General features: G+C 46.1%; 1 protein-coding gene, 2 long non-coding RNA genes and 1 other non-coding gene across 4 annotated transcripts; 3 read left to right on the top strand and 1 right to left on the bottom strand.

Annotated features, from left to right (window-relative positions):
- The first annotated feature begins 10386 nt into the window (after nucleotides 1-10386).
- On the top strand, nucleotides 10387-10494 carry LOC120639393. The gene has a single exon (XR_005661396.1). It is a non-coding gene; the product is annotated as a small nucleolar RNA R71 (small nucleolar RNA).
- Nucleotides 10495-35063: 24569 nt separating this feature from the next.
- Nucleotides 35064-37182, bottom strand: LOC120639116. Its single transcript, XR_005661279.1, has 2 exons — nucleotides 36168-37182; nucleotides 35064-35546 (listed from the first exon to the last, which is right to left on the bottom strand). It is a non-coding gene; the product is annotated as an uncharacterized LOC120639116 (long non-coding RNA).
- A 5435-nt stretch (nucleotides 37183-42617) lies between these two features.
- On the top strand, nucleotides 42618-43439 carry LOC120711901. Its single transcript, XR_005690526.1, has 2 exons — nucleotides 42618-42785; nucleotides 42879-43439. It is a non-coding gene; the product is annotated as an uncharacterized LOC120711901 (long non-coding RNA).
- Nucleotides 43440-58072: 14633 nt separating this feature from the next.
- LOC120711902 (indole-2-monooxygenase-like) lies at nucleotides 58073-60266 on the top strand. The gene is made up of 3 exons (XM_039997576.1): nucleotides 58073-58781; nucleotides 58864-59310; nucleotides 59447-60266. Exons 1-3 carry the CDS (start codon nucleotides 58098-58100, stop codon nucleotides 60068-60070), a joined length of 1755 nt encoding a protein of 584 aa, XP_039853510.1. The 5' UTR covers nucleotides 58073-58097; the 3' UTR covers nucleotides 60071-60266.
- The last annotated feature ends 6807 nt before the right edge of the window (nucleotides 60267-67073 follow it).

The following is a 67073-nucleotide window of genomic DNA, read 5'->3' on the forward strand; positions in this document are numbered from 1 at the left end:
TTTTGTCCTCACCTCTTACCTTTACTCCTGTGGGGCTTTTAGCTTCACCTCATCTTTGGCGGTTGAGAGTCAGAACGGCATCATAGAGTGCTTGTATTTCTCCCCTTAGTTCAACCGTCAATCCGGAGTTTTTGTTAAGTTTTTTCAAAAGAATTTTATAAAGTTCCTCGGATGATCTCTTGGATCGCTCGATGTATATAATTACTTACCAAGGCTTTTTATTGAGCCCTTTCTTCCTCACCCTACCTCTAATGGTTGTTTTTGGTGGAGCTGTAGGTATGGAGGATTGAAGGCATACTTGCTTCTCATATTTTGCTAAGTCAAAGACCAGATTCGAAGGAGAAACAAGTCATAAACCTTGATCAAGATGTGCAAGTGTGTGGATATTTTTGGTGGATGGTGTATGAACTCCTTAGTATGAACCATCTCTTTCTTTCTTTTGGATAAGGGCTATCCTTTTCCTTCTCTTTTTTTTTGACATGCCAAGGCATGTGGCATACCTTCTTTGGGTATGCATCTTTTATTTCCTTTTCTTTTTGCATAGCCCCATATCCTTGATGCAATTTTTAGAGATAGGTGTCATACATAAGCATGGAGTTTTATTTTGTGGATGGATAAGTGGAGTGCTTGCTCCTCGTGTAGAAGTATAGCATATGGTGTGAATGTGTACGTGATCTTGATCATGGGAGTATGAAATGAATCTCACTAAGGGTCACAACAGTTTGACAAAGCTCAATGAGATAGCAAGTTGCATATGTGGATGGTTTGCAATGAAATCAACATATGGCTTTGGATAGAAATTTTAAATCATCGAGGAATTTTATTATATTTTTGTGTTTTCGAAATGAAATACTCTGAATATCAAGCATCACATAGGAAAAGATCATAGCAACTCTATTAACCATATCATAGCTCACAACAACTTAGATTTGGATCATGCTTTTGCTACCCACAAGTTTCAGGGTTAAGGTTTGAACTTAAAGCCAACGAACCCAAAACTAGGTAGAGCACAAAGTTGTAACTAAGTATATGAAGGAAATTAACAGAGCAACTATTCATCATTTAAACAAGGAAAACTCACACCATGCTTACTACACATATTAAAGCAAATAAATTATTTTTGGATTTTCTAAGTTTTGCAGATTTTTGTTTGGTTTTAATTATGCAAATTTTTATTTGGTTTCATGTAAGATTTTGAAAGCGGTAAAGGATAGAGTTTGATACAAGTTACCTCTCATGGGGGACCTCCCCCAAGCTAGCTTTAGGCTTACTGTTGTTGGTTGGGGTTGAACCCAGCCCAACGGTAGTATGCCCTCCACTCCTCCTGGATCTGCTGCTGTTGTTGCTCCAAGTTGTGGATCCTCTCGCCTATATGTCGCTGCCAGTTCTGAGTTGACTCGAGGTGCTGGCCTAGCGACTTGTCGATGTTGGTGGTGCGCACGTTCAGCTCGCCCATCTATCGAGTCAGAGTGGCAAAACCTCTGGACGAGGCTGAACGTCTGGCAGAGATCGGGGGTCCACTGGAGCTGGAACTAGTGGACCGGCGCCCTTGGGCCTGCCGTGCCTATTCTTTTGTACTTGCGTTGTGCCATGATGAACCACCCACCTCATGGTTGTATGAGGTTTGAGTATGCTGAGGCGGTGTTGACGTTTCTTCCCTTCTCGTTTAGTCATCCTGCCAGGTAAACCAAAAGCACTATGCCTACGGCCCCTTTCTCGTTGAACGAGAGGGATGGTTAGCGAACGGCAATTATACAAATAAAAGTCCACATTGGGCAGCGAAATCTCATTTGTATAGCCCATGAAGAAGAAAATCAAAGAGTCATCAGGGCCTTTCTTAAGTGTGTGACCTTGAATCAAATAAGACTCGTCGATATACACGCGGTCACCCTCAATGAAGGGAATGGAATTCCCCTCTAAGGCACCGACACGTGTAGCGATACGAGTCATCAAAGAAGTACACTCAATGGGACCCGTCATCTTGAAATTCGAAAGCCATTGCTTAACCAAAGCTTGTGCGGGAGAGATTTTGATCTTGTTAACCATGGCATATAGAATGAGCATCGCAACGTTGCGCACGGGTCAGACATCATCTCTTGGAAAGAGAGTAATGGCTAACCACTTGTGCATCAAGCGAAGAGTTGGATTATGAATGTCATTGCACCGAGGTGCAAATCTACCATGGACAACTTGACTCGAAATCTGTCCCCAAAACTCATGACGATTAAAACCGCGACAAGCTTTCTCAAGAGAAATTGGCCAGCATTTGTTGAAATCGAGGTGGCTAGCAATAGTTTTCCAAGAAAGCAAATATTCCTTCCCGAAAAGTCGAAAATAAACCCCATTTTCCACCTCCCGAAGAGTGCAAAGAAATTAGATGGTGAGGAGCCGAGAACCATACTCCTCAATGGTAGTGAAGTTGCCCCATCCAATTGCGTGCCAAACATTAGCGAAGTCTTCGTACATACCTGTTTTGATTAGGAGTTCTGGATCGAAGGCTCGGGTGTGGACGAAGCTTCGGTCCTTGATGCTGCCGTAGGCTTGTCATTCGCGTCTCGCAAGTCGAGGTAGAGAGCGTCATCTTCATCAATTTCCATGGCCTCGGCTTGCGGTTCGGCTTGCACTTCTTCGTATTGTTCTTCTTGTTCGTCTTGTTCATAGTCCATCATGGTCGGTGTTGGTGTTGGTTCGGGGAAATGACAAGAGCTTGACTCACCCCGCGAATGGGATGAGCCTAACCTCGTCACCCTCTTGATGGCTCCGGTTATCTATAGACCTGCACCCTGCATGCTTGCAACAAGAGCGAACAAGAACGAATGAGAACAACTCGATTCGGGTTACGTTAGTGAAATGAAAATGAAACTCTTACCCGAATGTTGTTCCTCCAAGTGTGTAAACAATCTTGCAGCAAAGAAATGAGAGAGAGAGAGTTTTCTTGCAATCAAACATGAGCCAAAATCCAATGAAAACCCGAGAGCAAAGTTAGAGAGGGAGTGAGTGAATGAGAGTTGAGTGGGAGAGCTCAACACCCATCTCTCGGCCTCTATTTAAAGAGAGAATGGCCGGGCACCGTTGGGAGGAGCTGGGCACAACGGCTAGTAGCCATTGGAGAAAGCTAGCAATGAGCCGTTGGATGGTAGGGTCGGCAGACACAGTGGTTCGGCTGGCCCCACCCTGGGCCCACTGGTTGACAGCCAGGGCCCAGGTGCCCCCCCAACGGTAATAAACTTCAAAAACTTGGGTGCCAGGCCAAACTTTGCCTCGAAAGATTTTCAAAAGTATTTTTCTTCAAAGGATTTCAATGCTCAGAAAATATTTTTGGATTTTTGTAAAAATAGAAAAGGTACTAGAAAAGATTCTAGCATGCAATGGTGTTTTGAAAATTCAAACATGCAGTGGGAAAAATTTCAAAAGTCGAGAAAAGCAAATTTGGCAGAAAATTAAATATGAGATAAGTACCGATTTACCTTCGGCAAGGGCTCGTCGTTTTGAGTCTGACGAGCGGGACCTTTCTCCTACACTGACTTACCATTGTTTGGCTTGTCCTGGAGAGGTGGATGAGGACAAACTCTCAACCTTACGCCACACCTTCTTCGATCGTCTTCTTTTGGATCGGGTAGTCATAGGTTCTTCAGGCTGGGGTTCGGGTGAACCCCAGAGCGGGCTCCCATCATGAGCCTGCTGGATCACAAATCTTTGCTCTTCCCTGTGGAGAAACTTGAAAAGTATGTTGTCGACCCCAATGTGGAACTGGATTTCTCCAGCCCAAACATCGATCCTAGCCTTGATGTCGTTTAGGAAGGGTCATCCAAGAATGAGATCTAAGCCCAGGTCCCCTTCCATGTCGAGGACGACGAAGTCGGCGAGGACGAAGTGGTTCTTGATTCGTATGTATATGTTTTTGACTATCCCCTCGGGGTGTCGAACTGTGGAATCTGCAAGCTGTACGAACATGCAGGTCTGGGAGAGAGCAGGATATTGTAATTGTTCAAAAATTACCTTAGGCATAATGTTTATGCTGGATCTAAGGTCGCAGAGGGCCCATCTATAGAGTTGATCGAAGATGGAGCAGCTAATCATGTGCACCCCTGGATCTCCACTTAGCTTCGCTGTCAGTCCTCCCCACGCACTCATCCTTGGTGGGGTGTACCTACCTGCATGGTTAGTATGTGGGGCCTGTCGGGGAAGGTTGCCCCACCCGGTAGACACCATGTTTGCGGTTTCAACGGGAGATTCGGGTTGCCCCGGGATCTTTCCAGACTCAGCAGCAGGAACGGCAGCAGCAATTTGAGCCAACTATGTTTTTATCATTTTGTTGAAACTTAACTGAATTTTCAAGGCAGAAGAAAGAGTTTCAACTTTTGCATTTATATTTTCCAAAACTTTGTCATTGGCAGCAAGCTTTTTATTTAAAGATTCATTGATTTTAGCTTGGCTAAAGACAAGGTCTCTCAAGGAGGGTTGGTTCAAATTAAAATTCGAATTGAATTTGGAGTTGAAATTGTTACCTCCTCCTTGGAATGGTGGGCGTGCTTGACCCCACCATTGGCCTCCTTGTGGACGGAACCCATTGTTGTTGTTGATGTAGGCCACATCTTCATGGGTCTCGGGGCAGTCATGCCCTGAGTGTCCACCACTACCACAAACCTTGAACGTCATGTACGAGTCCATGGCTTGGACAGGAACGAACATTTGCTGTTTGTTCCCTTCATCAAGTTTCTTCAGAAGGAGGTCCATTTTGGCGGCGACCATATCCGTCTCCTTGACGGTATGCATCCCGCTCTTGGTTCGGGGCTGGGAACGCTCCTCGTTCCAGCCTTGGTTGGCGAACATCTTCTCGATCAAGGCTTTAGCATAGGCAATGGTGAGATCGAGATAGGCCCTGTTGGCGCCTACCAATGTCACCAGCGATGACGCCCGCAGACGCCAATTTGGGGTGGCAGTATTTCATGAACCACGAATAAATCCGCAAGCGCACGGAATACCGCTGTAGCATTTTACTCGGGAGTATACCGGGGTGTCATTTATATTTCCGCAGGGAAGGCACTGAGTGAGAGAATATATAGATTAGTGGGTGAACTCTATCTAGATTGGATATTCTCATGCATAAACAGGGGTAAGATAATAACATGGTAGGAGGTAGTGTGACACACACACAAACTACCCTCTTGGATAAATAAAAGAAAGATAAAAGAAAGATAAAAGATGCTTTAGGCGAGAGCAAGGTAAAAGTCAGAGCTCGAGTCAGCTGTGCTAGGCTAGCTATATCTACACTTTCTCATTGGTTAGCTCGTCAGAGATTAAACTACACAACAGGGAGATCACTATCAAAGTAACGGGAGGAGCCCGTATACCCCGGCGACTTTACGTACCTCCTACCCCCCATATCGAACGTGGAGGATTACTAAAAGGCTCGGACAGGACTGCCACCACCTGCCGGCTACCTCAACAAACTGTGGGTATAGTTGACATCCAGCAACACTTAGCTAATCTAGACACCATGTCTACACTCGTAAGGGATACTCTAGTGTCCCACGCGGAGCCCCCACCCTTCGGATGGATAAACATCACACTAGAGCAATCATACGAATACTAGAGTAGTTGATAGAGTTCTAAGAACAAAAGACTAACCATCTCCAGCACAGGGCGATCATACAATGCAAGCATGGAATGATAACGCAACCATATCGAGAAGCATATATCCGATAACTCAGAACATACTTCAAGCAGATATCGGTAACCATAGTCTAATTCTATTGCAAACAACCGAATATTACAAGAGAGAGCTAGAGATGAACCCATACCCGACTTTCGAGCAACACCGGTGACTCGATGACTCCTAGACTTCTCCTAAACTCCACTAAGCCTAAAGACTATGCAAGGAATGCAAGAGAGGAGAGGTGAGTGGTGTGTGTGTGTGTGTTCTATTCTCCACCCCCCCCCCTTGTATTTATAGCAGGGAGCCACGGGGTGAAGCTAGCACAACTGACGTAGGGTACCAATGGGGAAGCGCCACATGCCCTGGTTGAGGCGATGGGACCCACAGGCCAGGTCGGCCAACCAGGTAGGTCGGTTGGCCTGCCCGGGCCACCAACTACCCCCAACTTCTTCTAGTGGGCTGTCTTGGGCCTCTTTGTCTGATCCACGCTGGGGTTGGCCTGTCTTGACTTGTTTGAACTGGGTTCTTGCATCACTTTTGGTCCATCTAAGCCTGAATCGATGCTCTGATAATTTCCATGATTTTATGTCGCGCCAAAGTGTGCTTGTAACCTGCATATTAGCTTGAAAACACAACTTGCATATTCTAAAAGGTAAAGTGTGGTTTAGGGACTTTATTGGATAAGGATTCATGTAAGAAATGCAAACTCTCATGATTATCTGATCAAGTTGACATTTGGAAATGATCATTAGTGAGCGTCAACAAGATCCCCCAAACTGTCCTTTGCTCGTCACGAGCAAAGTAGGACGAATCAGATTGTTGATCAGAAAATCACTTTGACTCATACCTTACCTATCATGTCATAGTCTGAAGCAAAGAGATTCATATATAAGCTTAAATAAGTCGGTTAGCATACCTTTGCTCAATTACCTTACTCCTTCATGGGGCTTTTTAGATATCTCCTTGTCTTGGACTGTTGAGAGTCAGAACGGTGCATAGAGTGATACTTACTTGTTCATAGATCCGCAATCCATCTGCAAATACTTTTTGAAAGAATTTTGAAAATATGGCAAACCTCTCAGGATAACTCTCTCGAGGCACTCATCTTGTATTTCCTTACCAGGGCAGTATCTGCCTTTGATCTTCCCTACTACTACAAGCCTTTGTGGAGCTCGAGGTAGGATAAGAACAGGGCACACTTGTATTCTATTTATTGTAAAGTCAAAGAGAGGATCCATGGAGAAACAAGTCATGCAATCTCGATCAAAAGGTACAAGTGTATGAGTGGATGGATGGATGGATGGATATGGCTTACTCCTTGAGGTAATGACTTCTCTCTCTCGAATCATCCCTATGTCTCTTTTTTTATTGAGACATGGCTACCCCTTTTTCTCTCTCCCTTTTTTTGGATCATGCTTCTTTGGCATGCCATCTTTTCTCTTTTTGGGGCAACCATAATCTAGCTTTATTTTATTTTAGGGAAGTTCTACGAGAGAGATCACCAAGACATGGAGCACTTATTATGTGGAATGAATGGGTGGTGGTGCCAATTCCCAGTGTAGGAATATAGCAAATGGATGGGATGTGTGCATGCTTATGATCGAGAAAGCATGAAAAGCATCTCACTAGGGTCACACAATTTGATAAAACTCAACAGAATATCAAGTAGCATATGTGTAGAGGTTTTCCATGGAATATGACATATGGCTCTGGTAGGACATTGCATATCACTGGGGAACTTGCCTTTTTTAAAATTTTCTTGAAAACAACTCCAGACTTCAAGCATCACTAGAACAAGCTTGCACAACCTTATTTACCATATCTGAACTCACAACAACTTAGACTTGGATCAAGCATATGCAACCCACGGAACTTTTAGGTTCATTGACAAGATATTTGCATAACCAGCAGATTTAAGCTCAAGAGAACTCTTATTTTCAAACTAGGCACAAAAGACATGATAGAGCAAAGCAAAACTCATCCTTTCAACTTATCAAAAAGGAGTTAAAACATTCTTATCGCGCATCATGGAAAAGAGAAATAAAGCAGTAAATTTTTATTTTGTTTTTGAAAGTTTTTTATCAAATTTTATTGAAAGCAAATAAAGGGATACAGTTGACTTAGGGGAGGGAACCTCCCCCAAGCTAACTCTTGGTTTAGGGTCCAAAAAGTAGGACCATTCTCCATACCTGATCAGGTTGAGGTCGTTTCGTCCATACCTGGAGAAGTAGTAGCGGTCGATGACGTCTTGTTCTTCTTGCGCCCCACCTTCTTGGTCTTCTTTGGTAGCGTAGGCGGCGCAGGAACAGGATCCTCGGATGTAGGATAGACAATTTCCAGATCTTCCCATACCGTGTTGGTGATGAAGTCAGGGATCTTCTGGTCGTCTTCCACTGGCTCGGTTGGTGGAGTATGAATTTCCCAATCCTCCCAAGCTGGCTTGGAAGGGGGATGATAATCTTGATCGTCCCAACCTGGCTCTGCCCAAAGCCCTTGTTTCTTACTATCCTCATGAATCAGGAATACCTCCCTTTTGTTCTGGAACTTGAATTTCACGGTCTTTCCCATGATACGGAGGCTGATTCTTCCTGTCCCCACATCAATTCTAGCATTTGTATCCTTGAGGAAAGGTCGCCCAAGTATGAGCGGAATCCCAAGATCTCCTTCCATATCAAAGGATTACAAAGTCCACTAATATGTAGGTATTCTTGACCTTTACCATTAACCTTTCCACAACTCCTTCTGGATATCTTATCGTGGAATCTGCCAGCTGAACACACAAAGTGGTAGGGGAAATTGATGGACAGCCTAACTTCTCGAAAGTTACCTTGGGCATGATGTTGACGTTGGCTCCAAGGTCACAAAGGGCGTGATCAAATTCATAATCAAAGATTGAGCAACTAATCACTAGGGTTCCGGGATCTTATCTTATTGTGGCTGCTAACTCGCCCCATGCACCTCTTCTTGGGCATGTGAGCTTTTCTGCATAGCTGAGGGGTGTCTTGCTAAGTGGCTCCTTCCACATAGCATTGATGACATTTATGCTCCTTAGAGTTGATTCGGGATGCCCTGGAATCTTCCCTAGTTCAGCAGCAAGTGTAGCAGCAGCTAATTGAGCCAATTGAGTTTCTAGCGCCTTATTGAAACTCAACTGGTTCTTTATAGACATGGAGAATCCATCCATCTTGGTATGGATGGTCTCCATAGATTTGTCTATAACAGCCAACTTCTTCTGAAGGGACTCATTGATCTTCGCTTGGCCGTAGACAAGATCTCTCAAGGTAGGCTGGTTAGAACCGAAAGAATTCGAATTCCCATTACCTCCTTGGTAGTATGGGCGTGTTTGATTGCACCCCTGACCTCCTTGTGGATGAAAACCATTGCTACCATTGTGGAATAGAGCTTCTTCTTGGTTTTCTAGGCAATTATCGTCTGAATGTCCAACATTCTCGCAGACTTCGCACGTCATGTGAGTTTCCAAGGCTTGAAGTGTTTGCAATTGAGCCTTATCTACACTTTCTAATTGGTTAGCTTGTCTGAGATTAAACTACACAACAGGGAGATCACTATCGAAGTAACGGGAGGAGCCCGTATACCCCGGCAACTTTATGTACCTCTTACCCCCCATACCGAACGTGGAGGATTACTAAAAGGCTCGGACAGGGCTGTCACCACCTGCCGGCTACCTCTACAAACCGTGGGTATAGTTGACATCCAGCAACACTTAGCTAATCTAGACACCATGTCTACACTCGTAAGGGATACTCTAGTGTCCTGCGCGGAGCCCCCACCCTTTGGATATACAGACATCACACTAGAGCAATCATACGAATACTAGAGCAGTTGATAGAGTTCTAAGAACAAAAGACTAACCATCTCCAGCACAGGGCGATCATACAATGCAAGCATGGAATGATAACGCAACCATATCAAAAAGCATATATCCGATAACTCAGAACATACTTCAAGCAGATATCGGTAACCATAGTCTAATTCTATTACAAATAACCGAATATTACAAGAGAGAGCTAGAGATGAACCCATACCAGACTCTCGAGCAACACCGGCGACTCGATGACTCCTAGACTTCTCCTAAACTCCACTAAGCCTAAAGACTATGCAAGGTATGCAAGAGAGGAGAGGTGAGTGGTGTGTGTGTGTTCTATTCTCCACCCCCCCATTGTATTTATAACAGGGAGCAATGGGGTGAAGCCAGCACAACCGATGTAGGGGACCAATGGGGAAGCGCCACGTGCCCTGGTTGAGGCGGTGGGGCCCACGGGCCAGGTCAGTCGGCCTGACCGGGCCACCAACCACCCCCAACTTCTTCTGGTGGGCTGTCTTGGGCCTCTTTGTCTGATCCACGCTGGGGTTGGCCTGTGTTGACTTGTTTGAATTGGGTTCTTGCATCACTTTTCGTCGATCTGAGCCTGAATCGGTGCTCTGATAATTTCGGTGATTTTATGTCGGGCCAAAGTGTGCTTGTAACCTGCATATTAGCTTGAAAACACAACTTGCATATTCTAAAAGGTAAAGTGTGGTTTAGGGACTTTATTGGATAAGGATGCGTGTAGGAAATGCAAACTCTCATGATTTTCTGATCAAGTTGACGCCTGGAAATGATCGTTAGTGAGCGTCAACAAGCCCCTCCAGCAGCAGCATCCAAGTGGGCTGTTGATGTTGTCATTAGCCCATTGTAGAAGTTTTGGAGCACGAGCCACTCGTCCATCCCGTGATGAGGACAGGCGAATATGTACTCTTGGAGTCTCTCCCAAGCTTTCGGGATGGATTCCATCCCTATCTGCTGAAAACTTGAAATCCTTCCTCTCAAGGCATTTGTTTTGCCTAGCGGGAAGAACTTTACGATAACGCCATGGAACATTTGTCCCACATGTTGACAGCTTCAGTAGTCTAATAAAACCATTGTTTCGCTTTCCCCAGGAGGGAGAAAGGAAACAAGCGAAGCCTGATGATATCAGCCTTAACGCCCCGTATGGTTACGGTTTTGCAGAGCTCCATGAAATTCTAAAGATGGGCGTTGGCGTCCTCGTTTGGCATGCCATAGAATGGGCTAGCCTGGACCATGTTTATGAGGCTGGACTTCAGCTCGAAGTTCATGTCCCCAACATCAGCGTTGGGTCCAGTCGCCACATTGGCGGCTGAGGGGACAGAGAATTCACGGAGAGTCTTCTCAGCCATGGGTTTGGTTGTTGTTGCTGGTGCTTGAAAAGTTAGCTCGCTTGTCGACAACAAAAGCTGAGGAGGGACGACGCGAGGTCGGACCCTTCTCACGAGCTTCTCAAGATTTTCAACAAAGTTTGTCGGCAAGGAGAAACAAGTCATACACTACCCAGTTTTCATCCAATCAGGAGAAAACAAAAGATGATACTAACCTGTATGAGCAATAGTTACCTTTTATTCACAATGCCATGTTTATGCATTAGTAAAGATATTTTACACCTAGTGCCATCCCCGGCAATGGCGCCAGAAATGCTTGTTGGCATTTGTTAGCGCAATCAATTGGAATGGTTAGTTCCTAGCAACGGCGCCAAGAAACGCCGGGTCAGTCGCCCCATAGCGGTGACGCCATGGGGCGGCGTGCGGTATGTCTTAGCGATTATAGAAGGATCCGCAAGCGCACGGATATACCGTTGTAGCATTTCACACAGAAGTATTCAGGGTATCGTTATTTATATTTTCCCAAGGGATGGCTATGGTGTGTAAAAATGTTTACCATATACATAACCATAACAATTATGAGATAAGGTGTGAACTGCTGATCATACAGGGGTAAGTGATAATAAAGATAATTGAGGGTAATGTGACACACACAGATCAGCCAACTCTCATGAATAAACAAATACACCTAAGGTTAGTGGGAGCATAGGCAAACAAAGATCCTAGAATACTATTTATGTCAGCAGAGAAGCTATGTTAGTCACACACTTAGAACTGCAGGTGCTGAGAAATTAGCGACAATGGGGAGAATGACCCGTTCTGGAGAACGTCCAGACCGTTTCATCTTTGCATGAACTCCTACACGAATACCCGAACGTCGAGGAGTACACTAACCGAGAAGCAGCTTCCCAGCGGACCGACAGGGCTGTCACCACCTGCGGTCTACCCCAGTCAAACCATGGAGCACCGTCATACCTGAAGGATCCCGCGTACCCGAGCCCCATGCTCGCATACGAGGTCACTACCCTAGCGCCCCCGGGTCCCCCACCCTTCGGATGGACAGGTAAGACGCTAAGGCAAGCCCGAAAGCACAACAAACCGATATCCTTACCCAGATCATCTGGTCTAAGCAAGCAACTAATACAACTTGAATGAGACAGAACTTGGCTACGCAGGCTTAGAACATAGCAAGATAACCAAGAACAAACTCTTTATGAATAGCATAACGATTGTCAGAATACAAAGCCATACCATAGGTTGAGGATTGCTCTCCGACCCCGAGACGACTGGATTTGCTAAGGAATTGAAGTACTTGCCTAGCTCCACTACCCTAAAGAGTACAAGTCATAATGAGAGAGAGAGAGGCTTTTCCAAGTGGTGTGTGTGGTGAGAGTGGTGAGAGGCCCCTTAAATAGCTAGGAGAGGTTGGTTCCCACCATCTCTATACATGGAAACATGCCAAACCGCCTTCAGGAGGATCAGATCAAGCTTCCCGCTAAAGTGCACCTGGACGGGAGCTCGGCCTGGTTTGGCAAAACCAGTGTGTCGGCCGGCCCCACTTCAGCGCCTCTGGCCACCGTCTTTCTCTGGGTCACTACTTGGTGGGTCCTGATGTCAGATGGTCGGTGTCGGGGCTTTGTTGGTCGGTTTGATCTGTCAGGTGGGCCTCTTTTGCTTGTGTTACGCAGGTTGAGATCTTTGTGGTTTCTTCTGCGTATTTTTCGTGTTTTCTTTTTATTCCGGACTTGTGCTCTTGAAATCAATAATTCTCCAAAACAACTATGGAGCTAGGTTAGTGATACAAATATGTTAGTAAGAGGCATGGTTTTCCTTCTCTTGTGAGTATAGTTGACGGTCATATTTTGCACTTAACGACCGTCAACAGTAACCTGTGCCTCACTGGCCAAGTAGATAATGCCGCGGCGCTATAGCTCCTGATGCCGAAGCTGGGCGTTCATGAACCTGACCATCATATGCACTGTATCTCCCGCTGAATCCCCAAGTAGGTGTGCACCATGCTCCACCCTAAAAGACCACTCAGGGTCGTGGTAGTCTGCGGTGGGGAAAAGGACGATAGGGTACTCTGCCACTTCATTGGGATGCTGCTCGCAGAAGGTAGTAATAGCCTCTAGAGCGGTGGCTTCGACAGTATCGGCGAAGTGGTACCCAAATGCCTCAATCTCTATAGGCTGCCAATGAGCTCGGAAAGGGTGTTGCGCTATGGTCATCTTCACAGTACAACGAGTAACGCCTTCCACGGTATATGTAAAGCAGTCGTACTATGGCGGCTCTGTGTAACAAAAGAGCTGGAGAGACTCCCACAGAAGACGAGAAAAACCCTCCCAGTGGAGTCCATTGGTGGGGGTGTGGCCCGCACCATCCTGAGAAGTGCCCGAAACATCGGCCATCTGAAATAAAGAATTCAAATGGTGAGATGTCGCCAAAAAGGGAAAAAAAAGTTGTAGGATATGATTCATTGAAACGTAAAGTTTCAGAAGAACCATGAATGATCCAACTATGACAAGGCTAGTTGATCACTTGAAACTTCCTTGAACAAATGATCAAGGGTGCAAAAACTCGATCTAAGCTCAAGTAGTTTACCTCTCCTAAGGTCAGCTAAATCTAGGTTTTAGAACAAGGCACTCACCATTTTCTCACTAATGCAATCAATCAAGATAAACACTCTAAAAATCCTTAAAAAGATGTTCAAGCATTACTATCTTGAACAAGAAGCAAAGCATTCAAGTTTTAACAATGCATGCACGTTTTATCGTCCTCACAACCAAAAATAACTGCCAAATACCTTTGGCCTTACGTGGTTGGTTTCGGTGGCATACTTTAGATACGTCTCTCTCTATCTAGCCGACAGATCCTAACTGTTCTTAACCTATCAAACCATGGTTAGTGTACCTGCTGAAAACATATAGCACATATATATATAACTAATAGCCACCTTATAATACCCATAAAAACATCACCCTAGGGCTTTACTGTGACACCCCGGCCTGCAGATAGTACAGGAGAATTTGACAATCTCTCAGACGAGGCAGAAGAGTTATGCAGATCTGAGTTGAAGAATTGCTTGAGAGTGCCGTAAGAACAAGCACCGTTGAAAGGGTTGGATGTGCAAGAAGATCTGACTTACAACGAGCACCCGGTGAAAAAATTTTGGAGACCTCTGAGAGAGTTACTCGGGACAAGAAGACAAAGATGTGCAGAATGCAATGGAGTCACCATACCGAGAAGATGGGCTGAGGAAGACCTATCCTGATCTCTTTGCTAGCCATCCCATCAGAATCTCGGGACAAGATTCCTGTAAGGGGGTAGGATTTGTAACACCCTAATTTAAATTTCCTATTTAAAAATAAATTTAATTGGATTTATTTAATTTTCTAGGATTTAATTTGCTTAGTCTTGCATTTAATTTAATTTTTGTTCCACAAGTAATTAAAATTTATTTTTCTAGGTTTAATCTTGTTGTTGCATTCATGCTGGTGCATTGTTTTATTTGTTTAAGTGCTAGGGTTGAATTCAAACTTGAATTTGAATTCAAATTAGTTGAGTGTTCTATGAAAAAGAAAAGGGGAAGAAAAAAACCAGAAAAGGAGAAAAACCAATCCAGCCCAAAACTCCAACCACCGCCGGCCCACCTTTCTCTTTCCCTCTCCCACTCGCGGCCCGCTCGTGTAGCTCCGGCCCGCGCAGCAGCGCGCTCACCCGTTTCCCCGGCCTGCTTCCTCCCGCAGGCCCAGCTTGCCACCCGCTCAAGCTGCTCCAGCGCACGGCCCGCGCACGCCCACTTCACTGACAGGGCGGGCCCACATGTCGGCGCCTTTTCCCAGCAGGCTGTGCGTCACCGCTGCCCCCTCTCTCTCACCGACACTCCGGGCCCAGCTGTCGGCGCTTTCTTCTTCCTGCATTCCTTTCTCTGTGCCGCGCCCGAGCTTCTCTGCTCCGCTCCGCCCGCTCCCTCACTGCTCTGTGGGCCACCCCGATCCCGCAAGGCCCGCTGACCAGCCTCACCCGAGCTCCCTCCTTCTAGAAGTTTCACCACCAGAGCCCGGGATCGCGCGAGGCCGTTGCACGATCCGCTTCCTCCGCTCGAATCACGGTCGTGATCTCCGCCGCACTCACCACGGGCACGCAAGCCCAAGATCCCCGGGCCCTCCTTTATTTAGCCCCGAGACCCTCCCTGCACCCTACCCTCACTTCCGCAGCCGCTCCGAACCCTAGCAGCCGCACCCCGCTCGCTCCGACGCGCACGCCACCGCCGGTCAACGTCGGCGTCGCACCCTCTGCAAGGCAGCACTGCTTGAATCCAAGCCTCGGTAAGCACATCCCCAAACCCCTTTTTCGTTTGCGCTAGTTAGCATGGCCCGTGGCGCGCCCTAGATGCTAGGACACTGGCCGATGGCGCTTCGCCGCCGCTGCGCCATGGCCAGAGACCGCTTTGCTGGATGAACCCCCACGCTAGGCTCTGGAGTAGATCACCTATGTCGCGTTGTCACTCCCAGTGGCAAAGCTTGACCCAGATCGAGACCGGGACCGCGAGAACGCGGCTCGCTGCCGACTCAGGGCCGCCTCTCGCCACGGCGATCCACGGCCGAGCCTAGACCCGCCATCCTATGCGCTCCAATGAGTTACGCTTGCCACGCTCGTTCTTTAGCACCAGACCGCAACCCAAATGGCCCCCTGGAGCGCCGGAACGGCCATCTCCGGCGAACTCGCCACCGCGGAGGCTCTGTTCCGGCGAGACCAAGCCGCTCCCCGCACGCCGGACGTCAATCAGGATCCAACGGCCTCAATGAACCAAGCCGAAGTCAATCCAGAGGGATAACGGTCAGCTCTGGAGGTTTTGCAGAAAACCCCCTGCGCTTTGCTAAAATGAACCTGCGCTCCACGCCAGTTGAAAAATAATTTCAAAACCCCCCCTAGTTTTAACGATTAGGCCCCTGACCTTTTTAAAAATAGAACCCGCAGTCCTGGCCGGTCAGTTTTACGTGTTGGACCCTATATCTAACCGCAGTCCCTTTGGGTTGCATTTTGGTTAGTTGTGCTAGGTGCCGCGCTATAACACACTTGGTCCTTTTTAATTAATTTGATTAATGGTATATGCAACTTAATTCTGAGAGTGGCCCTCTGTGTCTGTGCTTGAGTGGCTCACGTCTCGTTATAAATTGGTTTTTCTAGAAACATGGTTTAGGGGGGCCAGCACGGTGCTTAGTGCTAGGTTGGCCACTCTCCATAAGGACCGGTTCATAGAGCGACAACCTGGGACAACAGCGCTACCACAAGACTGGAATGGGATGGTCTTGGCTTACTAATTAGGTCTTTTTGGTTTGGAGTAACTTACCGACGGGGCAAGGGTGGTAAGCTTCTATGGCCCTCGTGCTGAGTGGCCTCGTCTGTGCTTCTGTGTCTTGACGCCCACTAGACCTGCTCCATAGTCGCCGATCCAACCCTCGCGGTTACTCCTTACCAACAAGATTTTTTGTAACGGCCTCGTAGTGTGCTTGCTAGCCATCTCACCTAAGGAAGTGTGATGAACAACTAGCGTAGCTCATGACTTGTGGGTAAAGATGTGCAACCTCTGCAAAGTGTAAAACTGGTATACTAGCCGTGCTCACGGTTATGAGCGGTCCAGATACTCTTTTTGATTAGTGGGGTTATCTTCCTTTGATTAGGGGGGGTGCCCCGGGTGGTTCGGTTTGGTTTGGTTCTCAATAGTTCAGAATTAATTTTGATTAATTACTATGAAACTGGGTTTATGGTAATTCATCAACTTGTAGTAAACAGCTTTAATAAAATTTTGCCAAGATTAAAAGCTAATGCAGTTGAGTCAGCCAACCTTAGAGCCTCATAGTTTGTATTATACTTGTTGAGTACGAGTTGTGTACTCACCCTTGCCTCCTCTATACTTTTTCCTCTTCTTCTTGTGGGGATACTCTACTGCTGCTCAGTTCCTGCCGACGCGAGGGAGTTCACCCGGAGCTACCAGGAGTATGAGGACTTCTAGGCGTTTGTCTCCCAGTCGACGTCCATGTGGCGCCCTGCTCAGCTTCCGACGAGAGACTTCGTATATGTTTTACACTTCCGCATACTCTGTACCAGACATTTGTCATTATTGTAATAAATAACATTCGTACTCGCTTTATTATATCTTTTTACGTGATATGTGCTGTGATATACTATTCATTCTGTTGTATATATGTGTGACTTGATCCTGACACGTATATGATTGCTCAGTTTATGTCCTTTTATAAACCGGGTGTTACATTTATGATCTAAGCACAATCCTTAACGAGTCCACACATTTTTGTAAAAACTTTGTTGAGCACATCTTTTATTCAAAACCTTTCGAAAGTTTGTTGTACTATCCGATATATACTTGCCTTCTCTGATACTAGCTGTGGCAGAACCACTTTGAATTACACCAGCTCGAGTGCGCTAAACATTAATCGCACCTCAACCGGTATAATCATTGGTCTGTTGGGTAACATCCCGATGTAACCACTGAATATCTGATCGTAACACAAGTATACACCTGCAGGAAGGCGAGTCAGAGATACAACATTCCACAATATTTTACATCACATAGATAAGGGGTGTAAATTACATCAGAGTTTTTGAAACTAGTAAACTGAAGTTCTAGCTTTTACAAACTTATTCAAAGGAGTTTAGAGAGGTTTAAAAGTAACTAAGTGTAAAAGAGAAGTTCTGCAGCGGAAAGGTAAAACACGACTATATACAAACGTAGTAGGGTCGATGCCATGGTAAGCCCGAGCATGACATCATTCAGCAAAGTCATTGCTGGTCGGAGATGATTCCCACTCCATAGACCAGCCGGGAGGTAAAACACTAGGCCAAGTCAAACTAGTGTTTTGGTCCTCACAAGTTATTCCTGAAATTAAAGTCACAAGCAAGACTGAGTATGCTAATACTCAGCAAGACTAACCCGACTAAGGATATATAAAAGCCCTTTAACTAGACATGCTAGGCTTGTGAAGGCTCTGGGTTTCTTTTGCTGAAAAGCAACAAAGAGTAGATCCTTACTTTTAAGTTTTAGCTTTCATATTCTAGTTTCCTTAACCATTCTAGATAAGCACCTATGTATACAAACATGGTAGAGGAAATTAATTTCATCCAACCATATTGAGTATCATTTTGTTACACTTCTTAATCTATGTGGCAAAGGGATCAAGCAGTCTGAATTTCCGCGAGAAACGGATGATTCTAAATTGAATTTCCAACCTTGCAAGGCTAAACCTAACACACACGCTTGGAGCACTGTCAAGTCACTCCCAAGCAACCATTTGCTTCTCATTCCGGTTTGTGGATCAGTGCCACTCTCCCCGACTACAGAGAACAACCACATCTCTGTACCCGTAGTGTTGCAACATAAATTTAACTTCCTATCTCTAAGAGAGAGTGGGAGGTATGTCCACTTGCCGGGCCGATCAGTTACTAGGCTTACCGCGTACCATATTTACGGCATGTGGCTAGTACTTTCAAACGCTTAACCACCGCTACCACACACTGCGACCTTATCAATTTCATCAACACAGACGGATTTCAACCATGAGCCTTGTAACCAAATCCGTCCATGATCCTTATAGTGATTGCAAGAATGTAAACAATCAACTCCTACAAAGCTCGCGAGTGACAGGCAATCACTCGACTTTTACCGGTCCTATTAGCATAGCATCTATTCGGACTCAAATTTCTAGTATTCAATCAATAGGAACCTAGAATTATGCATCTAAGGTTTTCATTCAACTCCAATAACTTAAATGCACAAGTAAATAGTAATAATAAGTTGCATAATTTAAAATAATAGGATTATGCACCGGGGCTTGCCTATAGTGGTGTCTATAGAGTCAGTAGGCTTTGGCTCTTCCGAATCGGAGTTCGGGACTTCATATAATTCAACAACATTGTCCTGAGCTTTAGAAAGATCCACATCTAGTTCCTGGATGAGCTCATATGTTCCGTCTACTAGCAATGTTGGTTCTATATGCAATGCAGTAGTTGGAAATTAGTGAAGTGCTTGAGTATAGTTTTCCTTCACTATAAAGTTGTAAACCAATAAAGTAAACATTTAAGACTAAACTTAAAAGGTGAGGGGGGGTTTGACTGGCCAATTCTGGCGAGGGGGTCACCGGCGGCAAGGGCCAAGGGGCCGGGGAGCATGAGGGGCTCGAGGTGCACCTGTTGGTGTGCCTGGGAGCGAGAAAAGGTGGCCAGAGAGGGGAGCGCGACGGCGGTCAGCGGAGGCAGCGGGTGAGCTCATCGGCGATGGAGCTCGGGTGAGGGAAAGGCGACAAGAGGTGGCGGGTTAGCTTCATGGAGGGAAGGTGAAGCGGACCAGGGGGTTGTGGTGGCTGGGGTAGCGCTAGAACGGCGGGTTCACGTTGAGCAGAGCTCGCCGGAGGTGGAGAAGGGGTGCGGTGGGGTTTGCCGGAGATAAAGCCTAGCCGGGGCTATATATAGGCCAGAGAAGAGAGGATAAGTGAGAGGGGAAGTCCAGGAAACAAGCTCGATGGAGGAGAGGTGAAATCGGCGACGGCGTTGGCTTCTCCACGAGCGGCCGGCAGTCGTGGCACGAAGAGATTGACCTGGGCGGCGTGGCGCGAGCCAATGGCGCTAGCAGAGCCAATGGCCAAGCTCGCCGGAGTTGGAAAACAGTGGCGGCGAGCGGGGAGGCGCCTGCACGGTGTGGTTCGCATGCGTGGGGATAGCGGAGGCGGCGGAGCAGGGCTGGTGTTCCAGAGGGCGGCGCGTAGGGCGGCGCGGGGCAGCCAGCAGGCGGGGAAACCGGCGGCGGTGGCAGCCTGCAGAAGCTCCGGCGGATCGGGAGGTAGAAGAAGGTGGGGAGGACTTTGTTGTAAAATGTGAAAAGTTCAGTGGCATAGGAGTAAAGTAAAATTTGCCATTGAACTAGGGCTCAAATGAAAAAGTGCCCAAAATGAAAGTTGTTCAGTTTTTCAAGATCTACAACTTTCATGTTGTGCAAATTTGCACTGGATCAAAGGATTTTAAAATATTTTCAAAAGTTTGAGTGAACTCTAATTAATAAAAGAAAAACACTTTTTGGTAGCAAATTACAACAAATTTTGGACTAAATTGCAATAAAGCTGCCAAAGTAATGATTACAAGCACATTTGTGATAAAGCCCTTCACAAAATTGAAATTACTCCCTAAGTCAAACTCTTTTGCAAAAAGGGGCTGGTAATTTTTCATAATTACAAATATACCCCGGATTTAGCACTGAAAATTTTTAACTATCAACAAGGATAAACACTAAGTTCACACATCATTTTATGTTTTAAAGGCTAGACACCTGAGGTGTCACAATAACGCAGCAGGCACCAACTGAATATCACGAAATCGCTGACATTCCTCACATCCTTTATAATATCTAAAACAATCCGAAATCATACTTGGCCAATAAAAACCGGCTCTCCTAAGCAACCATTTCATTTTAGGAGCCGATTGATGTGTACCACAGATGCCTTCATATACTTCTCCCATAGCAACAAGGCTTCATCGGTACCCAAACACTTAACAAGAATATCATCTTTTAACCGAAGAATATGAGTAAAAGAATCAATCTTCCCAGACAAGTTAAATATAAATCTCCTCAAGTAATTCACCTTGCCCAAGAACTTTTGCAAATCTTTCTTACAAGTCGGAGCCTCAACACGCTTCACGGCTTCAACTCGCTTTGGATCAATTTCTATGCCTTTCTCATGAATGATAAAGCCCAAGAACTTCCCAGCTGATACTCCAAAAGCACATTTAAGTGGATCCATCTTCAAACCATACCAACGCATCCTCTCAAGAGCCAACCTTAAATCAGCCAAATGATTTCCCAAACCGGCCGATTTAATCACGATATCATCAATATAGACTTCCAATATAACACCAAGTAAATCATGGAATATCAAATTCATAGCTCTTTGATAAGTGGCACCGGCATTTTTCAAACCAAAAGTTATGACAACCCACTCAAACAAATTGATAAATCCAGGACATCTAATGGACATTTTGGACATATGCTCTTCGGCCATAAAAATTTGATTGTAACCGGCATTACCATCAAGAAAACTAATGACATGATGCCCGAAAGCTTCATTAATCAACATATCGGCAATAGGCATAGGATATTCATCTTTAGAAGTGACTTTATTACGATTTCTGAAATCAATGCACACTCTAATCTTGCCTGAATCTTTCTTCTCAATGGGCACAATATTAGAGATTCACTCCGCATATCGACAAGATCGAATAAATCAGCTTCCAACAAGCGATTAATTTCCTCTTTAATTCGATCATTCATAGTAGAATTAAATCGCCTAGCAGGTTGTTTATAAGATCTAAAACCGGCCTTAATTGGCAGCCGATGTTCAACCAAATCTCAACTCAAACCAGGCATTTTAGAATAACTCCATTTAAAGCAATCCATGTACTCTTTCAATAACTTTATTAAGTCGGCTTTATATTCAGCCGATAAATTTGCATTTACAAAAGTCGGCCTAGGAACACTACCATCTTCAATATCTACCTTTTCCAAAAGATCAGCCGATGTAAATCCCTGGCCTAACTTATTCATATCTTCAGTATCTTCGATAGCCTCACACATATCGTTCGTTTGCGACCGATAGTGCTCAATCCTGTCCAGCAACCAGTCTACGTCAGACCGGTCTAACTGGTCGACTCTGCGTGCTGATCTGATGACCGATCTGACCGGACTGGACATCCGGTCTGACCGGTCTCACCTGAATTGCTTGCTGCACTCATTTATTTACAATAATGTAACCGATTCTCCATCGGCTTTAGAGTAGCAGGTACGAACCCATCCTTGGTGCAAACTGATTAGCTCAAAATCAGACAAATCCAACCCTGAGAGACACTTGATATCATTATGCACACCAAGAGTATTGGAATCGGCGGTTGCAATGAAGGATGAAGTGTCACCGTGGACCACCTCAATCTCATCGCCGATCCACTGAATAAGAACTTGATGCAAGGTAGAAGGCACATATTGATTGGCATGAATCCAATTACGTCCAAGTATTAAGCTAAAGTTACCTTGCACCTTGGAGACGAAGAAGGCTGTTGCTAGTGTCTTGCTCCCCACGGTCAACTCCATGGAAGCCACCCCTTTAGCACCAATAGGGTCGCCTCCACCCACGCCGCTGACCGTCATGTTCGTCTTGATCAGCTCTTCGCCCGTCCCTCCAAGCTTCTTGTATAATGAATTGGGCATCAAATTTACAATTGCCCCCCCCATCAACAAGCATACGGGAAATCGGCCCTCCATTGATATGACCCCTCATATAAAGGGCCTTCAAGTGATTATCTTATTCTTTGGGTTTTTGGAATACGGCCTCACGTGACCCGAAATTCAGATGAGCCGCTTCCTCCTCCTCCGAAATAGCGTAGTATTCTTCGGAGAAACACACCACATTTATCTCCATGTTGCTGCGCTTTGGAGAAGCCTCATAATCCACCAATTCCTCATCACCCAAGGCTGTAGGAACTGCTGGAACTTCATCGCGTGAAGCCGAAGTAGCTGCTTCGGCCTTCTGCTCAACAACAGGCTCGACCGGTCTAACTGGTTGTGCCTGTCGGTCAGACCGGTCCTCTGAAATGGTCAGACTGGTCACCTGGGGCGGTTCAACCTGTCCTGTTGACTGCACAGTGGGCTTGGCTTGCCACTCTTTCCCCTGAGGAACCATTGGTCGATAATCCCTGAGCTTCTCGGCCTCTTGCTCCTTCTGCTCCTGGCATCTCAAGCACTGCAACCTCCTCTTTTGAGAGTGGCTTAAACCCGGCGGGCACCACCTATGTTGGTGATATTTACTCGCCAAGCCACTGCTGCAGGCCTCATGATCATTGGCCAACACACACTTCTGGGAATCAGTTTGAGCCGATTTACCAAATACCATCGGCTTCTTTCCAACATCTTTGACCACCACATTCACATCACTGATTTTCACAACATCATCGGTGGTGGTATTCCTAGAATCCACTTGCATGGGCTGCACATCCTCCTCCTTCCTTTTCATATGGTATTCTTGCCTTGGAGGATGAGATTGGACTGGTCTCTATTGAGACCGGTCTAACCGGTCGGGCTCCACCGGTCTAACCGGTGCAGCATGCTGCTGCTGACCAGATTGGCGTGAACCCAATCGGTCATGCACCGGCATTCTGCACCCTTCCCCCTGATAATGCGGTGGATATGGCATGGGGAAACACTGCATCTAGATCCCTTCGTGTTCCCACACCGAATTTATAGCATTTGACACCGGAGGCATCCATGGCATGGAAGCATATACCTTCTGTGGTGGGAACACAGTGACAACATCACCTCTGCGTTTGTTTGGCCCTTCCCTCATTGGAGAACCACTTCGATGTGGGGGTGACCAAGATCTCTTTTTTAATGACCGATCCTATTGAACGACCTTCGAGTACTTATTCAGAAGCTGGCCAAAGGTTGGTTTTTGAGCAGCAATCCTTCCTTGGACTTTTGGCACATTATGTTTCCAACTACCCTCTTCCGGGCGCTTGGGCTTGAAAGTTCGTGGTCGGCCCTGGGGCTGACCGGTCTGACCGGTCGGTCCTGGACAGTAGGCCGACTCGCAGTAGCAGAAGAACTTTCTTGCCCCCCGGGCACTTGAGCTTTGACAGTAATTTTTATGAGTTCCTTGCCATCAGGAGCCTTCTCCATAACCACTTCCCTGGCCAGAATCTTGTCATCGACATTCTTCGGCCTTGTTTCACCAATCACCACGCTCTTGCCTTTCGCTCCTTCGGCTTGTTCCGGCCGAAGCAGCACCTTTGCATTGCTCAGATCTATGGTATGCGTGTTGGTGTGAACAGGGAGTGGTGCCTTATCAATCTTCATCTCAGGAAAAATCAATCATCCTTCATTAATGGCCGATTGAACCTGGCGACGGAACACATTGCAATCGTTAGTTGCATGAGAATGAGAATTATGAAATTTACAATATGCTCGCCGCTTTAACTCTTCAAGCGGCGGTATGACATGATTAATCTTAATATGCCCCAAACGTAACAACTCATCAAAAATACAATCACATTTGGAGACATCAAATGTAAATTTCATCTCTTCTTTCCGACCCTTTTGAGTCGGCTTAAGCGATGCACAAGAACAAGGTTTGGCCGATGATGGCCAAACAAATTCAGTGGTGTAGACCTCATTATCTTCATCGCCTGAAGAATCAGAATCATATTCAACAACATGAGTATTAGACCGATGAGGCTTATATGCATCTTTGGAATTTTTAATTTTATACTCTTGGTTCATTGCCCGAAGTTGCAAAGCATTAAGATTAAAGTAATGAAACCCTTCGAGCTTTTCTTTCAAATATGAGCGCAAACCATTAAGAGCAACATCCACCAAATCCTTATCAGAAATTGACAAATTGAAGCATCGGTTTTTTACTTCTCTAAACCTCTTCAAGTAATCGGATACCGATTCATCTCTAGTTTGTTTAACCGATGTCAAATCTGTCAATTTTGCTTCATTATCCCCACTATAAAAATGATCATGAAATTTTTGCTCCAATTCGTTCCAAGAGCGGACCAAATTTGGGGGTAAAGCAGAAAACCAAGAAAAAGCAGTTCCAGTTAACGATAAAGAGAATAAACGCACTCGCAAAGAGTTACTAGAACTAGCTTCACCCAATTGAGCAACATATTGACTTATGTGCTCCCAAGTTGACCGATTATCGTCCCCACTAAATTTAATAAAATTGGGAATGCGCCACCCCGTAGGATAAGGAACCAAATCATAAGTATCGGGGTACGGTCTTTGATACAACCGATTTCTACCAGGATTTATACCCAACTGACTAAGTTTGGTACCAAGCAAAGTATTTAAATCCGCTCTCATCCTGGAAAGATCGGCTTCATAGTTCCTGCTATTAGATGTTTGGGCATTTGTTGCTAGACGATTAGTTGCTGGTTCAATAGTACTCATCGTCTGTGTAGCATGATGGGGATTATTTTTTGTCAAATCATCCCAAACATCTTGTGGCATAGCGGGTGGGAAAGGAGGTTCGCCGTAAGATCTAGTGGTATACGGCGGCACGAAACCCTCCAACTCATCTGTTCGGCCAGGAGCAGCCGAACTCGGAATTAGCGCAAGCACCGGAGCAGATGCCGAGCCCATCACCATGGCACCGGTCTGACCGGTCTGAGGGACCGGTCTGACCGCACCTGCCGCCGAGACAGCGGTCTGACCGGTCGTTGCGACAGGTCTGACCGGTTCGGCCGTGGTTGGCCGAATGGCGCCTGGCGGCGATGACTGCCCAGCGAAATAATTCAGTGGCATCCCAAATTCCACATTAACTGTAGATGTAGGAGCTGCCGAACTAGGGGTAAGATCTTTAGTAGAATATGCAGTATTTGCAGTCTTACTCTTCTCCATCCTATCCATGCGCTCAGATATGTCAATCAAAGTATTTTTGCGTGGATAGCTACGCATCGTTGATCTTCTTCCCAAGCTCAGATAATAACATGCTATATAGATCTTGAGGGGAAGAGCTTACATTGACGACTGAAGGAGCAGGCGGTGGTGATGTAGTAGATGAGATCGGTGGCATGACGAAGTTTTCTTTTTCAACCACACCTTGCCGAGTCTTCCCGTAGCATGCTAGCATCCTCGCCTTGATCTCCTCATTCTGATGTTTGAGGTCGGCCTCAAACTTCAGGCGCTATTCTTTAGGAAGATCTTCGTAATTGACGTTGATGGTGTTCGCCGGATCTACCTTGGAAGCATCTCCTACTTCATCGGTCATCGTAGCCGATGAAGATTGCTTCTTCTTCCCCAGCGGAGTCGTCAAAAAGTATGTTGACGCTAATCTGGTCAACACACCGGAGCGCTAGTACGCGCGGATCGCAACGATCGTCACCAGCGGGCTTCAGATGGCGACCGGTCAGACCGGCCGCTCCAACCGGTCAGACCGGTTGAAGGCAGAAACACGCGAAAACCTAGATCCTCAAGCTCGGGAGGGACCCGTCGGAGCTTGAAAAACTACGGTTGCGTTGAGGTCGGCAGGCCACTCAAGACACCCTTCAACACCGTAGAGACGAGCAAAGAACAGCAAAGGGGTTCGAAAAGATTAGGGTTTGAGTAAAAGGGTAAAAGAGATTGTATTGATTCGATTGTGGTTAGAAAACCCTCAATCGGCCGCAGCCTTTATATTTATAGACCGGGGAGGACGTACCCCTTCCAAATCGGGTACAATAGGACTCTTAACATAAAACCCCAACCCTACTCGGATTATAGGCACAGACCGGTCTGACCGGTCGGCCTCGGTTATTGCCAATTTTGGCCTCCAACACAATTGTGCCAAGAAAAATGAATATTGGACAGGTCCACGTAGTCACTGTTAGCTGATCAGGCTTGAAGGTCTCCCCCTGCTTGCACATGGAAAAGAACCATAGATCAGTACTAATTGGGTCTGAAATAACCGTGTCATATATAGGACAAACTATGGACATATCCACTCCGAAACATTTAGCCAATCCAAAGATCAAAGGTACAGAACCGCTGACAAAATTTTGTGCAGACCTACAATTCCAGTCTTACACTCAAGTTCTCTACTCACAAGATTACAAATTGACAACAGAAGTCACTTAGTCCAAATAATCGCATTGCTAGTAAACAGACCTACCAAATTAGAGGAAACAAAAAAAGTCTAGTCCCTAATATGTTTTTGCAGATCTGCACAAACCTTCATTTCTATAAACTGTGCATATCTCCTAATTTTCTGCTATAAGTAAATCAAGCAATAGTTTTTTCCTCTCTCAAGCTGTGCAAAAACATTGCAACTACAATCATTTGCCAGAATATTGAAGTGTTATGTGTACAAGAAGAGAGACATCACTGGGAAAAAAACACAATTGTCGACTATCAATTGATAAATATAGATATCTTTACCGATGGATCGTTATTATCTAAAATGAGAATTACTTGCATGGAAAAGCTTTACTGACTGACTGTTCATCGACAATGTTGGACTTTTACCAACTGAAGTGTGTTGCTAAATTGGTGTTGTCGTGTAGTGATATTACTCAACTTTTTGCAACAGTGACAGCAACCAGGGAAACAAATTAAAATGGCAGCAACTACTAGAATCAATGAAAAGTGAGAAGTTTGATTGCAGTAATCGAGATCTACAGATATCGGTAGGACCACTAAAACACGTTTTAATTATTGCTAGCTCCCAGCCTGGCCCGTCATTCATCCTCAGCCTCTTTCCTGTGACGGAAGAAAGTAAAGTAGGCAATGCCAATTAAGATGGAACCACCCGCAAACGCTCGTCTACGCCTGCAAAGAAACCATCATACCAAATATCAGTAAGTATATAGAATAAAAGAAAATAACAAGGTAAAAGCACGCGCGCACAGACACACACACTATTATACCTTATTTCACGCTTCTCCTTCTCTTGTAACGCTATTAAGATTTGCTTGTAGATACCACCAAATTCGTCATAGTTACTTTTTATTTTGTCGAGTTTCATGGACATGAGCTCATCAACACAAGTCATCTTCCCCGCCAGCTGATGCCCGGAATTTTCGACTGTTGCAGGCGGATCATAGGTAGAGTACTGGAACACACATGAAGCAGTTTCGTTTTATTAGAATTCAAAATTCCGATGATGTACATGCCATTAATAAGCACAAGCTGCCCTTGTTTGGACGAAAATCAGTTACCATAGATTGTTAAGAGTGGGCAAGCCCTAAAAAGACATAATAGTGGATTGAAAAACATTCTGACACAATGCAATGAGGTTATTACCTTAGGATCTAGCTCGGCCTTCCCGACCCGCTCGCTGCTGTAGAGCCGCCGCGGGCTGATGATCTCCCGCGTGCGCGGCATTGGCGACCTGTGCGAGAATAACCTCTCTCCCTCCGCGAGGAGGGCGCGTGGGAACAAAGAAGGCCGCCCGCAGAGTGCGCGGCCGGCGAGCCGGAGCGCTGCCGATGACGCCATGTTTTTCACTACGTTGTGGTTATGGCATTTAAGGCCACGGGACGATGACCTAGCTGAAGCTTTAGCCTTTCTTTACGCTTAGCTTAGCTTAGCTTCCTGATGTTTGGAGCCCTGCGACCACGCGCCCGGGCATAAATAGGGAGGTGAGGCTTTATGCGCGCGTGGGACGAAACGGATCGAACTCGGAGTCCGGACGCAGTCGGATAACGTGCCCTCACATCGTTTGGGATCCGGAATCCGTACGTTTGTGTCAGCTTTCGGTAGTTCTTCGTCCGCGCCAATAGCGTCAAATTAGCCGGCGTTTGAGCTCACCAATAGCAGGCGTAGTCAAGGGTGCTGTTTGAGTTTTCTAGCTTTGGGAAGAGTAGGGATTGCTCCTCTCCCCGTCGACCTTCTGTATTCTGGTTGATCCGGAGGTTTATGGTCTGGTATTAAGTAGCTCCACCGTCATGGTCTAGTTGTTCCCAAATGTAGTAAGATTAGGAGTGTGGTATTAAGTAGCTCCGTCGTCATGGTCTAGTTGTTCCCAAATGTAGTAAGATTAGGAGTGGCAATAGATTATGTGACTTCACAATTATCTAACTCGATCCGGTCCACTCCAAAAATACCAGTAGACATTGGATCTGATACTCAGTGGCGGACCCAGAGTTCTTCTACAACCTGGGCAACCTAGCAACTGATAACAAGTTCATATCTTATTTGAGCCAGCTGATCTCTCTCCCGATCATTGGATCAAGAAACTAATAAGCTCACTAGCGCAGGACACGGCAAGGAGACCGGGCACATGCCAAGGCTAGTCGGGCCTTGGGTCCACCAGTGCTGATACTAATGCTAGCCGGTATTAAAGGCCGAGAAATTCTCGGTTGCTTAGGACGGGTTGAAGAACATGACTAGAGCTGGTTTTCAACTGGTATACTAAGAGCCTGTTTTCTAGTAGTGAATGGTGGAGCAAACGATAAAGCTCAACTAGCGCCACATGTCAGTATGTTACTGAGGCCACGGTGCAGTATCTTCAGCTTTAGGACTTGAGCACACGTGCAGCCTAGACCAAGCTCTGCTGCCCTGCAGCCTGCAACTTTGGATGAGTACTAATATATTCTATTTTCGGAGCTCAACAAGCTAGTGGCTTCTAACAAGAAACCCGGTTTTAATAACAAGCTAGTGGCTTCTAACAAGAAACCCGGTTTTAATAACAAGCTCCCTTCAAAGTTTCACCTAATAACGTGAGATTTGTTAGAAGAAAAAGTAGAGTAAAGTCCATTTTTGGACCTTGAACTTGTTATGGATGTCTAGTGTACAACCTAGAAGTGCAAAACCGGGCATATTACACCCCCAACTATACAAAACCGTGCATAAAACACCCTTGGGCAGTTTATTGGGTTGTTTTGCCTATGTGGCGACGTAGGGCCCACCTGTCAGCACCGACGAGTGGGCCACCCTTCTTCTCTCATCCTCTGCCTCTTCTTCTACCTCCTTCCAGCTCCCGTCGCCGTCGTCATCGCCATCCGCTCCCATCGTCGTCGCCTCCTCCTAGCCACCTCTTGCTCCACGCCTACCGGCCCTCCTCCACCATCCGCCACCGACGATGCCACTTCCACTCGCAGTGCAGAGATGAACTAGTTGGGGATGTGTCACAACGGTGGCGGCGGCGGCGTAGGCCCAGCAAGCGCGGCAGAGAGGGTGGACGAGAGCAGGCCGATGAGGTGTTCCTAGTGAAGGCGAGTCCGTGTGTGTAGTTCTTGAGGCGGAAGAGTGTCACGGACATGCCGTTCCACGGGGAGGGGTGGCCGGTGGCGAGGTGCACCGTGGGGAGGGGTGGAGGGGGCGGCGAGACCCTCCAAGAACTGGTGTGGGGAGTTGCGGAGGAGGAGGCGGGGCCAGTGTGTTCTCGATTTGGGTCGGAGGAGGATGGAAGGTTGGCGGCGCGGAGCTCGATCTCCGCCATCCATGGCGTCCACCTCAATGCGCCAATCTCGCCCTCTACTAGATCCGCCCCTGGATCGCCATGGTTCTCGCATTCATCGTCACGAGGTGGTTCCTGTGAAGCAACATGTGTGATTAATTGGCTAGTGGTTACGTCTGTGCGGCAAATTTCACCGGCGGCGATCTTGATGGAGAGTGGAGTCATGGCAGCGGCGATAAGCCTTTCAGGCAGCAAGGCGGGGTGGAGCGGCGGCCCATGGCGATGCACGACGGGTGCAGCAGAGGCCCATGGCAAAGCGCGGTGGGGTGGAGCAAGGCGAGAGGAAGAGCAAAGCGGGGCGGCGTGCCACGCAGAATGGGGAGAGAGGTTGGGGAAGAGAGAAGAAAGAGAGAGGAGGCAGAGGAAGAGAGAAGGGTGGGCCCCATGTCGGTGCTGACAGGTGGGCCCCACGTCGCCACGTAGGCAAAACCGCCCAATAAACTGCCCAAGGTTGTGTTTTGCACGGTTTTGTATAGTTGGGGGTGTAATATGTCCGATTTTGCACTTTTGGGTTGTAAACTAGACACCCATAACAAGTTCAAGGTTCAAAAATGGACTTTACTCGAAAAAGTATGACAAGAGTACTCAACAGCCAGCCTACTCAACAAGCGCCTACATATTCATTAGCTGCACCTTAGAATGAGAGATGTATGCTGGGTCCTTAAGTATTCTTAGTTTCAAATTTTATAAAACAGAAGACCGAACTTTTTAAGCCCGATCCTTAAATTATATAGACTAAGTTTAAAAATATACTTTGTCGAGCAAATATACTTCGAGCTTATTTTTCACTGCGCTCTTTTTTGTGTGCTGTAAGGTATTGTTTTCAGTCTGCCCAGGGGCCATATTCATCTATAATAACATCTGTATCACATCAGTGACGTGGGAGTCTCCGGTTTAGCAAGTAAAAATGAGAGAACTCCCACACGCAGGCTTGCATAGATTAGATGCATGTGGTTGCATCGGCCACATACAAAGCGGACAAGACGCGTGAACATTTCCTGTAATAACGCCAGCCTCAACACAAAAGAATGCGCCATGCCCTGCTCCAATTCTCCTTTCTCATCCATTGGTGCTCGACTTCCCAGCAACGCGGGCAGTTCTAGCCTTCCCCATGCCTCTCATACGCAATGGTCGCTCCATCCAGTCATGCATTGTTTTGTGTTTCTATTTGCCCTGAACGACAAATATGTATGTCTGTATTTGTAGGGGAGCAGTGCTGCTAAGGTGGAGAGAATATCCTCCTTAAGTGAATGCTACTGGTTCTGCTACATCAATGAATTTTATGGACACACTAGCTACCTTTCTTCGTGTAGGCAGTTCAAATACCCAGCCTCCATTAGAAATAGTAGAGGCCACCTCAGGTTACGGGCCATATGTGGACACACAATACTTATCTTCCCCATGTGTTTGTTCTGACAGAGCTACTTTCAAGAACACGGCAGCTGACGATTAGTGTGGACTCAGTGGATGTAAGCCACACGCAACACCTAGGATGAACTGAGCCAAGTCCAGGGCGGCTAGCTGACCCATTCCACTTGAGCTGAGTCATTTCACTTACTAACTCATAGTCCACCGTGGAGAAATACCACATGGCGCTATTTGGACCGTACACACACCGAGTTCTTGCATTGGATTAATCAGATTATAAGTTTTCAGGCCAATTTTCACGCATGTGACTAGTTGTTGTATTCCGAATGCAATTTATTGGTAACATAATGTTGAGGCTTCAATGTTGAGGATGAGCTGGATTCGAGTTTAACTCAGGAACAAATTCATATAGACAAAGTACTGCATATTTGATCAGTAAGTAACATGATTCTATTCTCGGGTCATCCAGCTAAACTGCTGTAAAATGATGGAGCTTTGTTTTGGTTATGCAATGAGGCTCAAAGGACAAATCATATAAACATGTACATTCCATTTATTGACTAATAAGCACGCCAGTTCATCGAGAGAAATTAGCGTCCCCAAAATGTTGAGATCACAAACTTAATTGACTCCCATTGAAAGCATGCACCGGCCTGCAGAGATACCAAGGCCTGATGGCCCGGGTCATTCAGTGCTGATGAACTATTTGTTTGTAGGAGAACCCACAGGGTCTTGATAATTAATCCCCTCCTCATTTACGGAAATCATTTGCGTCCCTCATGGAACCTGTACAAGCATCGTGCATCTCGGTTATCAGTATATCATCTCTGTCCAGATATTGCACACGGCCAGATAGGTACTTTCCTGATGCCTCTCGTACTCAGTGGTGCTCCCCAGTACTAGCTATGTTCAGCTTGTTGGGAACAAGAAGCTCTAGCTTTAGGGTCATGCATGATGCAGCAGTCTGCCGTTATAAGTGGAGGAAGTGCCTCTGAACAGAAGGGGAGCGACTCTTCTAATCTTGAATATGAAGTAATTAATAAGAAGCATAAGGTGGAAAGCTAAGAAAGAATGTATTTGTTCATATGCTTAAACAGGTACATGTTTATAGACGTCGCGACATGGTTTTGGGCGAATTGTCGAACGTCCCAATACAAAGAAAGCTACATATATTACTGCAGCTTTGAGGTTATTTATTTGGTGGGACTCGCTTAATTGCATTTGAGACAACATGCAAGAACTTAGCAATGGCATCAATAAATGAAAATTTGTGTCATTCGCACCTACTTCCACTACTACTAAAATAGTTTTAGGGACAGGTAAAAATATATTTATAAGGGCGGGTGCGATACCCACCCCAATTCTCAAAACTAAAAATGCTATTTTCACTTTTTTTCAGGGACAGGTAACGCGCCCGCCCCTGAAAACACATTTGAAGGGGCGGTATATATGACAATCGGTTTGCTATAATTCTACGGTGGCCAAGAGCTTCTTCCGTTGCGCCGAGCTAGGTACTGTCCGGCACGGGCCAGGCTCGCACAAGTACAAAGCTAAGGATCGGATATCTCAACACCTAAATTTCATTAAGATGTAAGTACTAGCTATCACACTGATAAAAAAAAGAACTAGCTATCACACACACTCTCTCTAATAATGAGACAGGCACTGCACTCCATAATGTTTATGGAGACTACCCTTCCTGTGGGGCTACCTAATTTTGGAGAGCTAGCCTTTTTGAGAGAATGTTCATGTATATTTGTAGCATTCAAAAGAGAAAAATGTAAGGGTGATCATGTTGACCCAAACTTAGGGGCAACACACCAAAGCGCTAGAATGCGCAGCAAGCGACGGCACGGCGCAACGCCGATGCTTAGACCGATCGGGTATACCGGTCAGACCGGTTGTCGCCGGGCAGACTAGCGAGGAAACCAACGAACGTTGCCCGGGAAGGACCCGTCGGGGCAAGCACACGCAGGGTTGTTCTAGGGTCGGCAAGCCACCTAGAACGCCCTCAATCGACGTAGAGACAAAGGAGGAACAACAAGTAGTAGATTGGAAAAGCTAGGGTAAAGAGAAAAGATAAAAAGATAAAAGTTCTATTTTTGATCGATTGGATATCCTCAATCGGCTGTGACCCTTTATATTTATAGAGTGGGGTGGACTTATCCCGCAAAGAATCCTTTTTACAGATAAAAACCTATGAAATAATCTAATTACACTCGGACTCCTCGAAGACCGGTCATACCGGTCGACCCTACCGGTCAGACCGGTCAGCTTCTGCCGGATCGACTACAGTGTCAGACCGGTCAGACTGCTCGGGTGCACCGGTCGGACCGATCGGTACTGTCTAGTGTCAATTTTGGTTGTCAACATATGCCCCCTATTTTTTGGCAAAGCTTGCGTGCCAAAGAACACTATTCTGAATCAAAATTGTCTAAGGGCGATGATTACTAATACATCGACCATTTTTGTACTAAGGTCGATAACAATTTATCGGCCATAACTTGCTTTAATTCAAGCCGCCTACAAAACAACTTGCTTTGGTTTCCATATCTTCTTTGTAGTTGCTGACCTCACCGGCTCAACCTCAGCTCGTTGCTCCATCGATCCCCTATTGCGCAAAAGTTGTAATCTTCTTTTTTAAGTACGAGACAAGCCTGAGGAACACCACCTCGGCTTTAAATATTTTGAATCCTGTTTTATATCCTTTTAACACTCTTTGCTGCAATTAATGTCCTTTTTTACCAGATTATCGCTAATCGGTCTTCGTGAACTACAACATGAATATATAAAAGGATAATGAATATAATACGATTGCATATGCATCCTACTATAATCCAAAGGCACATAACAAGGATACCAGTAATACTGTGGATCAATCGGCTTACCAAATGCATACGGCTCAAGAGTGTAATCACATTGGCTTGGACGAGGATCCGATTGTTCTTGATGCTTGGATGGTGGCTTTGTATCCTTAGCTTTGTTTGGCCTTTTCTTCTATTTTTGGGTGGCTCCTTCCTTCTCATATTTGGCCAAGAGCTCTTTTAAGCTCGGCCTTTCTTTGCTCTTGTCACTGGGCTTTTTCCAGAATTTCCAGACGAACCGGTCAGACCGGTATCTAAACCGGTCTTAGCAGACCTGGCATCTTTCTTATTCTCATGCCCCCCGAGCGTCGAAATCTTTGTTGCAGCCCGAGAATCCTTATTCTGCAGTACCTCCTTTTCTGGCCTTTCTTCTCCAATGATTACATTCTTCTCTTTTGTCAATTCGGCTTGATTTGTCCGAATTAACACATTGGGAGTACTCAATTCAAGCATATGGGTATGCGCAGGAAAAGGATTTTGATCAACCTTCATTTGTGGAACAATTATTCGGCCTTCATTAACAGCCGATTGAATTTGTCTCCGAAGCACATTACAATCATTAGTGGCATGAGAGAAAGTATTATGAAATTTACAATAAGCTCGCCGTTTTAATTCCTCAAGTGGCGGTATGGTATGTGATATCTTGATGTATCCATTCTTATATAACTGGTAAGGTACCCGTGCTAACGCTACGACTAAATTTCAAGTGTACACCAAACAACACCAAACAATGATCCATAGTCAAACTGAGAAATATTTATTTCACAAAAAGAACAAAGTTATTATGTTGATTACACAACCACATGCAGAACTAACATATATAGGAATCAGATAGAGTACCATTTCATAAGTAACATGACAAGAAAGTCTTATCAGTTCAGTAATAAGAAGAAAGACTGATAAACAAGACCTTTTTCTAGCATTTGCTTTGCAAATAAATTTCCATACAGGACATAAAAATACAGTTATTACCTTTGTCAAGCCACAAACAAAATCTCATGAGGTCAAAATCTAATTTATATATAGAAATCATTAGCATGACCAATGCCATGTTTGCTCGATTCTGAGATCGAATCATCACTATGATAAAGCAGAACAGATGGTCCTCAACATGGTTTTACAGGAAATCATAGTCATGTGAGCACTCTCGGAGATACAAATCATAGCGAAAACCAGAATAATAACAAAATCTCATGAGATCAAAATCTAATCTAATAAAAATAACAAAGCAAAAATAACCTTAGCATGAGTAGCAAAAAAAGATCAGCCAGTGATCCACCACAAATGACAGCACTCCAGGAATCTATTTCAGATGCTTCTGCAGAAGAATGGCATCATCGAAATTCAGTAAAGAACATACGGGGCAGAAGCCGTCCCTTGCTACCCTGCCATCTTCTTTGCAGGGGTCCCCGGTGCCGGCCGACCAGCCGGCCAACTGCATCAGACTGTTCCAGGAAGTGTAGAGATTTCCCAGTGCCGCAGCTGCAAGGAATGAATAAATGAATCATCAATCACACGCATGAGGGAAAAAGAAAAGAAAACCCGCACCATCCCAAGAAACCAAAGTTCTGATTGGTGCTTTTGGATATGCACGATGCATAGTCCAAAATAGTCCAAAATGAGAAATATATATTTCACACGACGAAGATGTAACATAGAGTTATATATATTGATAGTAAGCGTGCCCGTGCTAATGCTAATATACAAAAGGCAACACATAGGAGCTCCCTCATGTAGCATATTTCAGAAATTTGGTCTCAACTTAATTTTTCTAATTGTGCCTACCAATATCCTTCCAAGAGACATTTGGAACTTCAACAATATTAATTCAGAATGAAAATTAAGTAGTCAATACAAAAGCAAGTCAAATAGCCAGTTACTGACATGGTACTCATGGTTTCATGAAGCACCTAAGGGTTGCTTGTTTCAAGTGCAGTCTTGAAATGGTCATTAGTAACAGCCATCGAGTTCTATCTCATATCTATTTCATACTCAAGATCTATGATGTCCATCTTCTCCCAAACAATCTGTTTAAAAAACATGAGAGAAGAAACAAGCTACTAAAGATATATAGCCAAAAAAGGTGTCAAATTATGTCATCACCATATCAACAATTCCGCGTCATGTGCTGCTGAACAACCTTCACAATGTTCTTGAAGCTTAGTCCTACGTGGAAGCTGTGGAAAAATGCAGTGGAAGTCTAGGTTATCATAACAATGTTGCAGAAGAGATGAACATGAATTCTGATAACGGTCAGACATTCTAGACCTTAGCAATCTTTTTTCACATTGTAGGGCTAACTGATGCTTGGATCAAAAATATTAGCCTCGAACATATATACTTGCAACTTTCATAACACCCATACAGATACCTGGTCAATAAAAATTTGATTTACTCCTGCAGAGCTTGCTTGCGTCCAAGGTAAGAAAGCATACATTTGTCGAAGCAACAGCCATATTCAAGTTATCTTTTTTCCTTTTTTTATTTACCCATAACCCATGCCTACACACTGCAGCATACTAAAATTGATGCCAGTTTATCAAACATGGGTTCCAAATTTTTCAATCGTCGATGACAACACTGTACACTCTTATCTGGTCCTAGATAATTGAGAATCGATGTTAAAATAACTGAAAACCCAAGTTGTAATATCAAATATATGTGCGTCCTGGTACTTGTAAGTTTGAAATGTATGTTCCTCCCAAAACGATTCAGATTACAATCGATAGAATTTCTGTAAGTTTGTCCTTAATCGAAGGTGATTGAATTTCTGTGTCTGTAGTCACTTAGCTGAAATTCCTAGCAACTCCCCATGCTATAGCTGTAAAAAAAAAAAAAAAAACTTTTCAGCTCTTTCTGGTCTGATGGAGAAGTTCATTTGTGTTGTCGTCTCTCTCAAGCAACACATGCAGCAAGAAGCAACCTGACTCTTTGCTTGGCTCTATTCTTATCTAGTAGCACACTACTTACTGGTACCAGGTTAGAACGACAACTCTAGGTTTTGCATTTTTCTTGTCATATAATTTAAATCAACATCAATGAACAAGAGCACGCTGAGGGCCACCGACCTGCTGCAGCCGGCGGCGGACTGTGGACGGTAAATAACATTCATACGACACAATTTTGTAGACATTGCAATTCCAGATACAGCTCTAGTGTCATTCCCAATCAACAGACCATCTGACAGTTGCTATAGGCCCCGAAACCCTAACCCTAAGAATTGCATAATCAAAATCCCCAAATCTCCGAAACCCTAACCCTAAGATTGAGGAAATCCTCACATTTGCGGTAACATGGAGTTGGTACAGGCAGGGCACTCCAGCAGCTCGTGCACGCTGGTCGCCGGCAGGCCCCCGCCTGCTCATGCTGCGGCCGCTGCCCCGCCGGAGCCGCGGCAGCAGCAACCGCTCCGGCCCAGCACGCGTCCGGGGCGGCGTGCAGAGGCCGCACCCGGCACACGTCCGCGGCGGCAGGTGGAGGCCGTACCCGGGGCGCGCGGCATCCGGGCCCCGCCCCTAGCGCGTCTGCGGCGGCGTGAGCAGGCCGGACCCAGCGCGCGTCCTTGGCGGCGGCCGGAGGAGGCAGCCTCACCTCGGCGGCCCGCAGCGTTGGCGGCCGGGTTTGCGGCGGCAGGTGGAAGCTGTAGCAGGCGCGGTAGACGGCGGCCCGCTGGTCACGGCTAGTTCGCGGGAGTCGTGCGGGAGGAAGACCGGAATTTTGTGGAAAAAATGAGTGCGGGGGAGGGGGTTCGAACCCTGCCCGATGTGTGCGGGAGAGGGGGTGGACGAGCGCAGGAGTGGAACCGCGTATTGCGTTGAAGCCGGAGGATGATCCATATAATATTGGTCGTTGGATCAGTTTGACGCTGAGTAAGTAGTATTTACAGCCATCGATTTCTATAGAGTGCAGATTCTGGGTACACTATTGTTGGTGCATTGCATACTGGATGTCGACAAATTCGTGGGTGGACTGAGTGTAATTCGATCCTTCCTTTAGGTGGTTGACTCATCAAATATTCTTTCGCTTTTATATACATCAAAAGTAAATTTTTCTTGCCGATCTTTGTGAATCAGCTTAAGAGAACCGCAAATGCAATGCTTATCATTAGAAGGCCAAACAAACTCAGCAGCATAAACATCTTTACTTTCGTCGTCCGAACAATTAGAATCGCATCCAAACAAATAAACCGGACGATTAAACTTTTCATTGGATTTTTGGGAATCTCTAGGTTCTTTGGCTCGGCTTTCATTTGCCAGAGCTTTTTATAAAACTTGACTAACATCTAGAAATTATTGTCCCTCTAGCTTTGCTTTATAAAAATCAAGCAAATCAGCAAAAGCTAGATCAGCTAAATCTCTATCTGAAATTGTCAAACTATAACATCGCTTTCTAGTATATCTAAATCTTCTAATATACTTAGAAACACTTCATGTATCTTTTGTTTAACCGATGTAAGATGTGACAATTTTATTTCAGTTTTACCAGTAAAGAAATAATCATGAAATTTTTCCTCTAAATCAGCAAAAGTGTAAACTGAATTGGGTGGCAATAAAATAAACCAAGTAAATGCAGCACCCGATAGAGATAAAGGAAACAACCTCAATTTATAAATATCATTAGTGCTAGCTTCACCACATTGTATAATAAATTGACCTATATGCTCCAATGTAGTTCTACTATCATCACAAGTGAATTTAACAAATTCAGGAATTTTAAACCCTTAAGGATATGCAACATAATCGTAATTCTCATGGTATGGTCTTTGATAAGATCGGCATTTGACTTTAGGCTCTATACCAAAAATTTGCCGAAATATCTTAATCACATCCTCTTTAATACTACCTAATCCAACATCATCGGCGTTAAGCAGATTTATGATCGTTGTACTACTAGGTTGAGCAAGGTTCGGCGGTGTAGAAATATGCCGCAACGAACTTGCAGCTTCATATAGCACATTTGCATTAGGTAATGTATTATAATTAATTCGGCTATGCTGATTAGCCGAATTAGTCAGATAGCATTATTAGTTGAAATCTTGCCAGTAGCCGAAGCACTCATTGTCTTATCGGTATTAGATGTAGATACATCGTTAACGATAGATTTCATACCAAGATGTATTTCAATTCGGTTAAAGCGATCATCAAACATATCATGCATATTTTGACCAATAAATTCCAACTTATTATTTACATGAGAAGCAACAGCACTATCTATCAAATTAGCTACTTCTGAATCAAGAGCAGACTGTTTCATCAGATTTTACCTCAAATTGAGAAGAGTCGAAGGTGTCATCCTTTATAATCTTCCCTTGTCGGTCGATGGAGAAGTGTGAGATGTATTTCTTCTTAGCTTCTTCCTCCAGTCTTTAGATCTCCTTCTCCTTCTTTTCTCTGATCTTCTTTTGGATATCTTCGAGAGTTTCTTGATGTTCGGCCGAAAGTTGCTCAATAGTCGGCCTCTTAATATTGTCGACATCAATTTCGTCAGGTTTATGAATACCGGCCATGGTAGCTGATTTATTCTTTTTGGTTCCCTGTGGAGTCGCCAAAAAAGTATGTTGGCGCAGAATTAGGGCCAACACACCAAAGCGCTAGAACGCACAGCGAGCGACGGCACGACGCTAGCACCGATGCTCAGACTGGTCAGACCGGTCGGGTATACCGGTCAGACCGGTTGTCGCCGGACAGACCGGCGAGGAAACCAACGAACGTCGCTCGGGAAGGACCTATCGGGGTAGGCGCACGCATGGTTGTTCTAGGATCGGCAGGCCACCTAGAACGCCCTCAATCGACGTAGAGACGAAGGAGGAACAACAAGTAGTAGATTGAAAAAGCTAGGGCAAAGAGAAAAGATAAAAAGATAAAAGTTGTATTTTTGATCGATTGGATACCCTTAATTGGCCGTGACCCTTTATATTTATAGGGTGAGGTGGACTTATCCCGTAAGAAATCTTTTTTACAGATATAAATCTATAAAATAATCTAATTACACTCGGACTCCTCTCAGACCGGTCAGACCGGTCGACCCTACTGGTCAGACCAATCGGCTTCTGCCGGATCGACTATAGTGTCAGACCGGTCAGACCGCTCGGGTGCACCGGTCAGACCAGTCAGTACTGTCTAGTGTCAATTTTAGTTGTCAACAGATCGATTTTTGGAGTTGTTGAAGGACTCATATTTTGTGCCTTGCCTTGTGAGATCGATGAGCTGTATGGACTTGTACAAATGATAAGAGGAAATAACAAAGTGATATTATTGTAATTAATGTAACGGATCATCAGACACCAGCATTGTCTGCGCTAATCAAGATTATGGCCATGAACCATCTCAGATAGCACGGCATTGGAAAAATTTAGAAGGAAAATGGTTCACAAGACGTATGCAATGATCATTTATTTGGAACCGAAAACCGATTGTGTAACTGGTTATATATCAACAGACACTTGAATAACAGATCGATGGTTCTGAAACAAATAGTGTGATATTGCGACCACAAACCTTTCTGCAGCTATAGGTGCATTGAAACTAGTTACCACGCACACTAACTAATGTATTTGAGAAGCATATTGGTTAGAAAAACGATGCCGCGCAGTGCAACCTTTCCGCAACATTCCATGCATGAGTTCATCAGTTGGAACATATACATGCATGCATGACTAATTTTTAAGCCGGAGTAATGATTCTAGCTATTTCTCCTTTCTTGGTGGGAAGGTAATTTTACCTAATTAAAGAAACAGCTGGCTACTCCTGCCGCTTTGATTGCTGTATCAATCGAAGACTCCATCGCGGTATCACGAAAGACGACTCGTGGGGAAACAGAAAGCTCCAGTAGCGACCTCTAGCTTGTTTTCCGCCAGCAACATTTTTTTCACACGGACCCTTTTGCGTACGCTCAGAGTAATATCTCACTGGCATGACCATTTGCCTAGAGCTTATTGCCCTCGTTTTCAAATCCTACCATGACCAGTAGTCCAGTAGACGGAACTTTATTTAGCGTGCAAGCTATGTCATGCATGCACGGTCACAATTCGTTGCCAACTTTTTATGGTCAGGATTTCATAATTAGGTGTTTGAGCTACTGGCATCGTTTTTTTACTCTCCACTAATGGGTTTCTAGGCCTCTAGTGCAAAAAAATCGGATGCTATGTATTACTGCACTTAGCCTCTTGGTGGTTTAAAAAGCCCAACCCCAAGAGCCCTCTCTGAAGTCTGAACAAACTCAACTGAAAAATTCACCTGGCCAACTAAATTTCTGGTGCACTTACCAGATGATCCAATTTTCTTAACAGATCGGAGTTTCTTGCAATTTCAATTTTAATTTTCACATTTTGGTCATATGTTCAATACTAGAAAAACAGCTAAGGGTACCAGTTCAAATTGGCCTTTGGTACCGATTATTGTAACCGGTACCCCGAAAGTGGTACCAAAGGCTCGAGCCTTTGGTACCGGGTAAAATAACCGGTACCTAAGGGCTCCTTGTACCAAAATATTCATGCAAAATATCCTTTGGCTGGGAATTGAATCTGCGACCTCTAGCCTCATGCGTTCCTCCTTTACCATCTCACATACGCAGCAGTTTTGATCGAGAAGGAGATATTTTTCTTTTCAAGTAACCCATGGATGAGCCTAAAGTACTGGTTGGTGTTACCAACCGGTACCTAAGACTCCTAAAGTACCAGTTGGTAACATAAACCGGTACCTAAGGCTCGTCTATAGATACCAGTTGGTGGCACCACCACCTGGTACTAATGTAAAAATTACCACCCGGTACCTATGGAGCGCCTTAGGTACCGGTTGATATTACCAACCGGTACCTAAGGCTCATTTATAAATTCCATCCACCCCAAAAGTACCGGTATGGAGATGAACCAGTACCTATGTTAGTATAGGTACCGGTTCATCTCCCTACTGGTACTTTTGGGGTAGACCTAAGGCTTGTTTTCTAGTAGTGGTTTTTGCTTGGGAGGACTCTCTAACTTCAATGATCTCAGATTCATTTCAAAGCTTATATATAAAGTACTCTACCAACATTATCAGTGGATCTTGGGCTCATATGAATTCGAATTATTTCTAATTATTGATCATGGAACATGTCTGATATTTTTTCAATCTTGTCTCCGGCTTGATGTCTTGTGTTTTTTGTCTTGTGCTAACGATATCCGATTTGATCTATCTTCATATGTAGTGTTTGATCAGTCAACTCCTTACCTGTCTGGGTCAAGGTTCTAATAACATACCGCGTGTTAGCACCATTAGAATGTTTGTATCACATACCCTGTCTGGGTCAACCTAGGTTCTACACCTGGCGCTTGCAACATTTTGTTAGTACCCTTCTGCGTACGCACAGAGTAATAATTTCTCAACGACATCACATGCATGTCCTAATTTTATTTTTTCCCTATTTATTAATTAACTCCAATAGACAGCTTATTTATCGTGCCTGGTATGGCATCCATGCACCATCACCTTGTGGTCAAGACTTAGCAGACTGTGCTTTTACCGGCATGGATAGGCAAGCTAGTACCGTACATCACACCGAAGGATAAATAGCCGTGTCTAGCCTCCCAAGTCCCAACACCAACAGACCATCCACACATACAACAGCTAGAGGCACGATCGATGGCCGTGATCAGGGCAGGCCGCACAGGCTTGGTGGTGCTGTGCTTGGCCTCTCTCCTTGTCTCATCACTTGCTGATGATACCTCCGGCTCCGGATCCCATGGTACGTGAACGCGCATAGTGTCTATCTCTGAATTCTTGTACATACACCAACGCACCAAAACCATCACTAGCTTCACCCTTCTGCATGCATAAGAACGCGCAGGTGCCGGGAGGAAGATGACGCCAGGAATGGTGGTCGATGAGAAGGATCGATTCACCAACATACACGCCCACCGTACCGTCGTATACTCCTACCGTACCATCGTACACGCCTACGGTACCGTCATACAGTGTGCCTAACGTGCCAACATACAGGCCCACGGTGCCATCATACACGCCTACTGTGCCAACATACATGCCACCAATGTACGGCACGCCGCCATGAAAATGCCTTGGTTTTCCTGAGCAGGAGGAGAGAGGCCATGCAGCACCATGGATGTGCAAGTACGCAGAATAATGACCTCTTCATCAGCGCGTGAATGAACTACTAGCTATGTGTGTGTACTGTGTAGGAGAATAAAAATGACCTCTTCAGCGTGAGGTGCACCTTTAATTTGGGAGCATGTCTGTATTCGGTAATTATATAGGGGCCTTGCTGCTTTGCAGGCTCCAGATGCCACTACAAATGTTAAATATTTGAGTTTTTGCAGTTGTTCTCTGCTGCCTTCCGTTGCATGCATGGAAGGCAAATTAAATAGTCATTATTCTACTTCAACAGTATGCATGGTCTGTATGATGATGAGTCAATATCACGTGCATCTGCTCTCTTCCTCCCCACTTCCTAGAGCTAGCATCATCTCTATCTCTCTGCCTAGCATCCGTTGCAAAATCAAGAGGCAATGTGCAAATTAAAATGCATAGGTGGTTCTCGTCAAATTCGACTTGTGGCACCAGCAACGTGCGTGTTGTTGCAAAAATTCAGCCTAAAGAATCTTATGGAGCACGACGCACTAAGACCTGAGATTCTGTTTATCTCTACTTTAGGCCCAGCTCTTTAGGTTTGGATCGTGCCAGTCAATTTAACCTGTAATTAATAAAAAAATTGATCAACAAATAACAGGGAACCTATCGATAAAAGGGATCGATAATTGGTAGATAAACTAAACAAAACTACATTGATACGCTAGTAATAAAGTTTACCAAACCTTATAAAGACGATACTTACGAGCAAACCCAGCGAGGTTGGACCTAACCGATGCAGCCTTGCTCACCAAAGAATCCGTCGAATTCTACTATACTCCTACTCCTAGCATGACACGAAAAAGAAAGTTGTATTGATGTGTGATTGATTGTCCATTTACAAAACCCTAAAGTCTACTATTTGGCCTTGTTTGGTTTGCACTAGAATAGAAAATGTAGTAATTTTCAACGCTAATTACGGTGTCAAATAAAGTCAGTTTGTAAAACCAACTCCAGAACCCTGCACTAGGATGGTTATTATAGCATCAATGTAGCCAATCATCGATTAATTACTGTCGTTAGATTCGTCGTGAAAAGTTACATCCATCTCTGAAAAAGTTTTACAAATAGGCTTCATTTGGTACTCCATCCATTCGAGATTCTCTTTTTGGGAAACGTGCGACCCAAACACGGCTTTTATAACTTGAGCTAGAACTTCTAACTTAAACACAACTTTAGCAGACTTGATCAATGAGAACCAACTAAATCTACTATATTTACAAAATAATTCCCAAACGAATTGGACTTCTGAATCTTCTGATGACGTCATCCTCTCGTCCCAATCTCAACCTGTAACTTGACCGAGCTTTGACTAGGCCTCAAAGTAATCATGGGCCGAACGGACCATCGGCCTTACTAAGAAATTACTCATCGGATCAATTCTCCTCCCCAAATTATAATCGCAAAATTTCTGTTTCAAAAACAAATCGCAAAATTTAGCCATCAACAGTACGTTTCATGGGCACCTTCTGCATACGTTCAGAGGAATAGCTTGTTGACAAGACAGTTCCCTAATTATTTGTCGCAAGCTACCAAATGACTCCAGCAGAAAGAGTCTAATCTACCGTGGACGATAGGCAGGCATACATGCCTAAAATATTGTTTGTCAGCAGTTAGTCCGCAGACTGAGCTCGGCATGGAGAGGACTTCCCACCAGCGTGGGACACCTAAGGCCATAAATAGCCGTATCTAGCTTTCACTCCCAACACCAACAGACCATCCACATACTTCTTTCAGAGTACTCGATCAGCAACATCTGAAGACACTAGCTAAGCAAGATGGCCGCTGTCAGGGCAAGCAGCAGCACAGGCCTGTTGGTGCTGCTGTGCTTCGCCTATCTCCTCATCTCATCATTTGCTGTTGAAACCTCCGGTGCCCATGGTACGTAAACGCCATTGTCTCTCTAGATTCTCTTGCACTACCAAGTACCAATATATACCGAGGCCATCAGTATGACCTTGTATTCATGCGCGTGTGCAGGTGCTGCAGGGAGGAAGATGTGAAAGTAATCGGGTGCTCTAGTCTAAGAAGAAAAGGGGTGAATTAGGCACTCTTAAAAACTTAACATATGGCTCCAACTAATTTGTACAAAATTTAAACTAAAACAAGCTATCTAGATTTTGCGGTGACATCATGTTGCTTCTCTTGGTGACCATTATTTTTTATGCCTTCACTCACAACTCTCCAAACGTTTAGTCCTATCGCTTGGAGATGGTCTTGCATTAAAATCTTCCATCGTTGTAAGCCCGAGCCGTCGAACCGTGGAGCGGGTCTAAAAGGATCCATACTTTCCCTCTAAGAGCTAACTCACTAGGCGGTGAAACCTACCGATCTAATGAGCCGGTAAACACAAATTTACCAATGGAATTGGCTTTTTTGTGAGAGAAGTGAGTCCCGGCTCTGATACCAATTGAAAGTGATCAGGTGCTCTAGCCTAAGAGGGGGAGGGGGTGAATTAGGTACTCTTAAAATCTTATCCTATGGTTCCAACTAATTTGTACAAAACTTAAATTAAAAAAAAAGCTATCTAGATGTGCAACTATGGTTCACCTTAGTGTGAAACCCTCATCCCAAAAGAGTTTAGCAACCTATAGCCAATCCTATCATGAAACTACTATATGAAAGTAAAAGACACAAAGATTGCAATATGAAATGCGGAAGCTTAAAGGAGGGATGAGAGGAAGCAAACTCTTAACACGAAGATATATCTCGTGGTTCGGATTGCCACAAAGGCGCCCCTACATCCACGTTGTTGAAGCACTCACAAAGAGTATCGTTTCCGGCAATCAAGTCTCTTCCATGAACACAATCACGGTCACCTTGGTCCCGATTTCCACTAAGGGTGATTGCCCATGAAGGAGGGATCTCCGTCCCCGTACAATATTGTCGACGCCGCTTCAGACCAAGCCGGAGGGTCGTTGACTTACCGGCGAGCCATCAATGCTCCAAGGATGCCGGCGCACTGAAGTACAAGTTTGGTTCACTCTAGAACCAGCCACAAGGATCACAACTTTGCTTGTTCACTCACTCAAGAGCTAATCTAGCACTTACACTTACAAAGCTAGTGCTAAAACCTAAGAATATGATCAATATGCATTTGGGTTGGCTTGAAGGTGTTCTTCAATGTGTATGGGGTCTCTCTAGTCTCCAGCAAACTCAAAATGGCCGGGGTGAGGCGTATATATAGGCCACCAATTCAAGAGAGCCGATACTAGCCGTTAGCCAGTTTTCTGCGAGGGCATCGGAACTTCCGGTGCATAGGGCATCGGTTCTTCCGGTCACTCTGCGCTCTGAAGTAGCCGTTGGCGTCTCTGACACTTATGCAAAGCCATCGGTTTAACCGATGATTGGGCGTCGGTTAAACCGGTCACACTGGGTCATCATATAGCCGTTGCTCCTGCTGACGTCATTGCACCGATGCGTTGCTCCGGTGGCCGTTAGTTCATCCGGTGGTGAAGGCTTGGCTCCTGTGCGCTTGACATCGTCTCTGGACAATGGTACGTTAATTGTACCGATACTTGACTTGACACCGTCGGTTCAACCGGTGCTACATTCTTTCTTCACTTGATCTTCCCTTGATCTCCAGAGACACGCAGACTTGCACAAGTGCCAGGGCATCGGTTCTTCCGACAACCATCGGATGCACAGATGCTTAGGCATCGGTTAAACTGGTGCTACTGATTTCAGTAGAACTCGTCCAATTCATCGTTTCTTTGAGTTCTTTCTTCGTGTTTTGCTTTGTATGACCTTTTTACTTTATCCCTGAGATTTAGAAATGTTCACTCAACAAAACAGTTAGTCTCATTGACTGTGTTGTCATACGATCATCAAAATCACTCAAAATAATATAAATGGTGCCATGTTCGTTACAAGATGAAGCGAGAATTGTTGGCTGCGGACGACAACATACGGCGGCCCCCCTTTCCCTTTGTATCCACCAACATACGGCACAACACCCCCGCCGCCTGTACCGACATACACGCCCACGCAGCCGTGAATCCACGGGCACGTTACGCAGGACACAATGAGCTGCTTGCGCTCAGATGAAGAAGCTATACTAGTTTTATATTTATATATATTTGTATAAGTGAATAAAATGACCGCCACAAGGACGCACGTTTGGCCGCCGCGCGCGCAGGTTTTTCCCAGAAGAAGATTGAGCTCGGTGAGACGACAGGCAGCTTTGCATGCCAATTTGGACAGACAAAAAATATATGACAGTTATACCTGTTAAAAGATTTAGATATATATATATCTGCGCAGTTTAATTGTTGTATGCCACAGATAAATATATAGTTGAATCTTTTTCATTTAAGAAAGATCCAAGTCAGTTTAATTGTTGTATGAAACTCTCTTTTGTCTAATATTCATTCCAAATTATCTTATCGTTTCCCCACTCGTACTCTGCTCGAGCAGTCGAGCTGGTGTTTTTAACAAGTAAATAATTCTGTGATAATTTCTATTACATTTTAAATAATCACTGTTTGAGGAAAAATTAGAGGGCCTACAATACTGATGCTACAACGGCATTAAGTGGAACTCCAACATAATGCCTAGAGCTCTGTATATACCGTTAGTGTGATCAACCGAAATGATTTATAGTGAAACTATTTATTTCTTAGAAATACTTAGCGTGTACTGGTCTCCATAAAAACTTACTTTGTTGGTTGTTTGTTCATTGCCGCTAAGTTTGTGTAACTGGTTACGTAATATTGTGTTAGTATTGAATTTATTGGATAATTTTTTACGTACCATTATTGTTGTTCCACAGGTCAGTCTTCCCTGCAGGATCCGCATGCCCGCGCGCAGCCAAGCGTCTCCACCACCAAGTATCAACATCAACAACAAAAAGATCTTCTCCACCACCTGAATTGCATCCACTCAAGCTGCTGCGTCCTCCCAAATTCTACCATAATAATTCACACCTTTTTTCAAAAATTCTTTCTCAGAACCATGGCAAATCCTGAAACCCACTAGCAAAATTGAGCAGTAGAAGCACAAATCTACAAATCTAGCGGCAACAACCAAAATTGAGCTGTGGCACCAGTAGGACTGTTAGGGTCCGTGAAAGGCTGAAACGCTGCTCTTGAATGCCATCAATCTCGCAGCAAGGACTCCTGCGAATCCCCCTACCTGGCGCGCCAACCGTCGGATTGAGTTTCATGTGGAGGATTCCGGAGACAAGAGATTGATGGTTACGTGGTGACGTAAAGATTAGACAGGTTCGGGCCGTCAAGATGACGTAATACCCTACGTCTTGTTGGATGCTGTATAAGGGTTTCCGAGGTGGAAGATGATGCGTGGCTATGCGATGGGGGGAGAGGCTTTTTCTATGGATACCCTCACGTCCCCTTTATAGTCCAGGAAACGTGGGTTACAAGTAAGGGAAGAGATCTATTAGGGCTGTTTACAAGAAAGTCGCTCAGTTAAGATTCCTAGATTTGCTGGTATCTTTGTTGAGCATTCATTCTGATCTGCAAAGAACCCTTCTGTCGTCCAGCCGAGTGTCTGTCCGCCGAGTGGTTTATGCCGAGTAGTCGAGCAGGGTAGGCACATGGATTCAGGGACCCTACTCGGCAGGGAGGTACCTAGAGCTACCTCCATCAGTGTCTCAAATACACTCTTGAGTTCAGGCTTTAGTTCTCCGCTTCATCTACTCTGTCTCTTTGTGTTTATTCTGATGCGGATTTTGGCGGTTGTCGTTTGGATCGAAAGTCCACATCGGGGACTTGTCAGTTTCTAGGCTCTTCTTTGGTGTCTTGGTCCTCTCACAAGCAGTCCAGTGTAGTTCAATCCACAACAGAAGCTAAATATGTTGTTGCTGCTGCTTGTTGCTCTCAGCTGCTTTGGATGCTAGCCACTTTGACAGAATATGGCCTAGAGTACTCTGCTCGAGCAGTCGAGCTAGTGTTTTTAACGAGTAAATAATTCTGTGATAATTTCTATTACATTTTAAGGAATCATTGTTTGAGGAAAAATTAGAGGCCTAGAATACTGATGCTACAACGGCACTAAGTGGAACTCCAACATAATGCCTAGAGTTCTGTATATACCGTTAGGCGTTAGTGTGATCAACCGAAATGATTAATAGTGAAACTATTTATTTCTTAGAAATACTTAGCGTGTACTGGTCGAAATATACTCTCCATAAGAACTTACTTTGTTGGTTTGTTTGTTCATTGCCGCTAAGTTTGTGTAACTGTGTACCTAATATTGTGTTAGCACTGAATTTATTGGATAATTTTTACGTACCATTATTGTTCCACAGGTCAGTCTTCCCTGCAGGATCCGCATGCCCGCGTGCAGCCAAGCGTATCCACCACCAAGTATCAACAACAAAAAGATCTTCTCCACCACCTGACTTGCACCCACTCAAGCTGCGGCGTCCTCCCAAATTCTACCATAATAATTCACACCTTTTTTCAAAAATTCTTTCTCAGAACAATGGCAAAATCCTGAAATCCACTAGCAAAATTGAGCAGTAGAAGCACAAATCTGGCGGCAAGAACCAAAATTGAGCTGTGGCAGCAGTAGGACTCGGTTAGGGTCCGTGAAAGGCTGAAACCAACATCAACGAGACATGGCGCGCACATCCAACCACTACTAGAAAACATGCCTTAGGTCCACTCCAAAAGTATCGGTATGAAGATAAACCGGTACTCATGCCAGCGGTCAGTTTAACGAAACCGCCTTAGGGAGGGGGCTGTGCTGTTATATAGGAAAATTAACCGAGGCGGTCAGTTTAATGAAACAGCCTCGGTAAAGGACAAGTTAACCGAGGTGGTTGCGTTAAGGCGTACCACCTCGGTTAATGTACTATTAACCGAGGCGCAGGGCCGGCCCTAACTTTTTGGTGGCCCTGTGCAAGAAAAAAATGGAGGCCCCATTTACCATAAAAATAGAAGAAGTCAAATTGGCAATCGGGTATAACAAGCAGACGGTGAATCGGTGATCTGTAGACTGCGGTGACATCTCGCGAGGAAGTCAAGGATGCATTAAGGCGTGCAATTGGTAGATGGTGGATGAGTTGTCAATTGATTCCTCTCTATTAGGCCTACTATCTATGTAAACCTGCAATTGGGCTTTGATGGCACTTGTAACTTTTTTTTATCCCAAAACAGCTCGTTACTTTATTCATTCAACTAGATGGAGATATCATACCCAACAATACAAATTATAAAGTCTGGGAGAGGATCATGCCAAATATTTGGATGATCTGGGTCATTTCAACACCTAAATGAGTTAACTCTCGAGCACAAGTATAACTTGTGATTTAACAGATCTCTTAGCATAGTAATTTTTGGAGGCCCCTGATTTTCGGAGGCCCGGTGCGGTCGCACCTTGCGCACTGCCCCAGGGCCGGCCCTGCCGAGGCGGTTGGGTTAGGTTGCCCACCTCAGTTAATGTGTTAACCAAGGCGGTTGCCTGGCCGGCAGCCCCGCCACCATTAACAGAGGCGGGCTGCCAGCCTGCCCGCCTCCGAGGCGTTTTCAAAGCGCCTCGGTTACCCCTTTTTGTAGTAGTGTACCCTTAGTCATCTGAGGTTGGCAGGATGCTATTGTCTAGAGAAGCTACACACACTAGAGAAGACGTCCAGGCAACCAGAGATCATAATTGATCTCATTCTTAGTCCTTAGCACTTCCTTGAGAGTGTGAGTGCTAGGTGAGCTCATGCGAGAGTGAAGGAGAGCAAGGTGCTGAGCCTTGTGTGTTGTTCTTGAGTGAAACTCAAACTTGTATCTCGGTGTGCCGGCCCCTTGGAGTCTTTGAGACTCATCGGCAAGTCATTGACCCTCCGGCTTGGTGTGTAGCGTCAAAGACGGTTTGGTGCCGGGGACGTGGAGACCTCCATCCTTCGTGAAAAAGATCCTTAGTGGAAAGCGGGATCATGGTGACTGGGAACTTGGTGTGAGTCTTGGTGGCCTAGCCTTGGTGGCAAGTCAAGAGGTTCACGGAAGAGACTTGGTGGCTGAGAAGTGATACTCTTGATTGAGTGCTTCAACAATGTGGACTAGGGGTGGTATAGTACCTACTGATACCACGGGATACATCCTTGTGTCAAGAGTTCACTTCCTATTATCCCCTCTTTATGTTTCCGTATTTCATACTTGATACTTTGTACCTTTACATTTTTGGTGTAGTATCTTGCTAGGATTGGCAATATTTTTCAAAACTCTTTTGGGACGAGAGTTTCACACTAGAAGAACTATAGTTGCACATCTAGGTAGCTTGATATAGTTTAAGTTTTGTGCAATTGTAGTTTGAGCCTTGTGTTAAGGTTTTTAGCCTGCCTAATTCACCCCCTCCCCTCTTATGCTACGAGCTGCGATTCCTTTCAGTTTATCGGTTTGGTGTTCTGCAGACAATCACAATCGATCAAGGAACAATGTTTACATTTGATGAATTCAGAAGTCTTGCTGCTAATTTGGTAACCAAATTGCTAAATACTTCGCCATATTATGCTTAAGTCAATGGGCAAGCAGAAGCATCTAACAAAAGTTTGATCAAGTTGATTAAACGGAAGGTTGATGAACATTCGAGGAAGTGGCATGATTTCTTATCAGAATCCTTATGGGTTTATCGGATGGCTTTTATCCTTATCAGTTGATTTCTGGGCATGAAGCAGTACTTCCTTGGGAGTTGAAAACTGGTTCGAAGCAGTTGGCTTTACATAATCTGTTGACTACTGATGACTATAGGAATTTGGTGATGAACGAATCGGAGGATTTAGTGAATTATCGGGTACGAGCTTTGGCAAATATTGAAGCGAATAAGTTAAAAGTTGCCAAACATTATGATAAAAAGATCAAGCCAAAGGCATTTCGAGAACGTGATTTAGTTTGGAAGTTGATTTTGCTGATAGGGACCAATGATGGCCGGTTTGGAAAATGGTCACCTAATTTGGATGGTCCATATCGGATTAGATAATGTTTTCCTTGGAATGCTTACATCGTTTAGACATTAGAAGGGGAACGGTTTGCCAAAGTATTCAATGGAACATATCTGAAAAACATATTCCCCTAGTGTCTGGGCTAATTCATGAGAGCCGACGCGATACGTGTCGCCTTAAGGGAAAAAAATTATACCATTAAGTTTGTGTCCAAGGGATCATTGTTGAATGTTGATATATCAGCTATAGGGAAGCACTGAGTAAAGGAATGTTGATTGATTTGATATATATTCTGATGACTGATATTAAGAAAGTGTCGTTTTACACGCTGAGTTAATCATAAAGGGATAAAAGTCAGCGTCGAGTACATTATTCAGCAAGTCAATAAGAATTCGGAAAGATAAACATATTCACACGTGCAAAGGATTGTTTATTTGATGTCTTTCATGTACAACTAATCGCCAAAGAAGACTTTGTTGACTACACCTCAACCTCAACTTTATTGCCGATGGCCCCAGTGGCTTCATCAAGCTCATCAACGAGCTCTTCGAAGTCTCCTCGGCCTTCTCCTTTAGGGAAGACGGGTTGCATATTTCGGATCCCGTGTCCGAGTTGGGTCTGCACCATAGCAAGTGTGGTTGCAGCCCCCTTGCGGAGTCCATGGCCGGTGATCTCCCTAGCGTGGTTGGGGATGTCCCATAGGTGATCCGCAAGCAGAGGCCTCTCCCGTTCACCACGATGGTGATGTCGTTCGCCTCCTGTTGATGTGCCAGGAGTTGGACCTCCAGAGCTACCAAGAAGAAGAAGAGATGATCAAGATAAGGAAACCATCAAAAAGAGAAGGTTCTGTTCGGAAGAGAAACCTGACCTGCTACTGTGGCGTTGGCGTCAACCAACATTGCTAGAACGGTGGATGTTTCACCCTCAGCACCCGACAAAGCTGCTTGGGTGGCCTCCAAGCAAAACTCAAGACACCCAAACTCAAGAGCCGCCTTGGAGTAACAGTCATGGGCCTGCTTCATTTGACGGGGGAAATGCCGAGCGTCATCTCCATTGTAGAAGTTTGCTAGGGATGTGTCAGACCCGAGGCAGCGGGATTGCATATAGGCGTAGAATATTCTAGAGCAAAGAGCATCGCATGGGATAGGCTTTACCATATTGTAACTACTCGTACAGGAGTAGGACTAGTCGATACAAGGAAACTACCCAATATTCATTGAGAAGGACTCTGATAGTACTCGACTAGGACTTTTCATGTAATACTGTCCCACCAGACTATATAGGGGCAGACAGGGACCCCTCCAAAACACATGATCATTGATCAACCCTCAAGACAATACAAGCAACCACACATGACATAGGGTATTACGCTTCCAGTGGCCCGAACCTATCTAAATCTTTGTGTTCCTTGCATCATCGCGTTCCTGATCTCGGCGAGTCTCTGCCTACAGTCAACTACCCCGGGGGTACCCGTGGTAGGTTTGGAGGTTAAGCACCGACAGGATGGTGCATTGCAGACTGCGCTGGATCCCTCGCCGGCCATCGAGATGCCCATACATAATCCGAAGTGTTAGTATCTCGAATGCTGTCTTCTCACCATTGGTGGCGAAGGTGAATGCAGAGTGGCTGGTTGGCTCCTTCTGCGGGACGCTTGTTGCTGGCCATGGTCTTGAATAGAAATGATATGAGAATGCAGAAAATATGGAAAAGATGATGGTATGATGGCCAGGGGTTACGGTTCCAGTGTCTGGGCGAGACTGGGGTTCGGGGATTTTCTCGGTCGTGGAAGCCGAGGCTTCTTCTTAGCTTAATACCGGTGGGGCGGTCTTTCCCCACCCGGCCGAGTTTTACCTTAGGGTTATATTTATTGTCACCAAGGGGGATGTGAACCGGCTGCTAGGTGAGTAAGTCAAAGCGTTACACCGAACGATTTAATGGAGAAGGGGAATGGGACAGTAGGCGCATTAGGGCTGGTTCCAAGAGTTGAGGAGTTGACGGAGTAATATGGAAAGACTGATCAATGTAGTGGAGATTGAGATCATGTACGATTCTAGGGAGAAAATCATCAAGTGTGCATTAATATCAGGACAAAACTATTTATTCTAAAATTGGGGGTATATGTGTTGATGCCAAAATTTTGCAAATATAATTTTGTTAAGTAAAAATCAAGCCGATGGGGAATTTCCAGAAAGGCCGATGGCCCGTTCGCCCAGAATTGCTGAAGGCCTGTTTAAAGCTGAGCCCAGCGTGGTCAAGGTGCGATCAAACATTGGCCTAAGGCGGCACAATTACAAGCCACGATTTGGCCGAGAGGATGACATCATTAGAATATATCTAGGAGTTAAATTTGTTTTTAAATATCCTTGTAAATATAGAAGATTTGGCTTTCTTTTCCATCAAGTTTGTTAAGGTCGTGTTAAACTAGGAGTCATAGCTTGGGGCTATAAATACACCTCAAAAATTTGTAAAGAATAGTCATCATCAATGAAACTTCTTTTCGGCGTCACGCCAAAACCATAGGAGTAGGAGTAGAGTAGAAATTGATGTATTCTTCAGTGAATTGGGCTGCATCGGTTGGGTTCAACCTCCGATTTACTCGTAAGTAATGTCTTTATCAGATTTGGTAAGTTTTGATTACCGGCGTGTCACTGTAATTTCGTTTAGTTTATATGCTAGTTATCAATCTCTTTTTAACTGCTCATAAGGCTGTCCCAGTTAGGTGCAATCGTTTGTGGGTTTTTATTAGATTTCACAATTTATCCAATGTTGATTAGCGATTTTTTGCTGCTATCTAATACTTTTCCTGCAGAATCTCTATAGCTGATAGATCTAGCGATCTTCGGGTCAAATTCCATACCGTGTCATATTCCATCTTATTGCCCGACTCATTTTGCTTAGCCTTGTCATCTTAGACTATCTCAGTTAGATCCGATCTTTGAGTGGCTCGATTAAGCTAAGCTTGTTGGTTCGATTCGATATTTGTCAGACCTGGGGCAGCGGGATGGCTCATAGGTGTAGAATATTCTAAAATACGGGATAGCGTATGACATGCACCTTATCTTCTTGTAACTATCCGATTAGTCGTAGGACTAGTCGATATTCAAGGAAACTACTCGACCGGGCTCGGCTAGGACTCTTGGTGTAGTATTAGACTAGGATTTCCTTGTAACCATGTCCCCTAAGACTATATAAGGACGGGCAATAACCCCATCAAAACATAATAATATCTAAGTCAATACAAACCAACACACAGTATGTAGGGTATTACGCTCTTGACGGCCCGAGCCTATCTAAGTTTCGTGTTCCTTGCACCTTCGAGCTCGGATCTTGGTGAGTCCCTGCCTACAATCAACCACCTTGGGGGTATCCCTCGGTGGGCTTGGTGGTTAAACACCGAAAACTGGCGCGCTAGGCAGGGGAATTCGCCGACGATCATCGGAATAATTCGATGCCTTCGTTCAACTTTTCCTACGTCATGCCCGACGAGGGCACAACGTTCGTCTTTGGCTCCTGGGTCTGCATCGCCAATGGCTTGGGTGGTTTCAACAGACACCTAGCCAACCCCAGGGAGTCGGAGGCCTTAGTAGTATCATCTCACGGCGAACTTGACGAATTCGTCGACAATCACAACGAGGTTCTACTTCCACACCTTGCCAGGCATATCGATGAGGAGTCCGTTTTATAGGCGACTCCAACGCGTTTCGCACCCTGGTTCCCCGACTCAAACTTGATCCAATAAGAGGAGCAGCATACTCGATCTCTAATTGGGTTATGCAATTTAGCTGCCACGATCCAAGCAGTCACACGCTCTACATCCTTCTCCGCGCTTGAGAAGGACCTGGATCTACTACTCAAGATCGGAAGGGAGGAAGCCACCACCAATCGGGAGGGGGCTCTTGTCTTCGATAACTACTCGGACTCAGATGATGACTCTACCACCTCCCTTGGCGGTCATTTGGGTCTGACCATCACCTCCACATCGCAAGGCCGGTTCGTGTATTGGAAGGGCTTTGAGCCCACCAAATTACTTGATGACTCTCGCCTTGTGGCATGCATCCACGACCTGCCCTTTCAGGAGGGCATGCCTCTTTCCCCAACCGGATAAGAAGGAACAGGCGACACAGAGCTAGCGGACTATAGCAATACCTACAAGTCATCCCCAGATTGTCATATTTACATAGAAAGTCTCCAATACTTGGGTGATGATGCAGATCGGTACGCCGACGAACTCGATAATCAGATCTCTGTCGATGAACTCTCCACCAACGCTCCCTAGGATGAACACCAAGTTGACAATGACGCGCGAAGAGAAAGGAATTGCAAGCGCAACCTTTGCAGACAGAATGCCGCTGCTCGTGCGCGTGGGGGACTACCTCTCAATCCTTGTAATCTCCACAGCAACTTCGATGCGGTTGGCAGACCTACATTCTTCAACCCCTGGTCAACTTGGCTAAGGCTGGGCTCCTCATAGAACACCTGCCAGCAACATCAGACATGCGTCGGCTCCGGTTCCTCACCAAGGAGACAATCTATCAGCTCGATAGATTGAACCCTTTGCAATCTCTACAACACTCTCACACCAGAATCGTGACCGCGCACTAGCCCTCAGGCCAGCCGCACTGCAAGCCAAGCTAGACCAAGGGGCACGGGCACCGCTGCTCGTGCGCGTGGGGGACTACCTCTCAATCCTTGTAATCTCCACAGCAACTTCGATGCGGTTGGCAGACCTACATTCTTCAACCCCTGGTCAACTTGGCTAAGGCTGGGCTCCTCATAGAACACCTGCCAGCAACATCAGACATGTGTCGGCTCCGGTTCCTCACCAAGGAGACAATCTATCAGCTCGATAGACTGAACCCTTTGCAATCTCTACAATACTCTCACACCAGAATCGTGACCGCGCACTAGCCCTCAGGCTAGCCGCACTGCAAGCCAAGCTAGACCAAGGGGCAATCAAGAGGTGCTTCAATAGCAGCACAAGTGCACCACCAGCAGCAGCAACAACAGCAGCACCAGCGGCCACTACAGCAACCACCCTAAGGACCAAAGCACGTCCAGGGCGGATACCAACACAGTGACGCTAACTACGACCGGCCTCCACGAGGCCGCGATCGCCAGCACCGCGATCTTTGCGACCACATCAATTCCACCCGGGATGCCTGGACAGTCATCAACTTTCGACGTCATGAGCACCTAATGGACGAGGCAGACCGTTTCCCCCCTTCAGTCAGAAGAACTCCTACACCGAGAACCCGCCCAACTTCAAGCCCATGAACCTGCAAAAGTACGATGGTAAGCAAGATCCACACCAATGGGTTCGTATCTACTCGAATGCCATTGAGGTTGCAGGGGGCTCAAGTTCCACAAAGGTGATCTATTTCCTGATGGCGCTGGTGCCGGCCCTTCTGTCCTGGCTAGAAAGTCTGAAGTCCGACTTCATCCACTCCTGGGAAGACTTGAAGGCCGTATTCATCGACAACTTTCACTTGATGCATCGACCAGCCACTCAACACGACCTGTCCCTCTGCAAACAGGATCGCTACGAGACCATAAGGTCCTATACAAAGAGATTCTTCGACACCCGCGCTACCATCGTGAACATTAGTCGAGTTGTCAATCATGAGTAAGAATAAACTATTTTCCCTGTTAGACGTCCCGCATTTTTGAATTACTGATTAAATTTCTTTTTCTTATCGATTGTAGGTCAAATTGGCAGGCATGCCATGAACCGTAAAACAGGGTATGCACTGGAGATAATCAGAGCTCCCAGGCTTATAGTGTGTTGTGAAAGCAAAATTCAGCCGGTCGGATTTGGTGGCAACACATGGGTACGTATATATTTTCCTTTATCGTTTTTCAGAAATAAAGAGATGCATTTTCCGCTATCGTTTTCAGAGAAGGGAGAGCTGTTTCAGCCACCACCGTACGAATTATGGAAAATATCCACCGGACATATGTGGTGGATATCAGCTACTCAGCTATCCAAGTTCAGTATGCTAGCATGAGACCGATGAGATTCACAGAATGATCATTCTGGGTCGTCGCTTACCACGCCGCACTACGTCCACAGAACATCCCATGCCGTCGTCTCACCGTGGCGTCCTCCTTCTCCTTGCCATGGTGGCGAGCCTCTCCACCGTCGTAAGATCAAAGGACAGCCAGTTCACGTTGGTGGACTTCCAATCGCCGCCGCCCCCGCCGATTGTAGCGCCTGCTCTCGTCGGAGAATGGCTGACGGCTCCACGATCATTGTTGCTGCTGCTCCTCCCGGTCTCCATCTTGCTCGCACGCTACTCGTTCGCTGCCAAGAGGGCGAGGAAGATGAGGCAGCAGCAAGACGACCAGCTACCGCCATCGCCTCCGGCACTGCCCATCCTCGGGCACCTCCACCTCGTGGGCTCACTCCCGCACGTCTCCCTCCGTAGCCTCGCCAGGAAGCACGGCCACGACCTCATGCTGCTCCGCCTCGGCGCCATGCCGGTCGTCGTCGTGTCGTCGCCGTCCGCCGCGCAGGCGGTGCTGCGCACGCACGACCTCGTGTTCGCGTCCAGGCCGCACTCTCTAGTCGCCGAGATCCTCCTCTACGGCCCGTCCGACGTTGGCTTCGTGCCGCACGGGGACTACTGGCGGCAGGCGAGGAAGCTCGTCACCACGCACCTGCTCACCGTCAAGAAGGTGCAGTCTCTACGCCACGCCCGCGAGGAAGAAGTAAGAGATACCTTCGAAAAGTTAGCAACTCTTATTAGTTGACGCTGTAGATATGTGACCAGTGTGCTTTGGACTTTGGTAGGTGAGCACGGTGATGGCCAAGATCGGCGAGGCGGCCGGCGCCGGCGCCGCAGTGGACGTGGGCGATCTGCTCGGCTCGTTCGCGAACGACCTGGCCTGCCGCGCCGTTATGGGAAAGTCATCATCCCGGAACGAGGGCCGGAGGAAGCTGTTCCGGCAGCTCGTCGTGGACACGTCCCCGCTTCTGGGAGGCTTCCACGTCGAGGACTTCTTCCCATTCCTCGCTCGCTTCGGCGTGCTCAGTAGGTTGGTTCGCGCCAAGTCGGAGATATTGAGGAGGAGGTGGGACGAGCTGCTGGACAGGCTGATCGATGACCATGAGAGCAAGGACGAATCGATGGCGGCGGCGAGTGATCCGAAGGACGAGGATGACGACTTCATAAATGTCTTGCTCTCTGTTCGGCAGGAGTATGGCCTTACCAGAGAGCGCATCAAAGCTATCCTGCTTGTAAGTTCACATTCACCTCGTAATTGAAACCGCAAGTTGGAGATACTATTACTAAGAAGAAGCAGGTTGTTAAATCTATTTAGTTCAGGCATGAAACCTGATTGCAAAGGAGTTTTGAACTTATGTGGTCATGCAGGACGTGTTCTTCGGGGGAATAGACACAGCAGCTACGGTGCTTGAGAACACCGTGGTTGAGCTCATGAAGAAGCCACGCGTAATGAAGAAACTCCAAGCCGAGGTGAGGAGCATCGTGCCCAAGGGACAAGAAATCGTCAGCGAGGCCGACCTGAACGGCATGGCCTACCTGAGAGCCGTCATAAAGGAGTCGCTCCGGCTGCGCAACGTGACGCCGCTCCTTGCGCCGCACTTCTCCATGGCAAGCTGCAGCGTCGACGGTGTGGTGGTCCCCGCCGGGGTGCGCGTTCTGATCAACGTCTGGGCCATCGCCAGGGACGCGCGCTTCTGGGAGGACGCGGAGGAGTTCGTCCCCGAGAGGTTCCTCGACGGGGGCAGCGCGGCAGACGTCGGCTTCAAGGGGAACGACTTCCAGTTCCTGCCGTTCAGCGCCGGGCGCAGGCAGTGCCCCGGGATGAACTTCGGGATGGCCGCCATCGAGGTCATGCTGGCGAACCTCGTGCACCGCTTCGAATGGGAGATGCCGGCGGGGAAGGACGCGCGCGACATTGACATGTCCGAGGAGTTCGGGCTCGTGATGCACCGGAAGGAGAAGCTCCTCTTGGTTCCCAAACTACGAGTGTAGCTCCATAAGTTCATATGCTGCATCCAAGTGTTCCAACACATATTGCATATTTGTATATATGAAGAATAATGCCGGATTGATGATACAACATGATGACTATTTATTTGTGTCGATGTAATCTTAGTGTTGGATTTGAACCAGCGAAGTCCAAGCAGGATATCAAAGAATGTCTAGTGCACGGAGTGTAGAAAAAGTATATTATATTCTCCAAAAAAAGTTGTGCCCGGTACAACGAAATAGGAACCACTACTTCACAACATGGCTATGATCCTGCACTTTAGTATTAGCTGATGTTAAGCCCGGGACCAATAAGCGCTTTAGTCTCGGGTCCAACAGCTAGCTGGGCAGGTGAGGGTGCATGGGCCTTTTGTCCCGGTGGGAGCCACCAACAGGGAGGTTCATCAAGGGGGCTTTCTCACCACTACCAGAAACCTGATGTTTGCTGTTTGCACAATATCGGGCACACGGCAAAGAGTCTGTTTGCCATGTGCCTAAGTCGTAGCACACAGCAAACATCAGGGCACACGGCAAAACGACCATTTGTTGTGTGCTGGGCTACACGACACACGGCAAAAGAAATTGTTTGCCTTGTGCCGGTCCACACGTCATCTTTGCACCGTTCCACTTCTTCTGGTCTTTGCCGTGTGTGCGATAAACTGCACACATCAAAGGACGTCTTTGACAATTCCTGTTCGCCGTATACCCTTTGCTGTGTGCAACACACGGCAAAGGCCTTACCATGTGGATTACAGAACCTAGGGTTGCTCTGAGATCGGCAAGCCAGCCTTCAAACGCCGTCAAGATGCTGGAAGAACAACAATTAGGATTTGGAAAAAGGCTAGGGTTTGGGAGTATAAAAAGTAATGTGATTGATTTGATTTGATTGTGAATATCCTCAATCGGCCTTAGCCTCTATATTTATAGGCCGGGGAATCTTATCTCTAATTCTAAATCTACTCGAACTCTACGAACTAGACCGGTCTGACTGGTCGGCCTCGGCATCTGCCAAAAGTCAAGAGAGGCGCGTGCTTACACAAGCCCGTTGTTTTTTCCTTTTATACTATCTTTTATCATTTTCCGTTTCTTGTCCCGGTTGGTGGTCCCAATCAGGACAAAACTTCCAACGATTTGTGAAGGCTCTTTCCCACGTCCATCCAATAGCTCTAAAGGTTAGAAGCTTGATCCTCTCTTACTTGTGTAGCTCATTTCATTGTATAGAAATAGAGAAATTGGAGGCTTTTATATTGGGAAAATTTTGGAGTTTTTTTATTTATACACTATTTGAGCTCAAATGTGACACTTATGGTTAGCATATGTAGATGTAATTTACTTGTATTAGTTGATCTAATAGATTATAGAGAGTTGATGTGATTTACTTGTATATATGGCCATATATATTATAAATGAGTGTAGTACAATTTTTTTATTTTTAGAATGAGAGTATGTGTATATAATAATATGTGGATTTAAATGTGAAATGTTAAATTATATAATTATTGAAAGTTAAAAAAGATGTTTACTTGGTATTTATTTTGTATTACGAATGAATTATTTTGACACTATATAGTCATGTATTATTGAGGCTGACATTGAAACCATCTAGAAGTTAAAAAATATCTTTATTTCGGAACAAGTATAAGTCGTTAACATTGACTAAGCGGTGATGTCACCGACATTCGGGGCCTACATGATATCTGCAACACGGTGTGGTATAAAGATGTGATGAGGGGTACGACATTGGTCCGAATCAAAAAATCCACACCTTTGAGCGAGGTAAGGATGTTAATATTGGGACTAAGGCCCTACTCCTTCATCATGTTCTTGTTCCACAACGTGCCACGGATATTAATGTAATAACATGTCACGGATATTATGTTGTCCCTAAATGGCAGTGTCATCACCGCAAGGTCAAGGTTAATGACATATAAATGTTTCAAAATAAAGATTTTTTTACTTCTAGATGGTTTTTACATATTGAGCCTGAAACAAAGTGTGTGAACCTTGATTGCATCCCATATGGCGTCGGCCTGGGACGAACATTGTTTGCCTCAAACCGAAGAGTGTCAAAATAATTAAAGATTCGAAATAGTGACCGTCAAAAATATCAACTTCAATGTGAGTATGAGTTTCATTATATATAGTTCTATGAATTTATTTAGGTTTACATTTAATTAATAAGTATAGTGAGTATGACTTTGCAATCTGATGCATTGGAGAACCGTGCGCCTACTCGGGTGTCATAACTTAATAATCTGAAGCGCATTCATATCCTGGCACTTGCAAAAGCAAATCACAAATTTTAGCGTGAGTTTGATGTTGAGTTGCATGGTACGGATGAGGATCGCCAATTGATGGTTGTTGGGTATTTTAGCGTCACGAATAAATCCGCAAGCGCACGGATACCTTTGTAGCTTTCACCTTAGAGTATTCCAAGGGTTATCGAATCTAAGGGAACGTGTGTGCACTAACTTCTATTCTAATCGGTCCAAAGACACACGAAGATAGTTAGAAGGGTATAGAGGATTCCTAAGATAGCACTATAGATAAGTTAAAGTTCGATCTCATTGGCACAATACTCACTTCGGGCACTGACTTACTCTTACTCCATGACTACCAGGTGACTCCGGCCAACAACTCTATAGTGGAATGGTTTCAAACTTTCAGCAGGTATCAAATGATTCGATTCTCGAAGCTTGGGAGAGGCTTCAGGAGTACATCATTGCGTGTCTACACCATGGGATGGACAATTGGCTTATTCTTTAGAACTTTTACAACGGGATGACTCAGATAGCCCGTCATCATGTGGATTCTGCTGCGGGTGGAGCTTTCTTCTCGCTGACAATTGAAAGAGATACAATATTGATTGAGAAGATCGTATCCAACCAAGGTTGGAGCGATGATCGACTTCAACCACGCCAGCGTGGCATGCACACTGTCAAGGAGACGAACATGCTTGCATGACGTGCGAGGCACTACTACAAAAATTAGATGATTATTCCCAAGACAAGGCTCAGATGCAGACACTTCAAGCCTTAGAGGCTCGCATGATGTGTGAGGCACTACTACAGAAATCTTAACTGAGGCGGTAAAAAACCATTAACCGAGGTGGTCTTTGCAACCTCCTTTAGGAGTGAAAGCCACGGTTAATCATGGCATTAACCGAGGCGGTTTTTTATAATGCAACTGCCAAGGTTAATGCTTTAACTGAGGCAGTTTTTTATAATGCAACTGCCTCAGTTAATCAAATAAAAATAGAAAAAAAAAGAAAAAGACCACAGACAGGCTCGTCAAGCCTATCCGTGGGCCCGCCGCCGCCGCTCGCTCCACCGCCGGAGGCGGCTGGATCCAGGGGCGCCGCCCTATGCCGGCGCCAGATCCGGACCCGCCGTGGCCGACGCCGCCGCCGCCGCCGCGAGGAGCAGCGAGGACGAGGTGGCTTGCCGTGGCCGTCGCGTCCTGCCCCCGCCGCGGTTGCGTCCCGCCGCCGCCGCCGTTGTGTCCCGTCCTGGCCGCAGCTCGGGCTCGCACGCCACCGGGCCCGCACCCCCCGGGAGGTGAGTGGATAGGGAGGGAGGCCACCCGCGCAGATCCGGGCCTCCGTGCTGCAGGCCTCCGCCGCCACCACAGACCTCAGCGCAAGGCACGCCGCAGCGGATCCCCAAGGACGGCCGGGATCTGGGCTCCGTGAGCATGCCCCTCCGCCTCTGCACCGCCGCTGCAGGCCCCGTGCGGGTTCTACTGCCGCCGCCGCTTCACGCTGCCGTCTGCAGCTGCAGGGAGTTAGGGGGAGAGAGATGGAGGAGGGGGAGAGAGGGAGGAGGGAGTCGGAGGCAGGAGGAGCGGACCAGCGCTGGAGCTCCACGACAAGGCGGAGGCGGTGAGCTGGCGCCGGAGCTCCATGACGAGGCGTGTAGGCAGGGGCGTGGTGATAGACAGAGAGAGAGAGAGAGGGAGGGAGAGAGAGAGGAGGGGCATTTGGTGGCCACCGCCTCCTTTGCTGCTGAGGAGTGGGGGTGGAGAAAACAAATGAGCGGATAGATCTAGGGTTTGTGGGAAGGAAATATATATATATATATGTTTGTGTGTGTGTTGTTAACTGGGTTTTTCGGGCTATCGGGCTGGGCCTGATTTACCGAGGCGGTTGAGTTACAATGTCCGCCTCGGTTAACATATTTAATGAGTCGGTTACGTTAGAATGTCCGCCTCGGTTAATCTACATTAACCGAGGCAGTTAATCTAAGAGAAACCGTCTCGGTTAATTGATTTTGTAAGCAGGTTTTTTAACCGTCTCGGTTAATAAAAATAACCGCCTCGGTTAATTAACGGCATTAACCGAGGCAGTTTTTTAACGTGCCCGCCTCCGAGTCAATTTTAAAGCGCCTCGATTAATGAAATTTTGTAGTAGAGAGGTCTACGGGAACACCGGACACTCGAGCAATGATTGCCCGAAAACCCAAGAAGAAGCAATCTACCTTAACAGCAACAACGGCAACGGGTTTCATCCACAAGGAGGTCAGAGGTAGAATCAACCACACCCTTACTACCAAGGAGGTAATGTCAATTAAAATTCTTTCAATCCTAATCAACTTACCTCCAAGGATCGTGTCCACGGCCAACAAACGATCAACGAGTCAATTTCGAAGAAGCTGGCCGCTGTTGACACTCACTAACGACCATTTTCTGGGCATCAACTTGATTAGAAAATCATGAGAGTTTACATTTCTTACACGCATCATTATTCAAATAATCCCCTAAACCACACTTCACCTCTAGCAAATTGCAAGATGCATTTTTAACTAATATGCAGGTTGCAAGCACACTTTGGTCCGACATGAAATCACAGATAAAATTAGGGCGTAGAATCAGACTCAATTGGACCAAGTGTAGCCCAAGAACCACGTTCAGACCACTTAAGACAGGCCAAGACCCACGAGGTTAGGACAAGGCAGACCAGGATAACCCCCCAGCCGAAGCTGGGGGCAATTGGTGGCCATGGGCCGTTGGCCGACTAGCCCAGTCGACCAACCGGCCCGTGGGCCCCATTGCCATAGCTCAGCCATGTGGAGGCTTTGAATTGGCTCACAAGGTTGGTTCACCGAGGCATAGCTGCAGAAGAGGCTTCCCTCGGCCGTGGCTTCCTTCTATAAATATAAGGGAGGGGGCGAGAATTTAGAACACACTGACACACCACACCTCTCACTTACATCAAGAGCTTTCTTGCTTAGCCTATAGCATTAGTGGAGTTTACGAGGAGTTTAGGAGTCATTGAGTCCCTGGAGTTGCTCAGGAGTTCTGGTGATGAACCCATACCAGAACCTCCGAGCAACTCCAGGACTCGATGACTCATACACTTCTCCTAAACTCCACTAATCCTATAGGCTAAGCAAGAAAGCTCTTTAGGTAAGTGAGAGGTGTGGTGTGTGTGTGCGCGCGCTCTAAATTCTCACCCCCTCTCTTATATTTATAGGAGGGAGCCAAGGCCGAGGGGAGCCTCTTCTGCAGCTATGCCTCGGTGAACTGACATTGTGAGCCAATGCCAAGCCTCCACGTGGCTAAGCTAAGGTGGTGGGCCCACAGGCTGGTCGAATGATCGGGCTGGCCGGTCGTCCGACAGCCCATGGCCACCAACCGCCCCCAGCTTCGGCTAGGGGGCTATCCTGGGCTGCCTTGTCCTAACCCCATGGGTCTTCGCCTGTCTTGAGTGGTTTGAACGTGGTCTTGTGCTGCACTTGGTCCAATTGAGCCTGATTCTGGGCTCTGATTTTATCTGTTATTTCATGTCGGGTGAAAGTGTGCTTGCATCCTGTATATTAGCTCAGAAACACGTCTTGCAGTTATCTAGAGGTGAAGTGTGGTTTAGGGGTTTATTTGAATAAAGATGCATGTAAGAAATGCAAACTCCAATAATTTTCTGATGAAGTTAACGCCTAGAAATGGTCGTTAGTGAGCATCAACAAACCTAAGGCTCCAACTAGTTTGCACAAAACTTAAACTAAAACATGCAATCTAAAAGTGCAACTACGGTTAACTTGTGTGAAACCTCCGTCCCAAAAGAGTTTTACAACCTATAGTCAATCCTAGTTTGATCTACACTAAAAAAGTAAAGGCACACAATTTCCAATACACTACTACAAAAACTGATTAACCGAGGCGCTTTGAAAAGGCCTTGGAGGCGGGCACGTTAAAAAACCGTCTCGGTTAATGCCTGCGATTAACCGAGGCGGTCAGTTTTTATTAACCGAGGCGGTTAAAAAAACCGCCTCGCAAAATAGATTATCCGAGGCGGTTGTTTTATTAACTGAGGCAGTTAAAACAACCGTCTCGGTTAATCATTTACAGAGGAGGACAAGTACAAAGTGTCCGCCTCAGAAAATTCGGCCCAGCCCAAATGAGCCCATGAACCCATTCGCTGAGAACACTATATAATGAAGAAAACCCTAACCTTCCCTAACTCCTCTCCCTCTCCCTCCCCCCTCCCAGTTCGACGCAGCGTCCTTCTTCCCCTCCCGCCAACGCTGCCGTGCCGCCCTCCTTCTCTTCCCCCCCCCCCTCCCCTCCCCTCCCGTGCGCCGTGCCGAGGCCCTGTGTGAGGCGGCGGTAGCGGTCCTGTGCGAGGGGCGGCGAGAACCGGGACATGGCGGCCTTGGGCGAGCGGCGGGATGCGGCGGTGGCCGGCCCCCGAGACCGGATCCGGCGGGGACGTGGACGGCGGCGCGCGAATGGCACGCGAACGGTGCCTCCCTCGAGCTCCTCCGCCCGCGGCGACGGCGCAACGATGCCGGCGTCCTTCTCCCAGATCCGCGGCGTTGGGGGCAGCGCCCTCGGCCTACGTAGGCGGAGCCCGCGGGGGGGGCGGGGGCGGTGGCGGCACCCTCGACCCGCGGCGACGGCAGTGCCTGCAGCCCGTGGCGGCGAGGACGGAGCCCGCGGGGGCGGAGGCCTGTGGCATTGGCGCCCCCAGCCCGCGACGGTGGGGACGGAGCCCGCCGGGGCATCGCTCGCG

This window comes from Panicum virgatum, chromosome 6K (assembly GCF_016808335.1).
Source record: "Panicum virgatum strain AP13 chromosome 6K, P.virgatum_v5, whole genome shotgun sequence".
Taxonomy (NCBI): domain Eukaryota; kingdom Viridiplantae; phylum Streptophyta; class Magnoliopsida; order Poales; family Poaceae; genus Panicum; species Panicum virgatum.

Bases quoted from the DNA above. Each gene is read 5' to 3' on its own strand.
- LOC120711902 (XM_039997576.1), top strand. From the start codon at position 58,098: ATGATCATTCTGGGTCGTCGCTTACCACGCCGCACTACGTCCACAGAA. The intron at 58,782-58,863 runs GTAAGAGATACC...GGACTTTGGTAG, and splicing joins GCCACGCCCGCGAGGAAGAA to GTGAGCACGGTGATGGCCAA. The intron at 59,311-59,446 runs GTAAGTTCACAT...GTGGTCATGCAG, and splicing joins GCATCAAAGCTATCCTGCTT to GACGTGTTCTTCGGGGGAAT.